Source organism: Portunus trituberculatus, chromosome 9, assembly GCF_017591435.1.
Source record: "Portunus trituberculatus isolate SZX2019 chromosome 9, ASM1759143v1, whole genome shotgun sequence".
Lineage (NCBI taxonomy): Eukaryota > Metazoa > Arthropoda > Malacostraca > Decapoda > Portunidae > Portunus > Portunus trituberculatus.
The window spans coordinates 1-72,089 of NC_059263.1; the positions used below are offsets into that span (position 1 = coordinate 1).

At 41.8% G+C, this 72,089-nt stretch overlaps 1 protein-coding gene and 5 long non-coding RNA genes across 10 annotated transcripts in view; 4 read left to right on the forward strand and 2 right to left on the reverse strand.

Annotated features, from left to right (window-relative positions):
- Positions 1-8,543: 8,543 nt before the first annotated feature.
- Positions 8,544-11,805, reverse strand: LOC123501591. Its single transcript, XR_006673674.1, has 3 exons — positions 11,754-11,805; positions 11,278-11,362; positions 8,544-8,766 (listed from the first exon to the last, which is right to left on the reverse strand). It is a non-coding gene; the product is annotated as an uncharacterized LOC123501591 (long non-coding RNA).
- A 9,778-nt stretch (positions 11,806-21,583) lies between these two features.
- LOC123501593 lies at positions 21,584-23,995 on the reverse strand. The gene is made up of 4 exons (XR_006673676.1): positions 23,910-23,995; positions 23,203-23,329; positions 22,134-22,226; positions 21,584-21,746 (listed from the first exon to the last, which is right to left on the reverse strand). It is a non-coding gene; the product is annotated as an uncharacterized LOC123501593 (long non-coding RNA).
- Positions 23,996-24,375: 380 nt separating this feature from the next.
- Positions 24,376-28,769, forward strand: LOC123501592. Its single transcript, XR_006673675.1, has 2 exons — positions 24,376-24,953; positions 28,597-28,769. It is a non-coding gene; the product is annotated as an uncharacterized LOC123501592 (long non-coding RNA).
- Positions 28,770-29,579: 810 nt separating this feature from the next.
- Positions 29,580-39,237, forward strand: LOC123501544. 4 transcript variants are annotated; one of them, XR_006673663.1, is made up of 4 exons: positions 29,580-29,718; positions 36,327-36,662; positions 38,051-38,737; positions 38,874-39,237. It is a non-coding gene; the product is annotated as an uncharacterized LOC123501544 (long non-coding RNA). The 4 variants fall into 4 exon arrangements; XR_006673664.1 differs by lacking the exon at positions 29,580-29,718 and adding an exon at positions 35,350-35,367; XR_006673661.1 differs by lacking the exons at positions 29,580-29,718; positions 36,327-36,662 and having other exon boundaries at positions 37,862-38,737.
- Positions 39,238-48,252: 9,015 nt separating this feature from the next.
- LOC123501670 lies at positions 48,253-49,622 on the forward strand. The gene is made up of 3 exons (XR_006673700.1): positions 48,253-48,420; positions 48,557-48,617; positions 49,585-49,622. It is a non-coding gene; the product is annotated as an uncharacterized LOC123501670 (long non-coding RNA).
- Positions 49,623-70,783: 21,161 nt separating this feature from the next.
- The window catches only part of LOC123501672 (protein pinocchio-like), a 61,489-nt gene continuing 60,183 nt past the window's right edge, over positions 70,784-72,089 (forward strand). The window contains exon 1 of one of the 2 annotated variants that reach the window (XM_045250637.1): positions 70,784-71,089. In XM_045250637.1, coding sequence (XP_045106572.1) covers positions 70,999-71,089 — 91 coding nt within the window. In that variant the 5' untranslated portion in view covers positions 70,784-70,998. The remainder of the gene's footprint in view (positions 71,090-72,089) is intronic. The other variant, XM_045250636.1, reaches the window with a different exon arrangement.

A 72,089-nucleotide genomic window follows, 5' to 3' on the forward strand; every position in this document is an offset into this window, starting at 1 on the left:
GACTTGGAACAGTTTGAGTGAAGAAGTGGTGTCAGCAACGAGTGTGCACAGTTTTAAAGAAAAATTGGATAGGTGTAGATATGGAGACGGGGCCACACCAGCATAAAGCCCAGGCCCAGTAAAACTACAACTAGGTAAATACAACTAGGTAAATACACACACACACAACTTTACCAACAAAATTTCACGTTCCTTTATAAATTATCACATTTTTTTGTCATCCTTCCAGATAAACACTGAGGAGTTTGACACTATTTATTTATTCATTATTATTATTATTTCTTTTTCATCATATTGTTGCCTGCCCGACCTGCTCTGTGGCTAAGAGGACACCCAGAATTCTTGTGTAAGTCACCCTGCTCTGCTTATTGAGTGAACACCTAACCGGACCGCTCTGCTTCTAGTGTGAACATACCCTTACACACACACACACACTCCACCGAACCTTAACCCATCTTGCCCACTCCTACACAAACACAAACACAAACACACACACACACACACACACACACACACTCCACCAAACCTTAATCCATCTTGCCCACTCCCACACAAACACACAAAATCCAATTTTCAACTTCAGAAAATGTTTTCAAACAGTTCTTTCATGTTAACAAATATTCAAAGATAAAAATGTTTAGTTTTGAAGAGACAGTCTTACAAACAAACTGTTTCAACAATCAGAGAGAGAGGGATAACGGAGAGGAGAGAGAGAGAGAGAGAGAGAGAGAGAGAGAGAGAGAGAGAGAGAGAGAGAGAGAGAGAGAGAGAGAGAGAGAGAGAGAGAGAGAGAGAGAGAGAGAGAGAGAGAGAGAGAGAGAGAGAGAGAGAGAGAGAGAGAGAGAGAGAGAGAGAGAGAGAGAGAGAGAGAGAGAGAGAGAGAGAGAGAGAGAGAGAGAGAGAGAGAGAGAGAGAGAGAGAGAGAGAGAGAGAGAGAGAGAGAGAGAGAGAGAGAGAGAGAGAGAGAGAGAGAGAGAGAGAGAGAGAGAGAGAGAGAGAGAGAGAGAGAGAGAGAGAGAGAGAGAGAGAGAGAGAGAGAGAGAGAGAGAGAGAGAGAGAGAGAGAGAGAGAGAGAGAGAGAGAGAGAGAGAGAGAGAGAACAATAAAACAAAACAAATAGTAATAATATACATGAAAACAATACATTTTTAAAACAACATACACACATTATTAATCTTGTGCCCTCCACACATCCTTGCTAATATCAATGAAATGGTCTAATGGTACAAAAATCTCAAGGTAAAAATTTGTCCTAGTACTGAAGGGGTTAAAATAGTGAAGACTGTGGTCATTAATCTTCTGACCACCATAGACCCTTGCTAATGTCAATGAAATGGTCTAATGGTACACAAATCTCAAGATAAAAATGTGTCCCAGTACTGAAGGGGTTAAAGACCATTCATAGAAGCAATCTGCAGACTAAGATACACTCTTGATACACTCCTGACACCCTGACACACCCTCACCTCACTCACAAACACCTAAAACTTAACAAACCCTTTCAAAAACCACAAAAAAGTGATTAACCTGCACAAACACACCTACACAGCACACTCTAAGGGTAAGTTCACACTACAAGCAGAGTGGAGCAGAGTGGTTGCTAGCGGCAATAATTTTGACATAGTTTTGGACATATTTTTGTGGGTGGGCAGCCAGCGGCCCTCCACGACTCCACCCATGGCCAAGAAGGTGTCCACCAGTGTGAGCCTTTATTGGTGACCTCAAAATGACAACCACTGACTAGACTGTGCATAGTTCTGGTACAATTTGACACTGTATTAGTAGTCTGTTGAGAAAAGTTAATTAGGTGATATTCTGAATTTCTGGTCCTATACATAAAACAAAAACACACTTTTTTTTCTACAGCTGTTCCATCCCTTGAGGAAAAACGAAAGGAAGAAGAGGAAAGAAAGAGAGAGAGAAAAAGAGAGAAGGAAGCAATATTCTGGTCCTATACATGAAAGGGAAACACATGCTCTTCTTTTTTTCTACAGCTGTTCCATCCCTTGAGGAAAAATGAAAGGAAAAAGAGGAAAGAAAGAAAGAAGAGAAAGAGACAAGAAGAGAGGAGAAGGAAGTGATATTCTGGTTCTTTACATGAAAGGAAAACACAAACTTTTCTTTTTTCCACACCTGTTCCATCCCTTGAGGAAAAATTAAAGGAAAAAGAAACATAAAAGAAAGAAGGAAGAGAGAAAAAGAAAGGAAAAGGAAGTGATATTCAGGTACTAAACATGACAGGAAATCACAAATTCTTTTCTTCTTCCACACCTGTTCCATCCCTTGAGGAAAATTGAAAGGAAAAAGAGAAAACAAAAGAAAGGAGGAAGAGAGAGAAAGAAAGAAAAAACCACACTGTAAAGATCAATGAGCCACACACACACACACATAAATTTGAAGGGATGACATATGAGGAGAGACTAAATGCTATGGATCCACCAACCATGGAGCAGAGAAGGAAGAGAGGGGATCTGATACAAGTTTATAAATTGATCAACGGAATGGATCAAGTGGATAAAGAGAAACTGATCCCGGGAGAAGAATATGACACTAGAAGCACAAGATCGCATAGCAAAAATTTGAGAAAGGGAAGATGTCTGAGAGATGTTAAAAAATATAGTTTCCCACAAAGATGTGTTGAGACTTGGAACAGTTTGAGTGAAGAAGTGGTGTCAGCAACGAGTGTGCACAGTTTTAAAGAAAAATTGGATAGGTGTAGATATGGAGACGGGGCCACACCAGCATAAAGCCCAGGCCCAGTAAAACTACAACTAGGTAAATACAACTAGGTAAATACACACACACACACAACTTTACCAACAAAATTTCACGTTCCTTTATAAATTATCATATTTTTTGTCATCCTTCCAGATAAACACTGAGGAGTTTGACACTATTTATTTATTCATTATTCGTATTATTTCTTTTTCATCATATTGTTGCCTGCCCGACCTGCTCTGTGGCTAAGAGGACACCCAGAATTCTTGTGTAAGTCACTCTGCTCTGCTTATTGTGTGAACACCTAAGCAGACCGCTCTGCTTCTAGTGTGAACATACCCTTACACACACACACACACACACACTCCACCGAACCCTAACCCATCTTGCCCACTCCTACACAAACACAAACACACACACACACACACACACACACACACACACACTCCACCGAACCTTAATCCATCTTGCCCACTCCCACACAAACACACACACACACACAAAATCCACCCCAAAAAAAACACTTTCCAAATACACACACACACACACACACACACACACACACACACACACACAGACACAAACACACACAATTACAAAGTTGCAAGTCTGGAAAAGGAAATCAAAGAGTCTGGGGAGAAAACTTTGGGCCTTGCTGAAATTATAGATCAACAGATCATAGAAGAGAAGATTGCTGAGAAAGTTGTGAAGGTTATTAAGTCAAATGAGACATTGGTGAGGGAAACTGTAGACAAAAAGAGATGTGTGGTGATATTTGGTGTGGAGGAGGATAAGACACCGAGTAAAATGGAGAGAGAGAAAAACATAAGAAAAGGTGATAAATAATATCATTAATGTGGTGCAGGAGGAGGGAAAAGACCTAGTACAAGAAATAGAGGACTTCCATAGAATTGGAAAGTTCACAGGAGAAGGTATGAGGCCAATAAGAATCAAACTTAAGTCACAAAAGGATGTAGATGAATTGGTGGAGAAGTCATGGAGGCTAGCCCAGCAGGAAACAACAAGGAAGATTTGGTTGAGAAGAGATCTCGGTGAAAAGGAAAGAGAAATGTTAAATGAGTTGAGAAAGGAGGCTTTGAAAAAAAATGAAGAGAGGACAGAAGAGGAGAAGAAAGAGTTTTTCTAGAGAATCTTGGATATGAGACTGAGGAAGTGGTTCATAACCCAGAAAAGTACAGCAAGAAAGGACTAAAGAAACTTACGTATGAGCGGAATGTAATGTATGTCAACATAAATGGAGTGATATCGGGGATTTTAGAACTCAACGATTACTTGAGGGACAAGAACCCAGATATTGTGGGTCTTACTGAAACAAAACTGAGAGAGGGAGAAGACCTGATGATGGTTGGAGAAGGGAAATATAATGTTTGGAAAAGAAATAGAGTAGGTAAGATGGGAGGAGGAGTGATGTTGCTGGTTAAAAAAGATATAAAGGTGGATCAAGTGAAAGAAGGTATGGGAAAGGCAGAAGTGCTAAAGATCAGAGCAGAAACTAATGAAGGAAAAAAGAGGCACTACATAGTGGTGTACGTACCACCTAAGACAAATGCATGGTCAGTACAGGAATATGAAGAAATGATAAGTGATACAGGAACATGTCTGGAAGAAATGTTGGGTGGCTGTGAACGAACTATAATGATGGGAGATTTTAATTGTAAAGAGGTGTGTTGGGAGGACTGGTCAATGGAAGGATCAGAGACAACATGGGAAATACACTATTGACACTGGCAATGGAAAATGTGTTAACTCAGTGGGTCAAAGAAGATACTAGGTTTGGAGGAGAGGGAGCATCGTCAAGACTGGACTTGGTCTTTAGTACAGAGCCAATGGTCATTGAGGAGATGAGGGTGGAGTGCCCTTTAGCAAAGAGTGATCATGCAGTTTTGGAGTTCAAGGTGATAGATGAAGAGAAATCTAGAAGAAATGAAGAATATAAAGTGGGAAGATGGAATTATGCCAAGACAGATTTTGGAAACCTAAAGAAATTCTTTCAAGAGACAAATTGGATGAAATTCAAGAGTGCTAAGGGAGCAAATGAAAAGTGGAAGGAATTTATAAAATTATACAAAGGTGAGAAAAAATTTGTACCAATAAGACAACATAGAGAAGTTGGAAAGCAGGACTGGTTTAACGATAGATGTGAAAAGGCTAGAACAAGAAAAGAGGATGCATGGAAGAGGTGGAGAAGGAAAAGACGGATTAAGCAGTGGGAAAGTTACAAAAGAGCAAGAAATGAATATGTGTTGATTAGAAGAGAAGCAAGAAAGAAACAAGAAAAGGATATAATTGATAAATGTAAAGACCAACCAAGGCTTTTTTACAGACATGTGAACAACAACATCAAAAATAGAGAAAGTATTGAAAGTTTAGAAGTAAATGGAGTATGCAGTGAGGATCCCAGGAAATGGCAGAGGCTATGAATGGATGCTTTCGGAAGGTATTCACAAAGGAGACTGCTTTTGACAAACCACTGGTAATGGAACAGAAAGGGATTATGAAGGAGTTTCAAGTAACTGTGGAGGAGATCAAGAATATGATGGGGAGTCTAGAAGTGAGAAAAGCTGTGGGACCTGATGGGGTATCAGGATGGATTTTAAGAGAATGCAGGAGCAACTGGCAGAAAAAGTTTGTGAAGTAATTGATGCCTCATTAAGGGAAGGTGTAGTGCCCCAAGACTGGAAAAGAGCTAACATTGTCCCAATTTATAAATCAGGTAACAAGAGAGACCCATTGAACTATAGACCAGTGTCACTTAAAAGTGTGGTAGCTAAGATGTGTGAGAGGGTGGTGAAGAATAGATGGACAGACTTCTTGGAGAAAAATGACATACTTTGTGAGTGTCAATTTGGTTTTAGAAAAGGGCGTTCATGCACGACAAACCTGATATGTTACTATTCGAGGGTGATAGATGTAATACAGGAAAGAGATGGTTGGGCTGATGGAATATATCTGGATTTAAAAAAGGCCTTTGATAAGGTACCACACCGGAGACTGATCTGGAAACTTGAAATGGTAGGAGGAGTGCATGGCAGTTTACTAAAATGGATGGAAGACTTTTTGGTAGGAAGAGAAATGAGAACAATAATTAAGGACAGACCATCAGAATGGGGCTTGATGGAGAGTGGAGTTCCACAGGGATCAGTGTTGGCACCAGTAATGTTCGCGGTCTACATAAATGACATGGTGGATGGGGTGTCCAGTTATGTGAGCCTATTTGCAGACGATGCAAAATTGTTAAGAAAAGTGAGATGTGACAAAGATTGCGAACTACTCCAGGAAGACTTGGACTGAATATGGAAATGGAGCTGTACATGGCAAATGGAGTTCAACACGACAAAATGCAAGAAATTAGAGTTTGGCAAGAGTGAAAGAAGAATCAGGAGTATGTACAAGATAGGAAATGAAGACATAAAAATCAGTCATGAAGAAAAAGACCTTGGGGTGACAATTACCAATGACCTATCGCCAGAGAGACATATAAACAAAATAATTGGAGAAGTATTGAACTTATTGAGGAACATAAGAGTGGCGTTCGTATATTTAGATGAAGAAATGATGAAGAAAATAATTACTGCAATGATAAGACCAAGGCTTGAATATGCAACAATACAGTGGGCTCCGAACTTAAAGAAACACATAAGGAAACTAGAGAAAGTACAGAGGGCTGCAACAAAAATGGTGCCTGACTTAAGAGATTTGACTTATGAAGACAGACTGAACAGAATGCAACTTCCGACCCTGGAAAACAGAAGAGAAAGGGAGACCTGATAGCAATATACAGAGTGATGATTGGCATGGAAAAAATGGATAGGGAAGATCTGTGTATGTGGAATGAAAGAATGTCGAGAGGGCATGGGAAAAACTAAAATGGCCACTTATAGGAGAGATGTGAAAAAATATAGCTTCCCTCATAGAAGGGTGGAAGCATGGAATAGTTTAGACGTGGAAGTGGTCAACGCAAGGAATATTCATGATTTTAAGAAAAAGCTGGACATTAGTAGATACGGAGACGGGACAGTACGAGCATAGCTCTTTTCCCATATGTTACAATTAGGTAAATACAATTAGGTAAAACACACACACACACACACACACACACACACACACACACACACACACACACACACACACACACAGCCTCACCTCACTTCAAAACACAAAAAATCTTCACATAAATATAAATTCACAGTATAAAACACAAACTTATTTCAAAACCCACACAAAAAAAAACTTTCCAATAACACACACACACACACACACACACACACACACACATTTCTAGCACCTTGCCACAAAAATTCAGTATTTTTATGAGGCCTTCCAAGACAGTGGTTCCCAAACTGGGGGTGAATCATCCCTTGGGAGCAGCTTAACAATTTTTTGGGGAGTAATGGAGGTGACAGAAAAAATAAATAAATAAATAAGAATTCTGAAAAATGAAGAAAACCTTGCAGTGCCTCCCATTACAATTACTGTTAACTTAGTCTTAGTGGGCAAAGTTGTAACATAAATAATTATTCTGTGTAAGGGGTAATGTGGTTGGTTAGTATGACATGTTAACCCCTTCAGTACTGGGACACATTTTTACCTAGAGATCTGTGTACCATTAGACCATTTTATTCACTTTAAGAAGGGTCTATGGAGGACACAAGATTAATGGCCACAGTCTTCACTATCTTAACCCTTTCAGTACTGGAGGACAATTTTACCTAAAGATTTGTGCACCATTAGACCATTTCATTGACATTAGCAAGGGTCTATGGAGGTCACAAGGTTAATGGACACAGTCTTCACTTTCTTAACCCTTTCAGTATTGGGACACATTTACCTTGACATTTGTGTACCATTGGACCATTTTATTGACATTAGGAAGGGTCTATGAAGGTCACAAGGTTAATGGCCACAGTCTTCACTACTTTAACCCCTTCAGTACTGGGACACCTTTTTACCCTGAGATCTGTGTACCATTAGACCATTTTATTGACATTAGGAAAGGTTCATAAACATCAGAAGATTAATGGTCATCATCTTCACTATTCTAACCCCTTCAGTACAGGGACACATTTTTACCTTGAGATTTGCATACCATTAGACCATTTTATTGACATTAGGAAAGGTTTATAGACATCAGAAGGTTAATGATCACAGTCTTCACTATTTTAAACCCTTCAGGACTGGGACACATTTTACCCTGAGATCTGTGTACCATTAGACCATTTTATTGACTTTAGGAAAGGTTTATAGACATCAGGAGGTTAATGGCCACAGTCTTCACTATTTTAACCCCTTCAGTACTGGGACAAATTTTTACCTTGACATTTGTGTACCATTAGACCATTTTATTGACATTAGGAAAGGTTTATAGAGGGCAGAAGAATAAAGGCCACAGTCTTCACTATTTTATCCCCTTCAATACTAGGATATCTTGAGATCTGTGTACCATTAGACCAATTTATTAACATTAGGAAAGATCTATAGACATCAGAAGACTAATGGCCACAGTCTTCACTATTTTAACCCCTTCAGTACTGGGACACATTTTTACCTTGACATTTGTGTACCATTAGACCATTTTATTGACATTAGCAAGGGTCTAAGGAGGTGACAAGATTAATGGCCACAGTCTTCACTATTTTAACCCCTTCAGTACTTGGAGACATTTTTACCTTGAGGTTGAGTACCATTAAACCATTTTATTGACATTAGAAAAGGTTTATAGACATCAGAAGATTAATGGCCAATATCTTCACCCTAAAAACATGCCAAATGGTCTTAAAATACCAAATGGTCTTAAAATACCATAAAACATGCCAAACTTGTCTTCAAATGTCCTTAAAAGAAAAACATTCCAAACTGCTAATCCATCCTAACTGTTCTTCATGACTCCAGGTGTTGTCTTGTACTCTGGGTGTTGCTGATGGCTGTAGGTGTTGTAGAAGGCTTGTGTTGCATTGTGGCTTGCTTGGCTTGGCTTGGTGGTGCAGTGTGTCTCCTTGGCAACATTCAGGGACCATTGGCTTGACTTTCCTGTAATGATAGGTTTACATTGAGTCACCTTCACTATTTTGTAAACTGAACTGAACGCAACTCAACCCAACCTAACAGAACTCAACCTAACTTAACTAAACTGAACAGAAATTAACCTAACCCAAAACAACCCAGCTCAACCCAACCCAACCTAACCAAAGTTAACCCAAAACAACCCATCATAACCCAACCCAACTCAACCCAACCCAACCTAACCCAAAACAACCCAAGTTAACCCAGAACAACCCAACATAACCCAACCCAACCCCAAACTAACCCAAAACAACCCAGCATAACCCAACCTAACCCAACCCTTTATCTTTACCTTTACCGAGGTGCCTGTCACGTGACGTCGGCGACCATGGAACACCATCCTCCTCTGTTTTGAGCCACTCTAACCCGATCCACAGTTGTCCAGCCCTCACTGACGTGTTTCACCAATGTGTCCATAAACTTGACCCTCTGTCTTCCTTTCGCTGGTTCCTTATACTCTTCCCAACAAGCATTCTCTCCCCAGTCCATGTCCTCTCAGTACATGGCCCACAAAATTTAGGTGCCTCCTCCTGATACTCTTCACCGGTGTTTTTTCCATTACTACTCTTCTCAATCCTTCATTAGTGATCCGTGCACTCCAAGGGATTCTCAGCATTCTTTGCATGAACCACATTTCTACTGCTTCTAACCTTTTGATCATGTTCTTCTTTATCGTCCATGTCTCAGAGCCATACATTAATGTGGACCATACATAACGCTTGAGTATACGTTGATCTTAGAGTTATATTCATGCTAATATTGGTCTTAGAGTTATATTCATGCTAATATTGGTCATTATCTTTCTTACCCTTAAAGTACGGGGGTTGATTTACTTTCTGTCTGTTACAGCGAGGAAAAATCACACCTGTCAAAAATGCTAAAATATTCTTTTCCTCATAAAAGCATATTTCTTTGTGTTATTCTGAGTACAACAATATAGTTTTCAACATGTCATCACCTCTCACACCAAAGTTATTGCACGTCAAAAAATTCATGGCAGAATCCGCCGCTAAGAAATACCCCCCAAGCTCAGATAACACCACGCTCTCTCTCTCTCTCTCTCTCTCTCTCTCTCTCTCTCTCTCTCTCTCTCTCTCTCTCTCTCTCTCTCTCCATTTGGGCATATGAATTTGATGTAAAAGTAGGAACTTTTGCACTTTCATGTCATGAAAATGTGAACTCAGATGAAATGATGTTCAAAACAGAAAAATAAAAATAAACCACATATTACATATATTGTGGATTTTTATAATAATTGGAATGTGGCAACTCTTCTTGGCAATGGGACTGACGTGACTTGGCCGACAAGCACAATCCTGTAGAGGCAACCATGGGTGACACACACCAGCGCATTGTTCGAGGGGAGTATGTGAGGAGGTTTATGAACGTCGCTGTGAGGGTTGGCCTCTGTCTCCCAGATCACTATCAGAATCACTACTGGAGTCTTCACTTTCTTCTGTCTTAATAAAAAAATCACTGTCTTCATTTTCACCACTATCCTCAATGTCATTACCGAGTAACACTGACATAACATCACTCGGAGTACCGAAACCTAACTCCGGGTCACGGGGATTGCTAGATGTTGCCTCAAAATGGGAAAAGATGACCTATGTGAGGGAACATATGTCTCCAGGCTCAAAGAGGTGAGTGAGAAAAGATGCCAGAGACTTCCACTTGCCCCAGGACCAACAGTGAGGGGGAGAGATTCAAACGTTTAGCGCCGAAAAATCATGATTCCCGGAACGATCCCTGCTTCTCTGCACGTGACGCTACAATCATCCCGAAACAATCACCGAACGTTAAGGGTTAAACTATCTATGAGTGCTTGCAATTTTACCTCGGAATCTGCCGCTAAAACTGTATCGTCCGCATAATGTATGTTGTTTGTGTTTCTTCCCCCAATGCAAATTCCCTCCATTTCTTCCATCTCCTCCAAACATTTTTGTCCATACAACGAGAACAAGTCTGGTGAGAGTACGCAGCCTTACCACACTCCTCTCTGTATCTCTACCCATTCTGTGTCTGGTGAGAGTACACAGCCTTGCCACACTCCTCTCTGTATCTCTACCCATTCTGTGTTTTTATTTTTTATTCTTATTGCTGCTTTTAGTTCCCAGTATAGGTTATTTATCATTCTTACATCTTTGCCATCCAATCCAATCTCCTTTAACACGTCAATCATTTCCTCCTGTCTAATCGTCTCAAAGGCTTTCTCAAAGTCCACCAAACACATGTATACATCTTTTTGCATTTCAACTGCTCTTTCTGTTACCATCCTCAGGCCAAATATTGCATTACCCTTTCAAAATCCATATTGCTCCCAACCCAATCTATGCTCTCAAACATGCCAAACTGTCTAAAATGCCCTCAAAACATGCTAAACTGTTTGAAAATACCCTCCAAACATGCCAAACTGCCTCAAAACCTTACCTAACACAGCCCAACCCAACTAACCACACCACACACCACACCACTGACCTACATAAGGAAGGGAGCCGTGTGGCCTCAGCGTTGAGTGGCCACCTCCTCTTGGGTCACAGTGAGGTCACAGTCCAAGGGAGTCCTGCCGCAAAAGGTCAGAGGTCACACAGGTCACACTGGGATAGTAATAATAGTAATAGTAGTAGCACAGGAGGAGGAGGAGGAGGAGGAGGAGGAGGAGGAGGAGGAGGAGGAGGAGGAGGAGGAGGAGGAGGAGGAGGGAGGAAGGAAGGAAGGAAGGAAGGAAGGAAGGAAGGAAGGAAGGAAGGAAGAAAGAAAGAAAGAAAGAAAGAAAGAAAGAAAGAAAGAAAGAAAGAAAGAAAGGAAGGAAGGAAGGAAGGAAGGAAGGAGGAGGAGGAGAGAGAGAGAGAGAGAGAGAGAGAGAGAGAGAGAGAGAGAGAGAGAGAGAGAGAGAGAGAGAGAGAGAGAGAGATAACAAAAACTTTATAAAATGACAATATTTATTATTTTACCTTTTCTTTTTTAATCTTTTCTTCTTCTCCTCCTCTTCTCATCTTCCAACACCTCTTCTTTCTTCCTCCTCCTCCTCCTTCTCCTCCTCCACCTCTTCCTTCTTCCTCCTACTCCTCCTCTTCTTCCTCTTGCCTTGGTCTATCTTTCTCCACATTCTTAACACAATCTGAAATAAATAAAACTGGATTAAGATCAGAGAGAGAGAGAGAGAGAGAGAGAGAGAGAGAGAGAGAGAGAGAGAGAGAGAGAGAGAGAGAGAGAGAGAGAGAGAGAGAATTGAAATAGCAAAAACTTTATGAAATGACAATATTTATTATTTTACCTTTTCTTTTTCTCTCTTTTCTTCTTCTCCTCCTCTTCTTCTCATATTCCTCCACCTCTTCCTTCTTCTTCTTCTTCTTCCTCTTCCTCTTCCTCCTCCTCTTCTTGCCTTGGTCCGTCTTATTCCATATTCTTAACACAATCTGAAATAAATAAAACTGGATTAAATTTAGAGAGAGAGAGAGAGAGAGAGAGAGAGAGAGAGAGAGAGAGAGAGAGAGAGAGAGAGAGAGAGAGAGAGAGAGAGAGACCTTAGTGTTTCAGTGTGCGGAGGCCATACATAAATTGAGTGTTATTGAAGCAGTGGGTAAGTAAGTGAAGTGTTTGACAGTGACACATAGAGAATAAGTGAATAAGTGAAGTGACATTTTAGACAGTTTGGCATGTTTTGAGGGTATTTTGAGACAGTTTGGCATGTTTTGAGTATATCTGAAAATAGTTTGACATGTTTTATGGCCATATTGACATGTTTTGAGGGCATTTTGAGACTGACATGTTTTGAGGGCATTTTAATACAGATACAGTTTGGAGGGCATATTAAGACAGTTTGGTATGTTTTGAGGACAATTTATGACAGTTTGCCAGGTTTTGAGGCCATTTGAAGACAGCTTGGCAGGTTTTGAGGGCATATTAAGACAGTTTGTTATGCTTTGAAGGAATTTAAGACAGTTTGGCAGGGTTTGAGGACACTGTAAGACAGTTTGGTATGTTTTGATGACATTTTAAGACAGTTTGGCATTTTTTAAGGGTATTTTAAGACAGTTTGACATGTTTTGATGACATTTTAAGACAGTTTGGCATTTTTAAGGGTATTTTAAGACAGTTTGACATGTTTTGAGGGTATCTTGAGACAGTTTGGCATATTTCAGGGCAATTTAAGACAGTATGGCATGCTTTAAGGGCAATTTAAGAGTTTGGCATATTTTGAGGGTATTTTGAGACAATTTGACATATTTTATGGCCATATTGAGACAGTTTGGCATGTATTGAGAGCATTTTGAGACAGTTTGACATGTCAGGAAAGGGATCAGATAAGACAGAGAAAGTATGGAGGGAAGCATGCAGTGCAGGGCTGCCTGGCCGCTCCTCATCCTCCACACTTCCATGTCCACATTTAAAACCATACACTCTTCGGCACTGTCCCCGAGAAACCATCCCATGCGCTCGCCTCGATTCCCGGTTCCCCCTTCGCAGTTCCTCCACCCAGCAGATTTGACATCACATTAAAAGAGAAATATATGGTATATAATTTTGTTTTTGTGTAGGGGTTCCTTGAGACATGTCATGTATTTGAAGGGTTACGCAAGGCTAAAAAGATTGAGAAACGCTGCCTTATTCGTTACCATATTCTCTCTCTCTCTCTCTCTCTCTCTCTCTCTCTCTCTCTCTCTCTCTCTCTCTCTCTCTCTCTCTCTCTCCTTATTCGTTTTCATATTCTTTCTCTCTCCCTCTCCTTATGCATTTTCATATTCTCTCTCTCTCTCTCCTTATGCATTTTCATATTCTCTCTCTCTCTCTCTGACCAATAGCGTGGCTTCATATATGTGACGTCAAATCAGCTGGGTGGATTAGCTGTGAAGTGGGAGCCGGGAATCAAGGCAAGCACGCGGGATGGTTTCTTGGGGACAGTGCCGACTCTTCTAAATCAACATATATGCTTTCCATCTCCCTTAACTGTCATCCTTGCCACTTCTATGTCCACATTTTAAACCGTACACTCTTCTAGGATGAGACGGTGGAGCATGTGGTGCTGGAGTGTGTGAAGTATGCCAGAGACAGGTATGAAATGATGCAAGTGGTGCTGAGGGAGCTGGGGCATGACAGAGTGGAGATGACAGGAAGGGAATGGATGGTGGTGCTGCTGGGACTTTGTGGGGAGATGAATGAAAGGATGATTGAGGCTGTGAAAGAGTTCCTGGAGAGAATGTGGCGTGCTAGATGCAAGAACTAGTGGTGTGAAAGATGCCATTAAAACCTGCCAAACTTTCTTAAATTGAACTCAAAGTATGCCAAACTCTCTTAATATGCCATGAAAACATGTCAAACTGTCTTAATATGCCCTTAGAACATGCCAAACTGTCTAAAAATGTCTTCAAAACATGCCAAATTATTTTAAAATGGCCTCAAAACCAGCTAAACTGTCTCAAATTTCCCTCAAAACATAACAAATTGCCTTAATATGCCCTCCAAATCTGCCAAACTGTCTTCAATTTCCCTAAAAACCTCCAAAATTGACCTAACATACCCTCAAAACATACCAAACTGTCTCAATATGCTCTTGAAACTGTCTTAAAATGCCCTCAAAACATGTCAAACTGTCTCAAAATGCTCTCAATATGTACATGCCAAACTGTCTCAATATGGCCATAAAATATGTCAAACTGTCTCAAAATACCCTCAAAATATGCCAAACTCTTAAATTGCCCTCAAAGCATGCCATACTGTCTTATATTGCCCTGAAATATGCCAAACTGCCTCAAAACATGTCAAACTGTCTTAAATACCCTTAAAACATGCCAAACTGTCTTAAAATGTCATCAAAACTTGCCAAACTGTCTTACAGTGTCCTCAAACCCTGCAAAACTGTCTTAAATTCCTCAAAGCATAACAAACTGTTTTAATATGCCCTCAAAACCTGCCAAGCTGTCTTCAAATGGCCTCAAAACCTGGCAAACTGTCTTAAATTGTCCTCAAAACATACCAAACTGTCTTAATATGCCCTCCAAACTGTATCTGTATTAAAATGCCCTCAAAACATGTCAGTCTCAAAATGCCCTCAAAACATGTCAATATGGCCATAAAACATGCCAAACTATTTTCAAATATCCTCAAAACATGCCAAACTGTCTCAAAATAGCCTCAAAACATGCCAAACTGTCTAAAATGTCCTTAAAATATGCCAAACTGTTTAAAAATACCCTCCAAACATGCCAAACTGCCTAAAAATGGCTTCAAAATTTTACCCACTCCAACTCAACCCACCTAACCCAACCACACCTCCCCACACCACACACCACACCACTGACCTGCATAAGGAAGGGAGCCGTGTGACCTCAGCGTTGAGTGGCCACCTCCTCTGGGGTCACAGTGAAGTCGCAGTCCAGGGAATCCTGTGGCAAAAGGTCAGAGGTCACACATGTCACACTGGGATAGTAATAATAGTAATAGTATTAGGAGGAGGAGGAGGAGGAGGAGGAGGAGGAGGAGGAGGAGGAGGAGATGTCAAATTGTGTTAAAATGTCCTCAAAACCTGATAAACTATCTTAACCCTTCTTGGCTTACGGTGATCGTACATATATGATAAAATTGTTCCGTCCAGAGAGACGGCGATCGTATCGGTAATCATGATTTTTCCTGTTTGACATTTGAAGATTGGCGCGGGGCTGTGTCATTATTTCTTGGCATTACTCAATAATGAATTACTGGATCATATAGTGACTGAAACCAACTGATATTTCTGATATTTCAAAATTACCCGTGAGTAGGGAACGGAAAATAAATTCGTCCACCGTAAGCCAAGGGTTAAAATGTCCTCAAAACATGAGAGAGAGAGAGAGAGAGAGAGAGAGAGAGAGAGAGAGAGAGAGAGAGAGAGAGAGAGAGAGAGAGAGAGAGAGACCTTAGTGTTTCAGTGTGTGGAGGCCATAAATTCAGAGTGTTATTGAAGCAGTGGGTCTTAAAATGACATCAGAACCTGCCAAATTGTCTTAAAAATGCCATCAAAACCTGCCAAACTTTCTTAAATTGCACTCAAAATCTGCCAAACTCTCTTAATATGCCCTGAAAACATGTCAAACTGTCTTAATATGCCCTTAGAACATGCCAAACTGTCTTAAAATGTCTTCAAAATATGACAAACTATTTTAACATGGCCTCAAAACCAGCTAAACTGTCTCAAATTTCCCTCAAAACATAACAAACTACCTTAATATGCCCTCCAAATCTGCCAAACTGTCTTCAATTTCCCTAAAAACCTCCAAAATTGTCTTAATATACACTCAAAACCAAACTGTCTCAATATGCCCTCCAAAATGTCTTAAAATGCCCTCAAAACATGTCAAACTGTCTCAAAATGCTCTCAAAACATGCCAAACTGTCTCAATATGGCCATAAAATATGTCAAACTCTCAAAACATGCCAAACTGTCTCAATATGGCCATAAAATATGTCAAACTTCTCAAAATAACCTCAAAATATGCCAAACTGTCTTAAATTGCCTTCAAAGCATGTCAAACTGTCTTAAATTGCCCTGAAATATGTCAAACTGTCTTAAAATACCCTTAAAAAATGCTTCAAAATCTTACCCAGCCCAACCCAACCACACCTCCCCACACCACACACCACACCACTGACCTGCATAAGGAAGGGAGTCGTGTGACCTCAGCATTGAGTGGCCACCTCCTCTCGGGTCACAGTGAAGTCCCAGTCCAAGGAGTCCTGCAGCAAAAGGTCAGAGGTCACACAGGTCACACTGGGATAGTAATAATAGTAATAGTATTAGCACAGGAGGAGGAGGAGGAGGAGGAGGAGGAGGAGGAGGAGGAGGAGGAGGAGGAGGAGGAGGAGGAGGAGGAGGAGGAGGAGGAGGAGGAGGAGGAGGAGGAGGAGGAGGAGGAGGAGGAGGAGGAGGAGGAGGAGGAGGAGGAGGAGGAGGAGGAGGAGGAGGAGGAGGAGGAGGAGGAGGAGGAGGAGGAGGAGGAGGAGGAGGAGGAGGAGGAGGAGAGAGAGAGAGAGAGAGAGAGAGAGAGAGAGAGAGAGAGAGAGAGAGAGAGAGAGAGAGAGAGAGAGAGAGAGAGAGAGAATTGAAATAGCAAAAACTTTATGAAATGACAATGTTTATTATTTTACCTTAAAATGACATCAGAACCTGCCAAATTGTCTTAAAAATGCCATCAAAACCTGCCAAACTTTCTTAAATTGCACTCAAAATCTGCCAAACTCTCTTAATATGCCCTGAAAACATGTCAAACTGTCTTAATATGCCCTTAGAACATGCCAAACTGTCTAAAAATGTCTTCAAAATATGACAAACTATTTTAACATGGCCTCAAAACCAGCTAAACTGTCTCAAATTTCCCTCAAAACATAACAAACTACCTTAATATGCCCTCCAAATCTGCCAAACTGTCTTCAATTTCCCTAAAAACCTCCAAAATTGTCTTAATATACACTCAAAACCAAACTGTCTCAATATGCCCTCCAAAATGTCTTAAAATGCCCTCAAAACATGTCAAACTGTCTCAAAATGCTCTCAAAACATGCCAAACTGTCTCAATATGGCCATAAAATATGTCAAACTTCTCAAAATACCCTCAAAATATGCCAAACTGTCTTAAATTGCCTTCAAAGCATGTCAAACTGTCTTAAATTGCCCTGAAATATGTCAAACTGTCTTAAAATACCCTTAAAAAATGCTTCAAAATCTTACCCAGCCCAACCCAACCACACCTCCCCACACCACACACCACACCACTGACCTGCATAAGGAAGGGAGCCGTGTGACCTCAGCATTGAGTGGCCACCTCCTCTCGGGTCACAGTGAACTCCCAGTCCAAGGAGTCCTGCAGCAAAGGTCAGAGGTCAAACAGGTCACACTGGGATAGTAATAATAGTAATAGTATTTAGAGGAGGAGGAGGAGGAGGAGGAGGAGGAGGAGGAGGAGGAGGAGGAGGAGGAGGAGGAGGAGGAGGAGGAGGAGGAGGAGGAGGAGGAGGAGGAGGAGGAGGAGGAGGAGGAGGAGGAGGAGGAGGAGGAGGAGGAGGAGGAGGAGGAGGAGGAGGAGGAGGAGGAGGAGGAGGAGGAGGAGGAGGAGGAGGAGGAGGAGGAGGAGGAGGAGGAGGAGGAGGAGGAGGAGGAGGAGGAGGAGGAGGAGGAGGAGGAGAGAGAGAGAGAGAGAGAGAGAGAGAGAGAGAGAGAGAGAGAGAGAGAGAGAGAGAGAGAGAGAGAGAGAGAGAATTGAAATAGCAAAAACTTTATGAAATGACAATGTTTATTATTTTACCTTTTCTTTTTCTCTCTTTTCTTCTTCTCCTCCTCTTCTCATATTCCTCCACCTCTTCCTTCTTCTTCTTCTTCCTCTTCCTCTTCCTCTTCCTCCTCCTCCTCTTCTTGCCTTGGTCCGTCTTTCTCCATATTCTTAACACAATCTGAAATAAATAAAACTGGAGAGAGAGAGAGAGAGAGAGAGAGAGAGAGAGAGAGAGAGAGAGAGAGAGAGAGAGAGAGAGAGAGAGAGAGAGACCTTAGAGTTTCAGTGTGCGGAGGCCATAAATTCAGAGTGTTATTGAAGCAGTGGGTAAGTAAGTGAAGTGCTTGACAGTGACACATTGAGAATAAGTGAAGTGATAATACAAGATATATAGTGACACAAGTGATACACTGCAGGAGTAATTATCACTACATCAATAAGAACACTAGCAGTCAAATAGTTGGTGGGCTTTGAGATAGGAGATACCCATAATGCCTTCTTTAGCCCGTTAAAACACAATGGAAATGCACCTATGCTTTCAATCTCCATTAATTCTCATCGTCCACACTTTTATGTCCACATTTAAAACTGCACACTCTTCTAAATCAAGTGAAAAAATTGAAGTTTATGAGACAAAATTGTAAGAAAAACATGCTTTCACACACCCCACACTCACCAAACACACAGCACACCAGCACACACCATTCCCACACCTGCACACACCAGCAAACCACAAACAACCCTTTGCAAACACTGGAAAATGCAAAAAAAAACACACCCCAAAAATATAGTTTACACAATAAACAACACATTTACACACACACCACACGTACCACACACACACTACACCTGAAGAAACCTTTCCCACACCTGCACACACCAGCACAGTACACAGCTTGGTGTGTGGAGGGAGATATGGAGGAAAGAAAAGGAGGTGGTGGAGGGAAAAATTAGAAAAATTGTCAGGTTTTGAAGTGAGATTTAGAAAAGTACTATTTTGACTATGATAGAAGTGAGATAGGAGACTCAAAATTGGAGGGAAGGTGGAGGAAACATGGAGGAAATAGTCTACTGAAGGAAAAGCCAGGAGGACCTGTGGAGGGAGATATGGAAGAAACAAGACAAACATTACCTAACCAAAACGCACCAAAAATTACCAAAAAATATTGCATCAAGCAACACACACACACACACACACACACACACACACACACACACACACACACACACACACAAGCCATATTGATAGAATTTTCAGAGAGACGTATAATTTGCTAAGGAATATTGGAGTAGCATTTCACTATATGGACAAGGAAATGAAGAAGAAATTGATAAGTACTAAAATAAGACCTAGATTGGAATATGCAGGAGTTGTGTGGACTCCCCATAAAAAACACATAAGAAAATTAGAGAGACTACAAAAAATGGCTGCAAGAATGGTTCCAGAATTTAAAGGGATGGCATATGAGGAGAGACTAAAGGCAATGGATCTACCAACCTTGGAGCAGAGAGAGAGAGACGGATCTGATACAAGTTTATAAATTGATTAACGGAATGGATGAAGTGGATAATGAGAAACTGATCCTGAGAGAAGAATATAACTTTAGAAGCACAAGATCGCATAGTAAGAAACTAAGGAAGGGACGATGTCTGAGAGATGTTAAAAAATTTAGTTTCCCGCAAAGATGTGTTGAGACTTGGAACAGTTTGAGTGAGGAAGTGGTGTCAGCAAAGAGTGTACATAGTTTTAAAGAAAAATTAGATAAGTCTAGATATGGAGACGGGACCACACGAGCATAAAGCCCAGGCCCTGTAAAACTACAACTAGGTAAATACATACACACACACACACACACCTGCACTCCACAAACAACCCTTAAATCACACCTGGAAAACACCCACAATAAGTCTACCCTAGCCAACCCACACCAAAAAACAATAAATACTATACATAGGTAGCTATAGTTGACATTACAAAACATACAAAAACGGTATTATTCCAGTGTTTCACCACATTCCACTAAATGTTTTTTACCCACCTCATGAGATAGAGCTCCTCATTACGAGTATTTTTAATCCTATATTTATAAGGCGCAACCTATTTATAATGGTGATACCAAATTTCAAAAATTTAATCGTATTTTTGGCGATCTCACTCCCGAGTCAATAGAACAGAGACAGACTGGCGCGACCCAGGGCAGCGGCTAGCGTGCGGGCCAACATTAGTGACTCGTTTTGTTTGAGCTATTGTTTCCGCTGATTGGTTACTTCCGTTTGAAAGTGAACTGGCAGCCAATGAAAAAAAAAATCATAATTTATTCAACCAATCACGGTGGCCTTGGGACTTGCGGTATGAATTTGAATTCAGTTTGAGGCAAGATGTCCCACTGTGCAGGTTGTGAACTGCATTACTTCAATGTTTTGGTTATCATATTTTCAATAGATGTCATGTCGGCTGAGTGAGAGCTGTGAGGGTGGAGCTGGGAAACGAGGAAAACTGGAGGGACCACTTCATTTGGACAGTGCCACAGTTCCTACTAATACATATTGGTTTGTAGAGCAAGAAAAATAAATCATGAAAATAATTTAATACAACAACACCTGGATAGAATTTTGATTGTCCCCATCACATTGACAGGTTAATGGTATATGATGGCTGTTATTATCATTGATGTTTTCTTTCAGGGTTCACAAGCAGACATGCAGTGTTGTCCAAAGAGGCACTGGGCAGCTGAAACACCGATTTCATGTCTTGCACAGTGAGGTCCGGGTCAGCCCACCATTGAAGGTGTGCAAGATGGTGCATGTTTGTGCTATGTTGCACAATATATGTAAAGACAGGAATATTCCTATTCCTATTGATGCAGGCCACCCTGACTTTGAAGAGCAGCAGCACGACTTCGTACAAGAAGTGCCACCACTTCCAGCTGCTCGACAAAATTCGGGTCGCCTGTATCGAGATGAATTCTGCAACTTGCATTTCAAGTATGTTGATTATTTTGTACCAATATATACTGGCTTTACTGTATTTGATCTTGGATATGTCTACTTATCATGCATTAGTATCTCATTACTGTTGATTAACCACCTTTTTTCAGCAATCCTGCCAGAAACATGGCCCACCTGCCCCACCACTGATCTGGTGACACATGCAGAGATCAATTTTGCAACTTGCATTTCAAGTATGTTGGTTATTCATTCTGTACCAATATTTACTGGCTTCTATAAATAATCTTGGATACATTCACTCATCATCTCATTATTGTTGATAAGCAACCTAATTTTTCTTTTCTTTTCTTTTTTTTCATTCTTTCCAGCATTCCTGCTTGAAGTGCGGATCTCCTGCCCTTCAGCACATATGGCCAGTCACATGCCAAGGTACTGTCAACATCTATGCTTTCCATCTCCCTTAATTGTCATCCTCACCACTTCCATCACTTTCTTCCTGGGAGCTCCTGGCCTCACTGTCCTTTTCTGGCAAATATTCCTCATGTGAGTCACTAATGAGTCCTTCTGATTGACTCTCATTGTCCTCAGAATCCTGTAATTCATCTAATAGAGCCAGCTCACCCTCAGAATTCCTCAAGGGTGACAATGACAACACCATTACACCACACTGGTCAGTAACACACTGCCCACCGGCCACCACCCCTCCCCTCAGGCCACATGGTCCCTCTCCCCAAGCCACCGTACCCAGTGTCCCTGAAAACAGTTAGTCACTTTGTCACTGAATCATAAAAAACACACAAAGCGAGAAGATGAAGCACTGATGGAGCGATGGTGTGTGCATGTACTGTAAATATCTTGAAACACCCTTAAAACACCCTAACATAGCCTAAAATAGTTAAAACAGTCTTAAACACCCTTAAATAGCCTTAAAATAACCCTAAAAACACTAAAACAGTCTTAAACACCCTTAAAATAGCTTAAAACTGCCTTAAACATCCTAAAATTCTTCAAACACCCTAAAATAGCCTTAAACAATCTAAAACAGTCTAAAAATACCCTAAGACAGCCTTAAAACACCCTAAAGTAGCCTTAAACACCCTCAAAGTCTTCAAACACCCTAAAACAGCCTTCAATACTCACAGTTGGCTAGGTGTGTCCCAGCTGGTGTAGTTGCTATGTTCCATCCCTACATAGAGCCACTTCCTTTAGTACGGCCGGTGGTGGCTGGTGATCCTGTTGGGAGGAGGTGGTGGTGGTTATAATAGTACTAGTGGTGGTAGTGAAATGGTGTGGTTTTGTGAGCATCTGATGTGGTAATGTTGGTTGTTTGTGGTGGTTGTGGGTGTGGTTGGACAGTGGTGGTGGTGGTGGTGGTGGTATTAGGAGGATTTTAAAAAGACAAATATTTTCCGGCCAAAACAAGTTAAAAAATTGAGGTTTATGAGACAAAATTGTAAGGAAAAACACGCTTTCACACACCCGACACTCACCAAACACACAGCACACCAGCACACACCATTCCCACACCTGCACACACCAACAAACCACAAACAACCCTTTGCAAACACTGGCAAATGCAAAAGACACACACCCAAAAAATATATAGTAGCTTACACTAAAAACATTTACACACACACCACACGTACCACACACACACACCACACCTGCGGAAACCTTTCCCACACCTGCACACACCAGCACAGTACACAGCTTGGTGTGTGGAGGGAGATATGGAGGAAAGAAAAGGAGGTGGTGGAGGGAAAAATGAGAAAAATTGTCAGGTTTTGAAGTGAGATTTAGAAAAGTACTATTTTGACTATGATAGAAGTGAGATAGGAGAGTCAAAATTGGAGGGAAGGTGGAGGAAACATGGAGGAAATAGTCTATGGAAGGAAAAGCCTGGAGGTAACCTGTGGAGAGAGATATGGAGGAAACAAGACAAACATTACCTAACCAAAACGCACCAAAAATTACCTAAAAATATTGCATCACACACACACACACACACACTCCACAAACAACCCTTATATCACACCTGGAAAACGCCCACAATAAGTTTACCCTAGCCAACCCACACCAAAAAAAAAAAAAACCACTATACATAGGTAGCTATAGTTGACATTACAAAAACGTACAAAAAACACACTTACACACACACCACACTCACAGCACACCTGAGGACACCTTTCCCACACCCACACACACTCACCTCTCCCTCTGGAACTTGGTGAGTGGAGTATTTGTGAGTTTTGCCGCAGAGAGGAGACATGCAGCAAGTCAACAGCAGCGGCTCTCCAAGAACCCATTGTGACATTGTGGCAAGCCATGGTGCACCTCTGGAATAGTGGTAGTTGTTGTAGTAGTGTAGTGGTGGTGGTAGTAATAGTATAAATGAGGCGTGACAAGGCGTAGGAAAGGGTGAAGGACTGCCTACCACACTATAACACCACCATATCTCACTATCCACTTCAACTATCAAACTATCACGCATATGGGAGGTGTATGGATCCACAAACTATCTACGGAGGCAATATGGGGCGTGACAAGGCGTAGTAAATAAGAAAAACTGAAAATAGTTAACACAGAGAGGGCCGATGTGGAAGGCAGGATGGCGGACACTGCCTAACACAAGAACACCACCATATCTCAGTAACCGCTTCAACTATCAAACTATCCCGCGCATGGGAGGTGTATGGGTGCATAAGCTATCTATGGAGGCAATATGGGGGCGTGACAATGCGTAGGAGGGCAGGAATGACCACCGCAAATATGAGGCAACAAAACCCAAAAGTTTGCTTATAAAGACGCACTTATTTTCACTTTACCACACTTTTTTCACCTTAATTGGCACGTCTCACTAACTCTACATACTTTAGATAATAAGCATGTACACGCACCCACTTGGGAATAACTCACCTGCTCCACAAATGTTGAAAAACTGTAAATCTCATAACAGAGCTAACAATGGCGGATCTTCTCCTTCTTCTTCTTCTACGCAAAATGTCGACATCATTGTATACACTTCCTCTATCACTCAAACTTCTTATAAAATTCAAAATAACATTGAAATAAAATAAATAAAATATGATATGGTAAAGAAAAATGAAAATAACATGTGTATTATATTCCCAATACCGAAATGGGGGTGTTGGGGTCACTCAGAAATCTTGATAAAGAACATATTTCGCCTTAAGGATTGAAATATTTCTACTTAATTAGTGAAGTTGGCACTTTTCTGATATCTGATTTGTTATTAGTAAAGTAAACTAATTTCTAAACTACAATAGAATCGAGTCCAGCTGTGTTTTGGTTTACCGAAAAATAACGTTAAAGTCACTGCAAGGAATATAAAGTTTTTTTTCTTACCACGCCTAGGATTGTTTTGGTGCTTGATATAACACTTAAAAGATATGAAAAACATGATTCAAGTAACAATATTCCATAAAGTTTAGTCTACCTATTCGTATTTTCAATTTCAAAATTTTGAATGGTAACAAAATAGAAAACAAAAATCTTTATATGACAAAGAATCTGTGTTTTCTTTATTCGGCTGGAAAGCGAAAATTTGTGTTATTCAGAAAATGTAATATAACGTAGTTTGGGTGAGCTTTCCATCTCGACATTGTGGTGTGTTTGTCACCCGTTAATTGGACACAAACACCTTCCTTTCCACCGCTTTCAATAAAAACCACCCGGTAGGAATATTATATTTTGATTATTAGTTACACTATTTATCGCGCCTAAAAGTGTAGTGTATACTAGTCTGGGAGCCGTTTTTCTTGTGGCGATTTTTTAAATGAATTATCTACGTCAATATTGAACCCACGGGGGGCGCCTCACCCCTGCCTTCCCCATGGACAGTCCAGCAATGTCTGCTTCCACTCCCCCTGTGTTTCCAGACCCAGAGAGTGAAGCAAAGCCAGAATCAACCACCACACTAGATAAATAGCCATTACTGTGGTAAATAAGGCGATGGTTGTGTATATGTACCCCAGTTAACACCGCCCGCCGCCCACCTCACCCACACCCACAGCCCGCCCCAACATTTCCTTCAATTCTCACTGTTTTCTGCTGCTGCGCGCCTCAAATGCATACCAGGGACAAAGAGGAGAGAGTAGTAGTAGTAGTAGCAGGAGCAGCAGTGTTATTATTATTACTATGAGGGTTAATGTGCGTGTGGGGGGGGGCTGTTTTATGTAAAATTATCTCTCTCTCTCTCTCTCTCTCTCTCTCTCTCTCTCTCTCTCTCTCTCTCTCTCTCTCTCTCTCTCTCTCCATGAAGGCCACAGAGGTGACTAGGTAGAGTGTTCCTGCAGTTAATAATTTAGAAATGTTGTTAATCTCTCACTGGAACCTTAAAAACAATAACAACTTCAACTATACTCTATTGATGAAGGTTAGACACACAACCCGTCACTTCAGAGGAGCTTGGCGGTGTCTTATGGTGTGGCTTGACAATGTTAGGGCTGGATATGTCACTAAGCCCTCTCTCTCTCTCTCTCTCTCTCTCTCTCTCATCGGTAAAGTTAGTCACTCTGAAGGTAAAAATGTGTCCCAGTAATGAAGGGGTTAAAATAGTGAAGACTGTGGCCATTAATCTTCTGTCCTCCATACACCCTTACTAATGTCAATAAAATGGTCTAATGGCACACAAATCTCAAGGTAAAAATGTTTCCCAGTACTGAAGGACTTAAATTAGTGAAGACTGTGGCCATTAATCTTCTGCCTTCCATACACCCTTCCTAATGTCAATAAAATGGTCTAATGGCACACAAATCTCAAGGTAAAAATGTGTCCCAGTACTGAAGGGGTTAAAATAGTGAAGACTGTGGCCATTAATCTTCTGCCCTCCATACACCCTTCCTAATGTCAATAAAATGGTCTAATGGTCCACAAATCTCAAGGTAAAAATGTGTCCCAGTACTGAAGGAGTTAAAATAGTGAAGACTGTGGCCATTAATCTTCTGTCCTCCATACACCCTTCCTAATGTCAATAAAATGGTCTAATGGTACACAAATCTCAAGGTGAAAATGTTTCCCTGTACTGAAGGGGTTAAAATAGTGAAGACTGTGGCCATTAATCTTCTGTCCTCCATACACCCTTACTAATGTCAATAAAATGGTCTAATGGCACACAAATCTGAAGGTAAAAATGTGTCCTAGTACTGAAGGGGTTAGGGGATGGGAGTTTAACATAACTGTAGTGTACTTTAGTGTAGATGATAAACTAAGGAATGGTACTATCAAACTGGAAATTGAGAAGATCCTAGAGACTAATGCACAACATCTACTGCTTACAATCTGGCCACGTGGGATTCAAAGGAACACAAAAGCCAGATGGAAATGGAAGAATGATATTAGAATGCATGGAGAAATATAAAATGATAATGCCCAATGACGATACAATTGTGACAGCTTAGCTCAGTAATCAGCTTACCTTGTTGAGAAAATGCTTTGCTTCAGTGACACCCCAGACAGCTTAGCTCAGTAATCAGCTTACCTTGTTGAGAAAATGCTTTGCTTCAGTGACACTCCAGACAGCTTAGCTCAGTAATCAGCTTACCTTTATACTCAGAGTATGTTTTGGGGCATTTTGAGGTGTTACATGGTGTTTTGAGTGTGTTTTGGGATAAAATTGAGTGTTTTAAGTGGTTTGGGCGTGTTGAGTGTGTGTGGGTGTGTTTGTATTGAGCTCAGAGTTTGTTTTGGGGCATTTTGAAATGTTTTGGGATAAAATTGAGTGTTTTAAGTGGTTTGGATGTATTGAGTGTGTGTGTGTGTGTGTGTTTGTATTGAGCTCTGGGTGTGTTTTGGGGCATTTTGAGGAGTTACATGGTGTTTTGAGTGTGTTTTGGGATAAAATTGAGTGTTTTTACTGAAACTGAGGTTCCCCACGAATAGACCTGTCTCTGATAAAATGCTTTGGTCTGCAGTGACATCTCAGACAGCTTAGGTCAGTAATCAGCTTACCTTTGTGCCATCTTGACATGACATGATGCTCTCGGGAACACATTCCTCACACAAATAGATAAATCTCTGCACACTCAGTGAAATGTGGCTAAAAAATCTCTTAACTTCTTGTATGGTACATTTGCAGGATTGAAGCAAAGTCAGTCTTTTTATAATAATATATTTCCTCTATGTCACATAAACAGCTTTCATTCCTTCACAGCACCAACATCCACACAGAGTGTCCACACAGACAACACTGCGTCATTAAACTGTATATTAATGTACTTTAACTACTTTACTTGTACGATAAGTCCTCGTTACACGGTACATGTGCGTTCCTGAAAACCTTACCACAAATCAGAATTACCGCATCCCGAACCCATTATAACGTGCAATAATAGGGAATGCGCTCCAGCTTCCTGGGAGGTAGGCTAGAAAATGGCCTGTTCATACTCAGATATTGTGTACAAAAATCATTTCAAAGTAAAAAAATCTTTAATTGTCATATCAATAGATGTTTGCAAAGTTTTAGACAGTATAAGAAGGGATTATAGGATCAAAATTCTTATGGAATATCAAATAAATGAAAAAGTACTAGACCTAATAACAAAAGTTTACCCTGGAGACAAAACTAGACTAAGACTTCAAACACAAAATTTAACAAGTGGCATCAGACAGACAGACAGACAGACAGACAGCAGGGGGATGTACATACAGCCTTCATAACACTTGGCAAATTAACCCCTTCACTACCAGGACGTGCTCTCATACATAGTCATTCTGTTTTCTATTTTGGTGATTCTATACAGCTTCACAAACTTATTATGTGGGGATTCAAATAGTGAAAACTCAGGCCATTAATCCTCTGACCTCCATAGACTCTTCCTAATGTCAATAAAATCGTCTAATCACGCCCAAAACTCACAGTAAAAATGCCTCCCAGTACTGAAGGGGTTAAAAATTATGAAGACTGTGGCCACTAATCTTGTGATCTCCATAGACTCTTCCTAATGTCAATAAAATGGTCTAATGGTACACAAATCTCAAGGTAAAAATACGTCCCAGAACTGAAGGGGTTAAAATAGTGAAGACTGTGGCCATTAATCTTCTGACCTCCATACACCCTTCCTAATGTCATCAAACTGGTCTAATGGTACACAAACCTCAAGGTAAAAATGTATCCCAGTACTGAAGGGGTTAAAATAGTGAAAACTGTGGCCGTTTATCCTCTGCCCTCCATACACCCTTCCTAATGTCAATAAAATGGTCTAATGGTACACAAATCTCAAGTTAAAAATGTGTCCCAGTACTGAAGGGGTTAAAATAGTGAAAACTGTGGCCATTTATCCTCTGCCCTCCATACACCCTTCCTAATGTCAATAAAATGGTCTAATGGTACACAAACCTCAAGGTAAAAATATGTCCCAGTACTGAAGGGGTTAAAATAGTGAAGACTGGCCATTAATCTTCTGACCTCCATAACCCTTCCTAATGTCATCAAAATGGTATAATGGTACACAAACCTCAAGGTAAAAATATGTCCCAGTACTGAAGGGGTTAATAACTTTCAAAATAATAATAAAGACATTAGAAAGTGTAAATTTGTGTTTCAAAGATGACACTTTAAATGTGACTCACTTATTCTTTGCAGACGATGGAATGCTGTCAGTGAGCAGCATGGAAGATGCAGAGAGAGTGGCGGTCAGGTGGTGGTGGAGACAGGGAGAGTATGTGGCCTGGAGATTAACAAACAGAACACCAATAATCTTGTGACCTCCATGCACCCTTCCTAATGTCAATAAAGTTGTCTTATCATGCCCAAAATTGTCTTATATTGCCCTCAAAAATTACCAAACTATCTCAAAATGCCTCAAAACATGTCAAACTGTCTTAAAATGGCCTCAAAACATCCCAAACTGTCTTAAAATGCCCTCAAAACCTATCAAACTGTCTTAAAACTAACTCAAAACATGATAAACTCTCTTAAAATGCCCTCAAAAAATCCCAAACTGTCTTAAAATGGCCTCAAAACCTACCAAACTGTCTTAAAATTAACTCAAAACTGTCTTAAAATGCCCTCAAAACATCCCAAACTGTTTTAAAATGCCCTCAAAACCTACCAAACTGTCTTAAAATGCCCTCAAAACCTACCAAACTGTCTTAAATGACCTCAAAACATGACAAACTTTCTTAAAATAATTTTACACAATCTCAAATAAATCAAACTTCATTAACATCTGAGAGAGAGAGTATATATATATATATATATATATATATATATATATATATATATATATATATATATATATATATATATATATATATATATATATATATTCATTGCGAGTTTCAGTGTTTAGAGGAGGAAATCAGCGAATGGTTTTAGTCTCCGCTTCGTACCCAGAGTAAATATGAGTGCTTCCGTCGCCCGTCAGTCCTCAGTTCTACTTTAGCCACGATAGAGTGAGCGTGTTATGGTGTTTGGACAGCTAATCGCACCACAACTTAGGTCACCTCCGCCTTATAACAGTGCCACATCATTACTAACGTGCATTGGAGCCACTTTCCTGGTTATAATAGTAATGAAATGCTGTGAGAAAGTTACAGTGCTGAAAACATAAGGGAAAACTGCATAACTTTCAAATAACATGTGCACTACACTACACTACACCGTGGATTATTTATCTTGGAGCGCTGCGGGTTGGTCAGTGTATGTCGTAGTCATGTTTCACTATCACCGCTACTCACTCACCCTCATCGTTGTGTTATCATTGTAAGTATGTTTCGTTATTTTGCTGTTTAGAGACTTCACCTTACTAATTTTCCCATTGGCGTGAATGTTTCCTCATGCTAGTTAATGCCATCCAGATCACAACTAATTACATAATTACATAGCGATACATTACACCTATCAGTCACTTTCTATGCCTTGTTATAATGACAAATTTATTATAAGTTTGCCTGCAACTTAATTCATACTAACATTAACAATAGTAACAACAATACCAACAGAATCTCTCTCTCTCTCTCTCTCTCTCTCTCTCTCTCTCTCTCTCTCTCTCTCTCTCTCTCTCTCTCTCTCTCTCTCTCTCTCTCTCTCTCTCTCTCTCTCTCTCTCTCTCTCTCTCTCTCTCTCTCTCTCTCTCTCTCTCTCTCTCTCTCTCTCTCTCTCTCTCTCTCTCTCTCTCTCTCTCTCTCTCTCTCTCTCTCTCTCTCTCTCTCTCTCTCTCTCTCTCTCTCTCTCTCTCTCTCTCTCTCTCTCTCTCTCTCTCTCTCTCTCTCTCTCTCTCTCTCTCTCTCTCTCTCTCTCTCTCTCTCTCTCTCTCTCTCTCTCTCTCTCTCTCTCTCTCTCTCTCTCTCTCTCTCTCTCTCTCTCTCTCTCTCTCTCTCTCTCTCTCTCTCTCTCTCTCTCTCTCTCTCTCTCTCTCTCTCTCTCTCTCTCTCTCTCTCTCTCTCTCTCTCTCTCTCTCTCTCTCTCTCTCTCTCTCTCTCTCTCTCTCTCTCTCTCTCTCTCTCTCTCTCTCTCTCTCTCTCTCTCTCTCTCTCTCTCTCTCTCTCTCTCTCTCTCTCTCTCTCTCTCTCTCTCTCTCTCTCTCTCTCTCTCTCTCTCTCTCTCTCTCTCTCTCTCTCTCTCTCTCTCTCTCTCTCTCTCTCTCTCTCTCTCTCTCTCTCTCTCTCTCTCTCTCTCTCTCTCTCTCTCTCTCTCTCTCTCTCTCTCTCTCTCTCTCTCTCTCTCTCTCTCTCTCTCTCTCTCTCTCTCTCTCTCTGCACACACACACATACGCAGTTCTGCCCGCACGCACACACGTTCGCTGGCAAACACACGCAGACTCATATTCACACACACACACACACACACACACACACACACACACACACGAAAACAGTTGACAGCGCACGCACGCACGCGTTCACATTCTCACACACACACACACACACACACAGTTCTGCCAGCATAGGAAGCACGCATAGGCACTGACTCACATATACACATAATGCACACTAACGTGTATTTTGACACACTGGTTTCGTTTAGGTGAGGTGAGGGTAGGTTAGGATAGGATAGGTTAAGTTACACCCTTCTTAATGTAAATAAAATGGTAAATAAATCTCAAGGTAAAAATGTGTCCTAGTATTGAAGGGATTAAAATAGTGATGATTGTGGCCATTAATCTTTTGACTCTCTCTCTCTCTCTCTCTCTCTCTCTCTCTCTCTCTCTCTCTCTCTCTCTCTCTCTCTCTCTCTCTCTCTCTCTCTCTCTCTTGTAACGGTGTCACACAGTAATGGACATCGTATTTGTCATTAAATTAATTCATTTATTATTACACGTGTATATATATGTGTTGTATGTCTAAATATGGTAACGAGTGTGGCACCAAAGACGGGTGAGCTGACAGGATCACGCCACCCTACGTCACACGAGTCATGGAACTTTCCATAACCTATTTATTGCCATCGATAATTAATGGGTTGCATGTACATATATTATATAAGTTATTTGCATACTTATCTCTTATGTAATGTTGTATGTCTAAATATGGTAACGAGTGTGGCACCAAAGACGGGTGAGCTGACAGGATCACGCCACCCTACGTCACACGAGTCATGGAACTTTCCATAACCTATTTATTGCCATCGGTAACTAATGGGGGGTTCATCGAGTGGCAGGTGCTTTGGTTTGGTTTCGGTCAAGACTGACGTGTATGGGTCCTGTATGAATGAAGTCGGTGTTCGCAGCCTTCCCAACGCCGCCTCATGTTTTCCAGTATATCAGGACCATAATCAGGTGTTAGTGAAGGTGTCCGGAAGTTTTATAGTTCATATATGGCAACCCTAAATTAGAAGACTATCATCTTTAATATACCAATGTATAGGAATTGTGGTAAACCCACTCAGCGTGCCTTGAACCGGCTGGGAAGTCAATCAGCTTGCCGGGGTGTAACGCGTTATCACGTACCGACACAGGTTGTCCCGTATACGCCACACCTTTCTCCAGATCGCTGTATTTAATCTTAAATATATTTATAGACAAATACAAGTTCACCTTTGATATTCACCTGAAAAAACAAACTAAACCAAGTGACTTTACCTACAACAGAGAGGTAACAACTAATTAATAGCATCCCGGGGTAATTGATAATTCTAAATAACTCTCTCTCTCTCTCTCTCTCTCTCTCTCTCTCTCTCTCTCTCTCTCTCTCTCTCTCTCTTTATTGATACAGTACAAGTTTAGGGAGTTTGTTACAGGTTAAAGGGAGTATGGTGAGTAGTCCCTATCTTAAAACCTAACCCTATTGAATTATTTGTAACATTAAAATTAACTATAAAATACAAGAACACTTATACACTAGACAAAAAAGACAAAGAAGAAATGATAAGGTACACACACACACACACACACACACACACACACACACACACACACACACACACACACACACACACACACACACATAATATGTAACACGTGAAATTATAATAATTATAATAACAATAGGTTATTCAAGCACTGTATTTACCTTGAGATCTGATCGGAAGCACAACAGCTGAGCCACCATATCCTTACAGTATTCGTTGATTTGCAGGAGAGAGAGAGAGAGAGAGAGAGAGAGAGAGAGAGAGAGAGAGAGAGAGAGAGAGAGAGAGAGAGAGAGAGAGAGAGAGAGAGAATTATCTATTATAATCAATTTTCCGTTAATGATACTTTTACTCTTTTTTTTTTTATCTTTATTCGTTGATTTACAGGCAGGGTTGACTTGGAGAGAGAGAGAGAGAGAGAGAGAGAGAGAGAGAGAGAGAGAGAGAGAGAGAGAGAGAGATTATCAATTCCGTTATTATCTATTATAATCTTATTTCCTTAAATTTCTGGGCACTGGAGAGAGAGAGAGAGAGAGAGAGAGAGAGAGTCAGCAACTCTCTCTCTCTCTCTCTCTTCTTATCTATTATAATATATTTAGTAAATAGTAGTAGTAGTAGTAGTAGTAGTAGTAGTAGTAGTAGTAGTAGTAGTAGTAGTAGTAGTAGTAGTAGTAGTAGTAGTAGTAGTAGTAGTAATAATAATAATAATAATAATAATAATAATAATAATAACATGATGAAATAATATAATAATGTGAAATTATAATAATAACAATAGGTAATTAAAGCACTGTATTTACCTTGAGATCTGATCGGAAGCATAATAGCCGAGCCACCATATCCTTACAAGTCAGGAGACCGACTGGCCGGTTTTTTTTTTTTTTTTTTTTTTGTTGTTTAGGTTTGTCAGCATCTGCTGACACGGGCTATGTAGAGTCCGTCAAGGTAGGGGCGGATAAGTACGAGGCTGTTAAAATAACAGTGGCGGTGGTGGGTACTTGGTGACAATGTGTGCGAGAAGGCACAAATTGTTACCAGCGTCCTCCCCAACTGGCCGGTGACGTTCAGAATCAAATACTTCTATGCACGCGGGATCAAGCGATGGACTCTCGTCCTTATGGACCGCTCGCACATACATGCACCATACTCCCACATTTTATATCTGAGCCCTCCATAAGGACGAGAATCCATCGCTTGTTGACGCGTACATCGTCCAGTCTGACAATGCGTACAGGTGTTAGACAAGTCCGGGATTCGGAAACTTCACCAGCCAGCCAGTTGGTTTCCTGACTTGAAAAGTTATTGGGAACTCGGCTGTCGTACTTCTGATCAGATCTCAAGTACAGACAGTACAGTGCTTCAATTACGTATAGTTATTATCATTATTAGAATTGCACGTGTTACATATTATTATTATTATTATTATTATTATTATTATTATTATTACTGCTACTACTACTACTACTACTACTACTACTACTACTACTACTACTACTACTACTACTACTACTACTACTACTACTACTACTAGACGTCTAAAGTAGGCGCTCGCTGGACGCACGCTGGTCATCACGCAGGCACGCACGCACACACACACACACACACACACACACACACACACACACACACACACACACACACACACTGTACTCTCATTTTTTTCAGGTTAATATTGTTGAGTGCCTTAACAAGCTGACTGGTCCATCTATCAACTGGAGACACACTCACAACCTTACCACCAGTTATCTCGTCTTCAATAACACTCAAATGTTCCCTCATTTCTATAGACGCTACACTGAACATCCTGGCTCTGTCATTTACTTCTACTAATCTAAACTGGGAATCTTCACACATCATCACATTAAAACAAAATAAACATTCCCTATGAAATGAGGCGTTTTCAGTATTCTCCGCCAGTTTTTTCTCCCTCCAACCCCCCCCCCCAGCTGGTAACTCCTTCCATGCCAGCAGTATACGTAAGCTTTACATACATATATTGTCTTAGATAGGCTGGCTGTTTCTCTCACCAATTTCTCTTTTCTAACTGACTGCCCTCACCTTCATTCTCATCACCTGATTGTTGTGTCATTAGTGATTGTTGTTGTTAATAATAATAATAATTATTATTATTATTATTATTATTATTATTATTATTATTATTATTATTTATTGTTATTATTTGATTATTTATTGTATTACTACTACTATTACTACTACTACTATCATTATTATTTTATTTATTTATTTATTTATTTAATTATTTTAGTACTATTACTACTACTATTATATTATCACCATCATCATCATCATCATCATCATATCATTATCATCATCACTACAATCACTTATTACTAGCAGTGTAATTATTCAAAGAAGCAGAGTTCACCAGCCCCACCCCTGCAGGTCATTAACCTGGTAACCTCCAAAGACCCTTGGTAATGTCAACAAAATGGTCTAACCGTGCACAAATCTCAAGGTAAAAATGTGTCCCAGTACTGAAGGGGTTAATTAAGAGAGGTAGTTTAATGGATCATCGGTCCTGCTTAACTGCCTGACTGGCTAATAATTGCACTAACTTCATCACCACTCTCGTTAATGGCCAGTCTTCACTATCTTAACCCCTTCGGCACCGGGACGTATTTTCATCTATAGTTTTAAGTGTGATTAGACGATTGCATTGACATTATGAAGGGTCTATGGAGGTCAGAGGTTTAATGGCCAGAGTCTTCACTATTTCAATCCCCACGTGAGTTTGTGAAGCTGTATAAAATCATCAAATAGTAACCAGATTGAGTACGGAAATGTGTAATGGTACTGAAAGGGTTAATCCCCACGTAAGTTTCTGAATCTGTATGAAATTGCCAAGTAGTAAGCATTTAGCATGAATATCGTAATGTCACGGTACTGAAAGGGTTAGCTATCCATTCACTCGTTTCAGGCACCACTAGTTAGCCTCCTAATTCCTTCACCTCCCTCCGTCTTATTCATTCTGCTAACTTATTACATTTCCGTCTTTACAACTCAATTCAACTCACGGTTCCTTAGAAAAGTCATCCGTTCATGGTACGTTTTTACTCTTCATATTTTTTTTTAATATTGATTCGTTGATTTGCACGCAGGGTTCACTTGAGAGAGAGAGAGAGAGAGAGAGAGAGAGAGAGAGAGAGAGAGAGAGAGAGAGAGAGAGAGAGAGAGAAAAAATTATCTATCATAATCAATTATCCGTTAATGATACGTTTTTTTTTTTTTTTTTTTTTTCGTTGATTTACAGACAGGGTTGACTTGGAGAGAGAGAGAGAGAGAGAGAGAGAGAGAGAGAGAGAGAGAGAGAGAGAATGATTATTACCTATTATAATCAATTTCCCGTTAATGATACGTTTTTTTCTTTATTCGTTGATTTACAGGCAGGGTTCACTTAGAGAGAGAGAGAGAGAGAGAGAGAGAGAGAGAGAGAGAGAGAGAGAGAGAGAATGATTATTACCTATTATAATCAATTTCCCATTAATGATACGTTTTTTTTCTTTATTCGTTAATTTACAGGCAGGGTTCACTTAGAGAGAGAGAGAGAGAGAGAGAGAGAGAGAGAGAGAGAGAGAGAGAGAGAATTATTATTACCTATTATAATCAATTTTCCGTTAATGATACGTTTTTTTTTCTTTATTCGTTGATTTACAGGCAGGGTTCACTTGGAGAGAGAGAGAGAGAGAGAGAGAGAGAGAGAGAGAGAGAGAGAGAGAGAGAGAGAGAGAGATTATTATCTATCATAATCATTTACTGAGAAGGAAGCTTCAAAATGTTACAAAATAATAAAAAAAAAATCCTGTATTATTATAAGTACTACACGGAAGGTAAGAATGATTGATAAAACAAATATATGCAATTGTGTGTGTTTAACGGTTGGTTTGGAAGGAGTTAATATTGAGCATGGCTAGTTCATATCCAGATGGTGGACCAGTCGTTAGATTCACCGGCAGCGTTTCATATGTTCGTTTGCGCTCAAATTGTTTTTTCCTTATCGGCAGGTTGGGGGGAGGGGGACGAGAACGAAGCAGGGTCAATAGCTCAGAATGACAGCTATACCAGTTTAACTCCAGACATCACGCCCGCTACATCTCACCTCTCCAGTCACCACGCCACTACGCCACCACCGACCCCTCGAGTCTACGCAGCCCGGTGTCCGTCTGTGTCTTGTCGTCGGGCGTGACGTGCAGCAAAGGCGGTAACAGCAACGGGAAGTTTTATCTACGTGATGGAGGTTTTTCGTGCGGCGAGGTGACGTGCCGCTGCTGTGAGATTAGCGGACCACCCCACCCCACTCTACAGCCACAGCACAGCCACAGCCACAGCACAGCGGAGAGGTTGGTGGTGTGTATGTAAATGAATAGTGTCGGTGTTGTGTGTGCGTTGACTTGCTGTGGTGATAGGAAGTTGTTAGTCAGTAAATTGAGGGTGGTTAGGAATGTTGACTGATAAAGGATAACAGGATATGTGTAGGATGTGCACTGTGTCTATTGGAAGGTTAACTATACGGTGTCTGTCTGCGTGACTATGTAGGATGTATTAGGAACTAACGGTACGTATGAGTGTTAAATTTACTTGGTTTAGTTGTCAATTAGGGGCGATGGTTCAGAATAGATTTTGGGTAATGACCGTGGCAATGAAGTGTTTTTGTGGTCATTGTAGTTGTGTAGGAAGAATTACGTTTAACCTCTTTCAGTACTGTGACGCATTTTCACCTTGAGGTGTGTGTACGATTAGATAATTCTATTGTTACAAAGCATGTATGGATGTCACAAGGTTAATGGCCTGTCTTCACTATTTTAATTCCTCGCGCTTGTATGAAATCACCAAATAGTGACAGAAGGAATATATGAAAACGCATCTTGGTGCTGAAGGGATTAAACGTGTCGCGTAACTATAGAACTCTAAGTTATATTTGAGGCTATAATGTTTCAGGTTAGTCATTGTGGTTCCCTCGTTATAGAATAGGTACCAGAATCGGCGAAAAGAATGAGTGGACAGGATTTCTTCACGTAACGAGGCTGGTGTTTCAAGGTACGTGCATTAGAGGCACGTGTTAGTATAACGGTAAGTGGGGATATAACCATAAAATTAGTTCTTGAAAGTGGTAGGCAGGCCTAAATCGTTAAGAGGTTCACGAGTGACGGTGGGGGTTTTTGTGAGTTTGTGAAGCTGTATAAAATCATCAAATAGTAACCAGAATGAGTACGGGAATGTGTAATGGTACTGAAAGGGTTAATCCCCACGTAAGTTTCTGAATCTGTATAAAATTGCCAAGTAGTAAGCATATAGCATGAATATCGTAATGTCACGGTACTGAAAGGGTTAGCTATCCATTCACTCGTTTCAGGCAGCACTAGAGAGAGAGAGAGAGAGAGAGAGAGAGAGAGAGAGAGAGAGAGAGAGAGAGAGAGAGAGAGAGAGAGAGAGAGAGAGAATCTATCATCATTTACTAAGAAGGAAGCTTCAAAATGTTACAACAAAATAATAATAAAAAAAATCCTGTATTATTATAAGTACTACATGTATTATTATAAGTACTACACGGAAGGTAAGAATGATTGATAAAACAAATATATGCAGTTGTGTGTGTTTAACGGTTGGTTTGGAAGGAGTTAATATTGAGTGTGGCTAGTTTATATCCAGATGGTGGACCAGTGGTTAGATTCACCGGCAGCGTTTCATATGTTCGTTTGCCCTCAAATTGTTTTTCCCTTATCGGCAGGTTGGGGATGGGGGAGAACGAGAACGAAGCAAGGTCATTAGCTCAATGGCAGCTAGATCAGTATAACTCCAGACATCACGCCACCACCGACCCCTCGAGTGTACGAGTGATTGGGAGGAATGAAAGTGAGCGTGAATGGAGGCAAGAGGAGGCAGAGTGGAAACTGAATGCAGTGTGATAAGAGACAGAAGGGATGAATAAGTGGAGTGTGTGACCGAGTTAGGGCACTATGAAGACGTGTAAGGAATGGTGGTGGTGGTGGAGAAACTAAGTTGAGACGAGTGAAAGGGTTTCAGCCAGTTTTAGGACGGACAGAGGAGGAAATGGTGTTAGTGAGTTAGGGCTTATTATGGATGAAATGAAGACGTGAAGGGAAAGTGTGGTGTTGAAAATGTGTAGAGACGAGTGAAAGGCAGTGAAGGTGTGTTTAGGGCAATGTTGCGTTAGATGTAGGGATAATTAGTAAACAAGGTATTGCTGTTTTGTTAATTTTGTCCATTACAGGAGTTGACTATCCGAAGGCCTGACTCGCAGCGGCAATGAGCCTCGTGTACCTTGCATTACCTACGCCACCGCCGCAAGATGAGGGAAGAAGAGCTGTTTGGTAACCATATTAGGGCCCATATCACCCCCGAAGCTCATCATGGGTGTAACCACCTAGAACCTGGGTATCATGGTGACACGTAGGTAACTTTAAACCACTCGACAAATGGCATTGTTTTAAGGCTCACCACCTTATTCACTACGCCACCGCCTAGTGTGGCATGGTAACAGTGTGGCCTGGTACATGTGAAGGTAATCGGTTAATTTTTGTCCATTACAGGAGTTGGTGATCCAAAAGCCGCCCCACAGCCGCTACTGCTACTCGGAGGGTTTCTGCCTTGCATCGGGCCTTCACTGCCGGCCCGCTAACACGTGCCGCCGTCGCCGCTACTGACAGGGATTTCGCCTCGCTGCGGCCTGGCAAACACCTTCTACGTCGCCGCTATTGACACTGAGGGACTTCGCCTCGCAGCGGCCTGGCAAACACCTGCTACATCACCACTACCGCTGCCGCCGCCGTCCAGTGAGAGATTCATCTCTGACATCCTGCCATTCAACGCCTGCTGCCACCACCACCACCTCCTTATGGTTCTGTCACTGTACTGAAGCTGTTGTCATGATTGAATAATAAATTGTGAAGAAATCTTTATGGTTTTGGTGAATTTCCTTTCCTGGGAAATATTTGTGGGTGGTTTCAGTGAGTAGTAACCTCAGGCTGGCTTAGGTCACACTACCTGACCCAATATTGCCTCCATTAACCACTCACTCTAAACGATAAATAGCCAAAAAAAAAAAAAACGCGATAATTTCACTTTTTTTTATCATAAGCAGACAAGACAAAATAAATTGAGAAAATATTCTGCAAGTGGGAAAAAAAAAAAAAAAATAGCAAGATAAATAAAATGAAAAATGGTCCAAAATACTATATAAAAAAAAAAGGCAAAAAATGGTGAAAAACAAAAATGGATTTTAAATACTGCAGGCCAGAAAACAGCAAAAAATGGTGGCAAAAACAAAAATAACTAAAACTGCAAAAAATGGTCAAAAACTGGCAAAACAAAACAAAACAGGCCCTAAAACTGCAGAAATTGGTCAAAAACTAGCAAAAAACCCCCAAAACGGGCCTAAAACTGCAAAAAATGGTCAAAAACTGGCAAAACAAAACAAAACAGGCCCTAAAACTGCAAAAATTGGTCAAAAACTGGCAAAAACCCCAAAACGGGCCCTAAAAATGTACTTAAGTCGAAAATACTCGAAAGAGTCTCCGGAGATAAGGCAGATCCATATTGGAGTTAAAATTAAATGCAAGAGTCTCCCTAGACTTTTATTCAATTCTTTACATTATTACATTGCCTGGAAGTCTACAAATATTTTTTACTAAAAAAAAAAAAAAAAAAAACAAAACATACAAAGAATACAGTGAAAAGTCTACACAAATTTTCAACTTAGTATAAAAACTGAGGAAAATCTATACAGAAAACTCTACACAAAGTATAAAAACAGTGAGCAAAATCTATACAGAAAACTCTACACAAATTTTCAACTTAATAAAAAAAAATGAACTTAGTATAAAAACAATGAGTAAATTCTATACAGTGAAAAAGTCCACAATAATTTTCAACTTAAAACAAACATTTACAACAATTTACAATATAAAACAGACATTTACAACATAATATAAAACAAACATTTACAACAATTTACAATATAAAAGACATTTACAACAATTTACAACCTAACAAAAAAACAAATTTTCAACTTAACAAAAAATTTAAACAAATTTTCAACTTCACAAAATGTTTTCAAACAGTTCTTTCATGTTAACAAATATTCAAAGATAAAAATGTTTAGTTTTGAAGAGACAGTCTTACAAACAAACTGTTTCAACAATCAGAGAGAGAGGGATAACGAGAGAGAGAGAGAGAGAGAGAGAGAGAGAGAGAGAGAGAGAGAGAGAGAGAGAGAGAGAGAGAGAGAGAGAGAGAGAGAGAGAGAGAGAGAGAGAGAGAGAGAGAGAGAGAGAGAGAGAGAGAGAGAGAGAGAGAGAGAGAGAGAGAGAGAGAGAGAGAGAGAGAGAGAGAGAGAGAGAGAGAGAGAGAGAGAGAGAGAGAGAGAGAGAGAGAGAGAGAGAGAGAGAGAGAGAGAGAGAGAGAGAGAGAGAGAGAGAGAGAGAGAGAGAGAGAGAGAGAGAGAGAGAGAGAGAGAGAGAGAGAGAGAGAGAGAGAGAGAGAGAGAGAGAGAGAGAGAGAGAGAGAGAGAGAGAGAGAGAGAGAGAGAGAGAGAGAGAGAGAGAGAGAGAGAGAGAGAGAGAGAGAGAGAGAGAGAGAGAGAGAGAGAGAGAGAGAGAGAGAGAGAGAGAGAGAGAGAGAGAGAGAACAATAAAAATCAAAACAAATAGTAATAATATACATGAAAACAATACATTTTTAAAACAACATACACACATTAATCTTGTGCCCTCCACACATCCTTGCTAATATCAATGAAATGGTCTAATGGTACAAAAATCTCAAGGTAAAAATTTGTCCTAGTACTGAAGGGGTTAAAATAGTGAAGACTGTGGTCATTAATCTTCTGACCACCATAGACCCTTGCTAATGTCAATGAAATGGTCTAATGGTACACAAATCTCAAGATAAAAATGTGTCCCAGTACTGAAGGGGTTAAAGACCATTCATAGAAGCAATCTGCAGACTAAGATACACTCTTGATACACTCCTGACACCCTGACACACCCTCACCTCACTCACAAACACCTAAAAACTTAACAAACCCTTTCAAAAACCACAAAAAAGTGATTAACCTGCACAAACACACCTACACAGCACACTCTAAGGGTAAGTTCACACTACAAGCAGAGCGGAGCAGAGTGGTTGCTAGCGGCAATAATTTTGACATAGTTTTGGACATATTTTTTGTGGGTGGGCAGCCAGCGGCCCTCCACGACTCCACCCATGGCCAAGAAGGTGTCCACCAATGTGAGCCTTTATTGGTGACCTCAAAATGACAACCACTGACTAGACTGTGCATAGTTCTGGTACAATTTGACACTCTGTATTAGTAGTCTGTTGAGAAAAGTTAATTAGGTGATATTCTGAATTTCTGGTCCTATACATAAAACAAAAACACACTTCTTTTTTTCTACAGCTGTTCCATCCCTTGAGGAAAAACGAAAGGAAGAAGAGGAAAGAAAGAGAGAAGGAAGCAATATTCTGGTCCTATACATGAAAGGGAAACACATGCTCTTCTTTTTTTTTCTACAGCTGTTCCATCCCTTGAGGAAAAATGAAAGGAAAAAGAGGAAAGAAAGAAAGAGAGAGAGACAAGAAGAGAGGAGAAGGAAGTGATATTCTGGTTGTTTACATGAAAGGAAAACACAAACTTTTCTTTTTTCCACACCTGTTCCATCTCTTGAGGAAAAATGAAAGGAAAAAGAAGAAACATAAAAGAAAGAAGGAAGAGAGAAAAAGAAAGGAAAAGGAAGTGATATTCAGGTACTAAACATGACAGGAAATCACAAATTCTTTTCTTCTTCCACACCTGTTCCATCCCTTGAGGAAAATTGAAAGGAAAAAGAGAAAACAAAAGAAAGGAGGAAGAGAGAGAGAAAGAAAGAAAAAACCACACTGTAAAGATCAATGAGCCACACACACACACACACACACAAATTTGAAGGGATGACATATGAGGAGAGACTAAATGCTATGGATCCACCAACCCTGGAGCAGAGAAGGGAGAGAGGGGATCTGATACAAGTTTATAAATTGATCAACGGAATGGATCAAATGGATAAAGAGAAACTGATCCCGGGAGAAGAATATGACACTAGAAGCACAAGATCGCATAGCAAAAATTTGAGAAAGGGAAGATGTCTGAGAGATGTTAAAAAATATAGTTTCCCACAAAGATGTGTTGAGACTTGGAACAGTTTGAGTGAAGAAGTGGTGTCAGCAACGAGTGTGCACAGTTTTAAAGAAAAATTGGATAGGTGTAGATATGGAGACGGGGCCACACCAGCATAAAGCCCAGGCCCAGTAAAACTACAACTAGGTAAATACAACTAGGTAAATACACACACACACAACTTTACCAACAAAATTTCACGTTCCTTTATAAATTATCATATTTTTTGTCATCCTTCCAGATAAACACTGAGGAGTTTGACACTATTTATTTATTCATTATTCGTATTATTTCTTTTTCATCATATTGTTGCCTGCCCGACCTGCTCTGTGGCTAAGAGGACACCCAGAATTCTTGTGTAAGTCACTCTGCTCTGCTTATTGAGTGAACACCTAAGCAGACCGCTCTGCTTCTAGTGTTCTACACACACACACACACACACACACACACACACACACTCCACTGAACCCTAACCCATCTTGCCCACTCCTACACAAACACAAACACAAACACACACACACACACACACTCCACCGAACCTTAATCCATCTTGCCCACTCACACACACACACACACACACACACACACACACACACACACACACACACAAAATCCACCCAAAAAAAAACACTTTCCAAATACACACACACACACACACACACACACACACACACACACAGATTTGCATACCATTAGACCATTTTATTGACATTAGGAAAGGTTTATAGACATCAAAAGGTTAATGGTAACAGTCTTCACTATTTTAACCCCTTCAGTACTGGGACACCTTTTTACCATGAGATCTGTGTACCATTAGACCATTTTATTGACATTAGGAAAGGTTTATAAAGGGCAGAAGAATAATGGCCACAGTTTTCCTTATTTTAAACCCTTCAGGACTGGGACACATTTTTACCTTGACATTTGTGTACCATTAGACCATTTTATTGAAATTAGGAAAGGTTTATAGAGGGCAGAAGAATAATGGCCACAGTCTTCACTATTTTATCCCCTTCAATACTGGGACACCTTGAGATCTGTGTACCATTAGACCATTTTATTGACATTAGGAAAGATCTATAGACATCAGAAGACTAATGGCCACAGTCTTCACTATTTTAACCCCTTCAGTACTGGGACACATTTTTACCTTGACATTTGTGTACCATTAGACCATTTTATTGACATCAGCAAGGGTCTATGGAGGTGACAAGATTAATGGCCACAGTCTTCACTATTTTAACCCCTTCAGTACTAGGAGACATTTTTACCTTGAGATTTGAGTACCATTAGACCATTTTATTGACATTAGGAAAGGTTTATAGACATCAGAAGATTAATGGCCAATATCTTCACCCTAAAAACATGCCAAATGGTCTTAAAATACCATAAAACATGCCAAACTCTCTTAGAATGCCCTGAAAAACATGCCAAACTTGTCTTAAAATGTCCTTTAAAAAAAAACATTCCAAACTGCTTATCCATCCTAACTGTTCTTCATGACTCCAGGTGTTGTCTTGTACTCTGGGTGTTGCTGATGGCTGTAGGTGTTGTAGAAGGCTTGTGTTGCATTGTGGCTTGTCTTGGCTTGCTTGGTGGTGCAGTGTGTCAAGGATCCTTGGCAGCATTCAGGGACTATTGGCTTGACTTTCCTGTAATGATAGGTTTACATTGAGTCACCTTCACTATTTTGTAAACTGAACTGAACGCAACTCAACCCAACCTAACAGAACTCAACCTAACTTAACTAAACTGAACAGAAATTAACCTAACCCAAAACAACCCAGCTCAACCCAACCCAACCCAACCAAAGTTAACCCAAAACAACCCATCATAACCCAACCCAACTCAACCCAACCCAAAAAACAACCAGTTAACCCAGAACAACCCAGCATAACCCAACCTAACTCAACCCAACCCAACCCAAAAACAACCCAAGTTAACCCAGAACAACCCAACATAACCCAACCCAACCCCAAACTAACCCAAAACAACCCAGCATAACCAAAGCTAACCCAACCCAACCCTTTATCTTTACCTTTACCGAGGTGCCTGTCACGTGACGTCGGCGACCATGGAACACCATCCTCCTCTGTTTTGAGCCACTCTAACCCGATCCACAGTTGTCCAGCCCTCACTGACGTGTTTCACCAATGTGTCCATAAACTTGACCCTCTGTCTTCCTCTCGCTGGTTCCTTATACTCTCCCCAACAAGCATTCTCTCCCACAGTCCATGTCCTCTCAGTACATGGCCCACAAAATTGAGGTGTCTCCTCCTGATACTCTTCACCGGTGTTTTTTCCATTACTACTCTTCTCAATCCTTCATTAGTGATCCGTGCACTCCAAGGGATTCTCAGCATTCTTTGCATGAACCACATTTCTACTGCTTCTAACCTTTTGATCATGTTCTTCTTTATCGTCCATGTCTCAGAGCCATACGTTAATGTGGACCATACATAACTTTCTTCTCTCTTCTCCTCTTCTCATATTCCTCCTTCCTCTTCTTCTTCTTCTTCTTCTTCTTCTTCTTCTCCTCCTCCTCCTCTTCTTGCCTTGGTGTCTTTCTCCATATTCTTAACACAATCTGAAATAAATAAAACTCAATCAATAGAGAGAGAGAGAGAGAGAGAGAGAGAGAGAGAGAGAGAGAGAGAGAGAGAGAGAGAGAGAGAGAGAGAGAGAGAGAGAGAGAATTGAAATAGCAAAAACTTTATGAAATGACAATATTTATTATTTTACCTTTTCTTTTTCTCTTTTCTTCTTCTCCTCCTCTTCTCATGTTCCTCCACCTATTCTTCTTCTTCTTCTTCTTCTTCTTCTTCTTCTTCCTCCTCCTCCTCCTCTTCTTGCCTTGGTCCGTCTTTCTCCATATTCTTAACACAATCTGAAATAAATAAAACTGGATTAATATAGAGAGAGAGAGAGAGAGAGAGAGAGAGAGAGAGAGAGAGAGAGAGAGAGAGAGAGAGAGAGAGAGAGAGAGAGAGAGAGAGAGAGAGAGAGAGAGAGAGACCTTAGTGTTTCAGTGTGCGGAGGCCATAAATTCAGAGTGTTATTGAAGCAGTGGGTAAGTAAGTGAAGTGCTTGACAGTGACACATAGAGAATAAGTGAATAAGTGAAGTGATAATACAAGATACATAGTGACACAAGTGATACACTGCAGGAGTAATTATCACTACATCAATAAGAACACTAGCAGTCAAATAGTTGGTGGGCTTTGAGATAGGAGATACCCATAATGCCTTCTTTAGCCCGTTAAAACACAATGGAAATGCACCTATGCTTTCAATCTCCATTAATTCTCATCGTCCACACTTTTATGTCCACATTTAAAACTGTACACTCTTCTAAATCAAGTGAAAAATTGAGGTTTATGAGACAAAATTGTAAGAAAAACACGCTTTCACACACCCCACACTCACCAAACACACAGCACACCAGCACACACCATTCCCACACCTGCACACACCAGCAAACCACAAACAACCCTTTGCAAACACTGGAAAATGCAAAAAAGACACACCCAAAAAATATAGTTTACACAACAAACAACACATTTACACACACACCACATGTACCACACACACACCACACCTGCAGAAACCTTTCCAACACCTGCACACACCAGCACAGTACACAGCTTGGTGTGTGGAGGCGAAATATGGAGAAAGAAAAGGAGGTGGTGGAGGGAAAAATGAGAAAAATTGTCAGGTTTTGAAGTGAGATTTAGAAAAGTACTATTTTGACTATGATAGAAGTGAGATAGGAGACTCAAAATTGGAGGGAAGGTGGAGGAAACATGGAGGAAATAGTCTACTGAAGGAAAAGCCAGGAGGACCTGTGGAGGGAGATATGGAGGAAACAAGACAAACATTACCTAACCAAAACGCACCAAAAATTACCTAAAAATATTGCATCAACACACACACACACACACACACACACACACACACACACACACACAAGCCATATTGATAGAATTTTCAGAGAGACGTATAATTTGCTAAGGAATATTGGAGTAGCATTTCACTATATGGACAAGGAAATGATGAAGAAATTGATAAGTACTAAAATAAAACCTAGATTGGAATATGCAGGAGTTGTGTGGACTCCCCATAAAAAAAAACACATAAGAAAATTAGAGAGACTACAAAAAATGGCTGCAAGAATGGTTCCAGAATTTAAAGGGATGGCATATGAGGAGAGACTAAAGGCAATGGATCTACCAACCTTGGAGCAGAGAAGAGAGAGAGGGGATCTGATACAAGTTTATAAATTGATTAACGGAATGGATGAAGTGGATAATGAGAAACTGATCCTGAGAGAAGAATATGACTTTAGAAGCACAAGATCGCATAGTAAGAAACTAAGGAAGGGATGATGTCTGAGAGATGTTAAAAATTTTAGTTTCCTGCAAAGATGTGTTGAGACTTGGAACAGTTTGAGTGAGGAAGTGGTGTCAGCAAAGAGTGTACATAGTTTTAAAGAAAAATTAGATAAGTCTAGATATGGAGACGGGACCACACGAGCATAAAGCCCAGGCCCTGTAAAACTACAACTAGGTAAATACACACACACACACACACACCTGCACTCCACAAACAACCCTTAAATCACACCTGGAAAACACCCACAATAAGTCTACCTTAGCCAACCCACACCAAAAAAAATAAACACTATACATAGGTAGCTATAGTTGACATTACAAAACATACAAAAACAGTATTATTCCAGTGTTTCACCACATTCCACTAAATGTTTTTTACCCACCTCATGAGATAGAGCTCCTCATTACGAGTATTTTTAATCCCATATTTATAAGGCGCAACCTATTTATAATGGTGATACCGAATTTCAAAAATTTAATCGTATTTTGGCGATCTCACTCCCGAGTCAATAGAACAGAGACAGACTGGCGCGAGAGCTGCTCGACCCAGGGCAGCGGCTAGCGCGGGCCAACATTAGTGACTCGTTTTGTTTGAGCTATTGTTTCCGCTGATTGGTTACTTCCGTTTGAAAGTGAACTGGCAGCCAATGAAAAAAATCATAATTTATTCAACCAATCACGGTGGCCTTGAGACTTGCGGTATGAATTTGAATTCAGTTTGAGGCAAGATGTCCCACTGTGCAGGTTGTGAACTGCATTACTTCAATGTTTTGGTTATCATATTTTCAATAGATGTCATGTCGGCTGAGTGAGAGCTGTGAGGGTGGAGCTGGGAAACGAGGAAAACTGGAGGGACCACTTCATTTGGACAGTGCCACAGTTCCTACTAATACATATTGGTTTGTAGAGCAAGAAAAATAAATCATGAAAATAATTTAATACAACAACACCTGGATAGAATTTTGATTGTCCCCATCATATTGACAGGTTAATGGTATATGATGGCTGTTATTATCATTGATGTTTTCTTTCAGGGCTCACAAGCAGACACGCAGTGTTGTCCAAAGAGGCACTGGGCAGCTGAAACACCGATTTCATGTCTTGCACAGTGAGGTCCGGGTCAGCCCACCATTGAAGGTGTGCAAGATGGTGCATGTTTGTGCTATGTTGCACAATATATGTAAAGACAGGAATATTCCTATTCCTATTGATGCAGGCCACCCTGACTTTGAAGAGCAGCAGCACGACATCGTACAAGAAGTGCCACCACTTCCAGCTGCTCGACAAAATCCGGGTCGCCTGTATCGAGATGAATTCTGCAACTTGCATTTCAAGTATGTTGATTATTTTGTACCAATATATACTGGCTTTACTGTATTTGATCTTGGATATGTCCACTTATCATGCATTAGTATCTCATTACTGTTGATTAACCACCTTTTTTTTCAGCAATCCTGCCAGAAACATGGCCCACCTGCCCCACCACTGATCTGGTGACACATGCAGAGATCAATTTTGCAACTTGCATTTCAAGTATGTTGGTTATTCATTCTGTACCAATATTTACTGGCTTCTATAAATAATCTTGGATACATTCACTCATCATCTCATTATTGTTGATAAGCAACCTAATTTTTCTTTTCTTTTCTTTTTTTTTCATTCTTTCCAGCATTCCTGCTTGAAGTGCGGATCTCCTGCCCTTCAGCACACATGGCCAGTCACATGCCAAGGTACTGTCAACATCTATGTTTTCCATCTCCCTTAATTTTATCCTCACTGCTTTGTGTTGACATTTAAAACTGTACACTCTTCTAAATCAACATAAATGCTTTCTATCTCTCCTAATTGTCATCCTCCACACTTCCATGTCAACATTTTAAACCTTACACTCTTCTAAATCAACATAGATACTTTCATCTCTCTTAATCCTCATCCTCGACACTTCCATGTCCACATTTAAAACTGTACACTCTTCTAAATCAACATACATGCTTTCCATCTCCATTAATTGTCATCCTCCACACTTCTGTGTCCACATTTAAAACTGTACACTCTTCTAAATCAACATATATACTTTCCATCTCCTTAATTCTTATCCTTGCTGCTTCCATGTCCACATTTAAAACCATATACCCTTCTAAATCAACATATATGCTTTCCATCTCTTAATTGTCATCCTCACTGCTTCCATGTTGACATTTAAAACCATACACTCTTCTAAATCAACATATATGCTTTCCATCTCCTCAATTGTCATCCTCCATAATTCCATGTCAACATTTTAAACTGTACACTCTTCTAAAACAACACATATGCTTTCATCTCTCTTAATTTCTCATCCTCCACACTTCCATGACCACATTTCAAACTCAAAACACCTTCTAAATCAACATATATGCTTTCAATCTCCATTAATTCTAATCGTTCACACTTCCATGCCACATTTAAAACCATACACTCTTCTAAATCAACATATACTTTTCATCTCCATTAATTAACATCCTCCCACTTCCATGTCCACATTTTAAAACCTAAACTCTTCTAAATCAACATATATGCTTTCCATCTCCCTTAATTGTCATCCTCACTGCTTCCATCACTTTCTTCCTGGGAGCTCCTGGTCACTGTCCTTTTCTGGCAAATATTCCTCATGTGAGTCACTAATGAGTCCTTCTGATTGACTCTCATTGTCCTCAGAATCCTGTAATTCATCTAATAGAGCCAGCTCACCCTCAAATCCTCAAGGGTGACAATGACAACACCATTACACCACACTGGTCAGTAACACACTGCCGCCACCACCCCTCCACCTCAGGCCACACGGTCCCTCCCCCAGCCACCCACCCAGTGTCCCAAAACAACACTTTGCAAACACTGAATCAAAAAAACACACAAAAAAAAATATATAGTTACACTAAAAATTTACACACACACACACACACACACACACCTAAAATAGTTAAAAACTTCAAACACCAGCACAGTAGCCTTAAAATAAAATATGGAAGAAAGAAAAGGAGGTGGTGGAGGGAAAAATGAGAAAAATTGTCAGGTTTTGAAGTGAGATTTAGAAAAGTACTATTTTGACTATGATAGAAGTGAGATAGGAGACTCAAAATTGGAGGGAAGGTGGAGGAAACATGGAGGAAATAGTCTACTGAAGGAAAAGCCTGGAGGTAACCTGTGGAGGAAACAAGACAAACATTACCTAACCAAAACGCACCAAAAATTACCTAAAAATATTGCATCACACACACACACTCCACAAACAACCCTTAAATCACACCTGGAAAACGCCCACAATAAGTTTACCCTAGCCAACCCACACCAAAAAAAATAAATAAACACTATACATAGGTAGCTATAGTTGACATTACAAAACGTACAAAAACACTTACACACACACCACACTCACAGCACACCTGAGGACACCTTTCCCACACCCACACACACTCACCTCTCCTCTGGAACTTGGTGAGTGGAGTATTTGTGAGTTTTGCCGCAGAGAGGAGACATGCAGCAAGTCAACAGCAGCGGCTCTCCAAGAACCCATTGTGACATTGTGGCAAGCCATGGTGCACCTCTGGAATAGTGGTAGTTGTAGTAGTGGTAGTGGTGGTGGTGGTAGTAATAGTATAAATGAGGCGTGACAAGGCGTAGGAAAGGGTGAAGGACACTGCCTACCACACTATAACACCACCATATCTCACTAACCACTTCAACTATCAAACTATCACGCATATGGGAGGTGTATGGATCCACAAACTATCTACGGAGGCAATATGGGGCGTGACAAGGCGTAGTAAATAAGAAAAACTGAAAATAGTTAACACAGAGAGGGCCGATGTGGAAGGCAGGATGGCGGACACTGCCTAACACAAGAACACCACCATATCTCAGTAACCGCTTCAACTATCAAACTATCCCGCGCATGGGAGGTGTATGGGTGCATAAGCTATCTATGGAGGCAATATGGGGCGTGACAATGCGTAGGAGGGCAGGAATGACCACCACAAATATGAGGCAACAAAACCCAAAAGTTTGCTTATAAAGACGCACTTATTTTCACTTTACCAGACTTTTTTCACCTTAATTGGCACGTCTCACTAACTCTACATACTTTAGATAATAAGCATGTACACGCACACACTTGGGAATAACTCACCTGCTCCACAAATGTTAAAAAACTGTCAATGTCTCAAAACCAGCTAACAATGGCGGATCTTCTCTTCTTCTTCTTCTACGCAAAATGTCGACATCATTGTATACACTTCCTCTATCACTCAAACTTCTTATAAAATTCAAAATGACATTGAGATAAAATAAATAAAATATGAAATGGTAAAGAAAAATGAAAATAATACGAGTATTATATTCCCAATACCGAAATAGAGGTGTTGGGGTCACTCAAATCTTGCTAAAAAACACATTTCGCCGTAAGAATTGAAATATTTCTACTTAATTAGTGAAGTTGGCAATGTTCTGATATCTGATTTGTTATTAGTAAAGTAAACTAATTTCTAAACTACAATAGAATCGAGTCCAGCTGTGTTTTGGTTTACCGAAAAAATAACGTTAAAGTCACTGCAAGTATTACCACGCCTAGGATTGTTTTGGTGCTTGATATAACACTTAAAAAATATGAAAAACATGATTCAAGTAACAATATTCCATAAAGTTTAGTCTACCTATTCGTATTTTCAAATTCAAAATTTTGAATGGTAACAAAATAGAAAACAAAAATCTTTATATGACAAAGAATCTGTGTTTTCTTTATTCGGCTGGAAAGCGAAAATTTTTGTTATTCAGAAAATGTAATATAACGTAGTTTGGGTGAGCTTTCCATCTCGACATTGTGGTGTGTTTGTCACCCGTTAATTGGACACAAACACCTTCCTTTCCACCGCTTTCAATAAAAAAACCACCCGGTAGGAATATTATATTTTGATTATTAGTTACACTATTTATCGCGCCTAAAAGTGTAGTGTATACTAGTCTGGGAGCCGTTTTTCTTGTGGCGATTTTTTAAATGAATTATCTACGTAAATATTGAACCCACGGGGGGCGCCTCACCCCTGCCTTCCCCATGGACAGTCCAGCAATGTCTGCTTCCACTCCCCCTGTGTTTCCAGACCCAGAGAGTGAAGCAAAGCCAGAATCAACCACCACACTAGATAAATAGCCATTACTGTGGTAAATAAGGCGATGGTTGTGTATATGTACCCCAGTTAACACCGCCCGCCGCCCACCTCACCCACACCCACAGCCCGCCCCAACTCCTCAACATTTCCTTCAATTCTCACTGTTTTCTGCTGCTGCTGCGCGCCTCAAATGCATAGCAGGGACAAAAGAGGAGCGAGTAGTAGTAGCAGGAGCAGCAGTGTTATTATTATTACTATGAGGGTTAATGTGTGTGTGTGTGTGGGGGGCAGGCTGTTTTATGTAAAATTATCTCTCTCTCTCTCTCTCTCTCTCTCTCTCTCTCTCTCTCTCCATGAAGGCCACAGAGGTGACTAGGTAGAGTGTTCCTGCTGTTAATAATTTAGAAATGTTGTTAATCTCTCACTGGAACCTTAAAACAATAACAACTTCAACTACTATACTCTATTGATGAAGGTTAGACACACAACCCGTCACTTCAGAGGAGCTTGGCGGTGTCTTATGGTGTGGCTTGACAATGTTAGGGCTGGATATGTCACTAAGCCCTTCTCTCTCTCTCTCTGTCTCTCTAATCGGAAAAGTTAGTCACTCTGAAGGTAAAAATGTGTCCCAGTAATGAAGGAGTTAAAATAGTGAAGACTGTGGCCATTAATCTTCTGTCCTCCATACACCCTTCCTAATGTCAATAAAATGGTCTAATGGTACACAAATCTCAAGGTAAAAATGTGTCCCAGTAATGAAGGGGTTAAAATAGTGAAGACTGTGGCCATTAATCTTCTGTCCTCCATACACCCTTCCTAATGTCAATAAAATGGTCTAATGGTACACAAATCTCAAGGTAAAAATGTGTCCCAGTACTGAAGGGGTTAAAATAGTGAAGACTGTGGCCATTAATCTTCTGCCCTCCATACACCCTTCCTAATGTCAATAAAATGGTCTAATGGTACACAAATCTCAAGGTAAAAATGTGTCCCAGTACTGAAGGGGTTAAAATAGTGAAGACTGTGGCCATTAATCTTCTGCCCTCCATACACCCTTCCTAATGTCAATAAAATGGTCTAATGGTACACAAATCTCAAGGTAAAATGTGTCCCAGTACTGAAGGGGTTAAAATAGTGAAGACTGTGGCCATTAATCTTCTGCCTCCATACACCCTTCCTAATGTCAATAAAATGGTCTAATGGTACACAAATCTCAAGGTAAAAATGTGTCCCAGTACTGAAGGGGTTAAAATAGTGAAGACTGTGGCCATTAATCTTCTGCCTCCATACACCCTTCCTAATGTCAATAAAATGGTCTAATGGCACACAAATCTGGAAGGTAAAAATGTGTCCCAGTACTGAAGGGGTTAAGGGATGGGAGGTTAACATAACTGTAGTGTACTTTAGTGTAGATGATAAACTAAGGAATGGTACTATCAAACTGGAAATTGAGAAGATCATAGAGACTAATGCACAACATCCACTGCTTACAATCTGGGACTTGAAAAGCCACGTGGGATTCAAAGGAACACAAAAGCCAGATGGAAATGGAAGAATGATATTAGAATGCATGGAGAAATATAAAATGATAATGCTCAATGACGATACAATTGTGACAGCTTAGCTCAGTAATCACCTTACCTTGTTGAGAAAATGCATTGCTTCAGTGACACCCCAGACAGCTTAGCTGAGTAATTAGCTTACCTTTATGCTCAGAGTGTGTTTTGGGGCGTTTTGAGATGTTACATGGTGTTTTGGGATAAAATTGAGTGTTTTAAGTGGTTTGGGTGTTTGAGTGTGTGTGGGTGTGTTTCTGTTGAGCTCAGAGTTTGTTTTGGGGCATTTTGAAATGTTTTGGGATAAAATTGAATGTTTTAATTGGTTTGGATGTATTGAGTGTGTGTGGGTGGGTTTCTATTGAGCTCTGGGTGTGTTTTGGGGCATTTTGAGGAGTTACATGGTGTTTTGAGTGTGTTTTGGGATAAAATGGAGTGTTTTTACTGAAACTGAGGTTCCCCACGAATAGACCTGTCTCTGATAAAATGCTTTGGTTCGCTGTGACATCTCAGACAGCTTAGGTCAGTAATCAGCTTACCTTTGTGCCATCTTGACATGACATGATGCTCTCGGGAACACATTCCTCACACAAATAGATAAATCTCTGCACACTCAGTGAAATGTGGCTCAAAAATCTCTTAACTTCTTGTATGGTACATTTGCAGGATTGAAGCAAAGTCAGTCTTTTTATAATAATATATTTCCTCTATGTCACATAAACAGCTTTCATTCCTTCACAGCACCAACATCCACACAGAGTGTCCACACAGACAACACTGCGTCATTAAACTGTATATTAATGTACTTTAACTACTTTACATGTACGGTAAGTCCTCGTTACACGGTACATGTGCGTTCCTGAAAACCTTACCACAAATCAGAATTACCGTATCCCGAACCCATTATAACGTGCAATAATAGGGAATGCGCTCCAGCTTCCTGGGAGGTAGGCTAGAAAATGGCCTGTTCATACTCAGATATTGTGTACAAAAATCATTTCAAAGTAAAAAAATCTTTAATTGTCATATCAATAGATGTTTGCAAAGTTTTTGACAGTATAAGAAGGGATTAAAGGATCAAAATTTTTATGGAGGAGGAGGAGGAGGAGGAGGAAAAGAAAAGAAAGAAAGAAAGAAAGAAAGAAAGAGAGAGAGAGATGAAGATGAAGTCAAGATACTTGGAGTGGAGGTGGATCGAGGGCTGAGGTTTGACAGGCATGTCAAAACCATTGCCAAGAAAGCCTCTCACAGGATCTCCGCCTCAGAAGGATCGCCAGTTTCCTCGACAGGAAGGGGAGACTGCTGCTGTACAAGGCACAGGTGCGGCCCCACCTTGAATACGCAGCTCTCCTGGATGTCCTGTGCCGCCACACACAGAAGGAGACTGGACAGCATCCAACGCCGCGCCATACGGCTAGTAGATGCTGCACTACCACCTCACCCAGAGCCTGAGCGTCCCCTTGATTCACTGGAACACCGCAGAGACGTGGCGGCGATCGTAGTGTTCCATAAGGCACAGGTGCAAAGAGTGCCACATCTGGCAGGGCTGCGTCATCCTCTAAGAGTCACCGCACGGAGCACGAGAACGGTGCTCAATGGTGGTGACGCCGTAGAGGTGCCGCGATCCCACGGGTGTCAGCATCAACGCACCTTCGCAGGACGCGTCTCCAGGATGTGGAACAAGTTCACGGCCGCGGTGCCTCACGTCCAGGAGATGAACACACACAGTGTCAAACTGATGGCACATAAGTGGAGACAGACACTGCCAACTCCTCTGACACTCTTTGTGACGTGACACTCAGTGTAGTGCAGTGCGTGAATAGTGCTAGTGAAGTGAAACGAATAGTGCTCCATTTACATGCTGACCATCTTGTATATTATCTATTTTTAAGTCCTGTAAATATTGTAGAGAAATAGATTGTAGTACCCTTAGAATAGGTAGCACACGACAGTGCGCCTTTGGGTACATGTTCCTTTGTATTAAGTTTTGTTTAAATAAAAAAAAAAAAAAAAAAAGAGAGAGAGAGAGAGAGAGAGAGAGAGAGAGAGAGAGAGAGAGAGAGAGAGAGAGAGAGAGAGAGAGAGAGAGAGAGAGAGAGAGAGAGAGAGAGAGAGAGATTGAAATAACAAAAACTTTATAAAATGACAATATTTATTATTTTACCATTTTCTTTTTTCTCTTTCCTTCTCCTCCTCTTCTCATCTTCCTTTACCTCTTCCTTCTTCCTCCTCCTCCTCTTCCTCTTGCCTTGGTGCATCTTTCTCCATATTCTTGACACAATCTGAAATAAATATAACTGGGTTAATATCAGAGAGAGAGAGAGAGAGAGAGAGAGAGAGAGAGAGAGAGAGAGAGAGAGAGAGAGAGAGAGAGAGAGAGAGAGAGAGAGATGCTGGATGAGTTTGTGAATGAGATGAACTTGGAGAATTTGAATGAGACCCACCCTGGCTGAAGGACGAGTGACTTGGTGTGCGAGGAACCAGGAGTCTGCGATTGACTACATGCTAGTGAATGGGAGAATGTGTGAAATTGTTGACCGTATGTGGATAGATGAAGATGGGATGATTGACATAGTCTCAGACCATAACATGCTGGTGCTAGAATGTAAGTTGAATGGAAGAGACGGAACAAATACCAAGGTCAAGACGAAAAAGTGGAGGTTGAGAGATACAGGATGGGAAAATTTCCAGGTGGACTTGAGCGAAAGAAGATAGGAGGATGAGAGCCTGAATGGTGTGAATGAACTGAATGACAGATTTGTAGAGAATGTGAAGAACGCAGCAGCCAGTCAGATAGGGTATGTAAGAACAAGTGCTAGAAAGCATAAAAGTAGGCTGTGGTGGAATGATGAGATTAGAGATGCTAGGAAGGAAAGGAAGAGACTGAATAGGGTGTGCAGACAGTTAAGAGAGAGGAGACATGAGAGTGAGGAGGCTGAAAGTGAGTACCTGAATGCATGGACAGCATATGTGAGTCAGCAGCGAGTGACGAAGCGAAAGATAATGAATGCTAAAGTTAAATGTGAGAAAAGTGTGATTCAGCCCCTTAGAGAGAAAGGTGTGGAAGGTGGTCGTGCATGGTACAGATTCCTGAGGGGTGAGGGGATGCCTGACAGTGAGAATGTGGAGAGCCTGAAGGTGAATGGGGCAGTGGTGACTGATAAGGAAGAAATGAGAAGGGCAATAAAAGAGTTTTGGGAAGAGATTGGAGGTGTAGGTGAGGTCTTTGATGTGGGTGAAGGGCGTGTGACACTGGAGAGAAAGGATGCAGACGAGTTGAATGAAAGGATCAGCAGGGAGGAGGTGGAGAAATGTGAAGAAGCAGAAGAATGGGAAGGCAGCAGGGCCGGATGAGATACCTTATAAATTGTACAAAAATGGAGGAGAGGTTGTGATTGATAGGATGACTGAGTTGTTTAACCAGGTGTGGGAGAAGGAGAGAGTGCCGAGAATGTGGAATGAATGCAGGGTGACTTTGCTGCATAAGGGAGGGTACAAGAGTAAGAATGAGTTGAAAAACTACAGGCCGATTGCATTAGTTAACACAGTAGGAAAAGTGTTGTGTGGTTTTGAATGAAAGATTGTGTAAATGGATTGAGAGGGATGGAGTGTTAGGTGAAGAGCAGAATGGGTTCCGTGTGGACAGGAGAGCTGAAGACAATATGTTTGTGGTGAATGAATTGATTGAGAGAAAGAAGAAAGATGATACCAAGTTATACTTAGGTTTTCTAGACATAGAGAAAGTATATGATAGGGTGAACAGAGAAATGCTAGGTAGTGCTAGAAAAGATTGGGATAAGTGCAAAGATAGTTAACATAGTGCGAAGTATGTATGTGGATACAAGAGCTAAGTATAAACTAGGAGACAGACTGGGTGAAGAGTGAAAGAGGAGTTAGGCAGGGTTGCATATTATCACCAACCCTCTTTAGCTTATATACAGAGGAACTGGCTGCTAGATTGAGAAGAATGAATGCAGGTGTAAATGTGGGTAATGATAAGATGTGTGCTCTTGTATGCAGATGATGTTGTTATGAGTGAGTCGGCAGAAGAGCTTCAGAGTTTGCTTGATGTTGTAGATGGGTATGGAAGAGACTTTGGAGTGAGGTTTAGCAGTGAAAAGAGCAAGGTAATGATTGTGAATGTGTCAGAGGATGAGAGGAACTCAGTGTGGAGACTAGGTGAGAACGAGATGCAACGGACAGATGAATACAAGTACCTGGGGATGTGGATGAGTCCGGTTGGCTGCGTGAAGACAAAGAATGAGAAGATAAGCATGGTGAGTCAGTGGGTAGGTCGGCTAGGAAGTGCAGCAAAAATGAGAGTGAGTAAATATGATGTGCTGCGAGAAGTTTGGAAGAGCGTGGCTGTTCTGAGCATCATGTATGGTATGAATGTGATTGCATGGAATGAAAGTGAACTAGAAAAGTTAGAAATAGGGCAGAATAGATTTGCAAGAATGGCACTTAATGCACCTAGATATGCAGCAGTAGAGGCTCTTAGGGGAGACATGGGTTGGAGCACTTTTAGAGAAAGGTATGTAAAAGCGACGCTACGGTATAAGGCTAGGTTAGAGTGAATGAATGATGCTAAAATAGTGAGAAAAGTGTTTCTGTGGAATGTCAGGAGTAGCAAGTGGGGGAAAAAGTGTGTCAGGATGGTGGTGAAGAGTGGTCTAATAGCTAGTTGGGCTTTTCAGCAGGTAGAAGGAAGGCACTTAGAGAAGGACTGGAATATGATAGTTAGAAATGGAGAGGGTAGAGAATGGGGTGTAAGGAAGTGGAGGAGTGAGATAGACAGCGTAGTGAAAGGTGTGGGACTGAGTGACTGGAGGAATAGGATTGAGCAAGAGTACCTTGGAATGGTATAGAGAGAAAGAGGCCCCAATGTATGAAAAGTGGTATGATGGAAGCCTGGGTGGGGACCTTCTCTTCCGAGCTAGGGCACAGTGCATGGATGTGAATGCAAGGAATTATAGATGGTCTGAGTCCCGCAGCAAAGTGTACAAGATGAGTGACGTGGGAGAGGATGAGACGTTGGAGCATGTGGTGCTGGAGTGTGTGAAGTATGCCAGAGACAGGTATGAGATGATGCAAGTGGTGCTAAGGGAGCTGGGGCATGACAGAGTGGAGATGACAGGAAGGGAATGGATGGTGGTACTGCTGGGACTCCGTGGGGAGACGAATGAAAAGATGATTGGGGCTGTAAAAAAGTTCCTGGAGAGAATGTGGCATGCTAGATGCAGGAACTAGTGGTGTGAAAGATGGTGATTGCCCTCTTTGTTGTTTGAGTTTTTTTTTTTTTTTTTTTTTCTTATTTTCCCTACAGGCGCTGCCGATACAAAGGCCTGACTCAGAAGAAATTCTGCGTCACCTGTAGCATCAAGATCAAGATCAAGATCACTCCCCGTGTGTTTTTTATTTATCTACTTAATTTTAATTATTTTATTCATCTATTGTTTTTGGTTGCCCTTGGCCAGCTTCTATTGCAGTGCCTTCAGAAAAGCCATAGGATAGGTTAGATTAGGTTTGGTTAGGTTAGGTTAGGTTAGGTAAAGGTTACATTATGATAGGATAGATTAGGATACATTAGGTTAGGTTAGTCAGCAGTGGCTTTAGAAAAACCATAGGAATCACTGAGTAGTCAAGGATGAGTGTGTTGAAAGCTCACTCTTCAAAGAAGTCAACTTATGGGAAAGTGGAAACACAGGGACACATCAATGTACACGCAGTATACATAACACTTCTTAAGCCATCATTCAAAGTAGTGACACCCTTCAAAACTCTTCACATTTCTCAGGCTACCTTGAATTTTGTTACGGCAGGTCAGGGGGAATTAGGTTAGGCTTGGGTAGGTTAAGTTAGGCTGCGTTGGGTTGGGTTAAGTTAGAACAGGTAAAGTAAGCTTGAATTAGGCTAGGTAGGACTGGGTTAGGTTAGGATAAAATTAGGTTGTTAGGTTGGGCTGGCCTGCGTTACGTTAGGTTTGGTTTCAATGGAAACAACAAAGATGACATTCAGAATGTGACAACATTCTGTAGCTTACGTTGAGGCCGCAAGCTCTCCCATTAGTCAGCGGCAAAGACGCATATGTTTAGGTGGAAGGTCTCCCACTGGTGACCTGCTAATACTATCACACCTTTTGTTGTGTGTCTACTTTGGGAGCACTGACACTGGAACGCAAGATTGCAGGAACACACCAAGCCAAACCATTTCAAGAAATACGGCCGCATGAACGCTACCAAAGAATCAAGGAACGTAGCCAGCTCTGTATATATATATATATATATATATATATATATATATATATATATATATATATATATATATATATATATATATATATATATAGAGAGAGAGAGAGAGAGAGAGAGAGAGAGAGAGAGAGAGAGAGAGAGAGAGAGAGAAGGGAAAAGGAGAACGATGTAACCATCAAAACTACAGAGACAAGGCGTTGATTAACCACATCACAACACTACACCAAACTATCCTGGAAATCATACCACCAACCATAACAACAGGAGGAAGAGGCACCACAATTTGTCAGTAAACCCACAGTTGTAGACGTGAAATATTTATTCAGGACGTTTCAGTGGCCTTGAGTGTCTTCCTTTTCAGCTATACAAGGTAGAATGAAAATACAAACGAACTGAACCAAGAGAACAGGAAGGGACAGAGGAGGCATCAAAATGATTAGGGCCAGCCCTGGGTAAAATGTTCACTTCTTGTCTAAGTATCTCAATTTCATGGCCATCAGGAACCATGTTGCTCTTGAAATTTGTTATTGTATTTTATGATCTAGTAACATGGTGGAGAATGAATGAAAGCTGCGCAAATTTAGACGTGAAATGATCATTCAAACCTTATAAAAGAAAACGGATAGCAATAAGAAAATGGAGTGTTAAGAGGTAAACCACACACACACACACACACACACACAGAGAGACCCGGTATCTCAGTAGTTAGAGCGCTGGCTTCACAAGCCAGAGGACCGGGGTTCGATTCCCCGGCCGGGTGGAGATATTTGGGTGTGTCTCCTTTCACGTGTAGCCCCTGTTCACCTAGCAGTGAGTAGGTACGGGATGTAAATCGAGGAGTTGTGACCTTGTTGTCCCGGTGTGTGGTGTGTGCCTGGTCTCAGGCCTATCCCAAGATCGGAAGTAATGAGCTCTGAGCTCGTTCCGTAGGGTAACGTCTGGCTGTCTCGTCAGAGACTGCAGCAGATCAAACAGTGAAGCTGTCTCTGATAAAATGCTTTGGTTCGCAGTGACATCTCAGACAGCTTAGGTCAGTAATCAGCTTACCTTTGTGCCATCTTGACATGACATGATGCTCTCGGGAACACATTCCTCACACAAATAGATAAATCTCTGCACACTCAGTGAAATGTGGCTCAAAAATCTCTTAACTTCTTGTATGGTACATTTGCAGGATTGAAGCAAAGTCAGTCTTTTTATAATAATATATTTCCTCTATGTCACATAAACAGCTTTCATTCCTTCACAGCACCAACATCCACACAGAGTGTCCACACAGACAACACTGCGTCATTAAACTGTATATTAATGTACTTTAACTACTTTACTTGTACGGTAAGTCCTCGTTACACGGTACATGTGCGTTCCTGAAAACCTTACCACAAATCAGAATTACCGTATCCCGAACCCATTATAACGTGCAATAATAGGGAATGCGCTCCAGCTTCCTGGGAGGTAGGCTAGAAAATGGCCTGTTCATACTCAGATATTGTGTACAAAAATAATTTCAAAGTAAAAAAATCTTTAATTGTCATATCAATAGATGTTTGCAAAGTTTTTGACAGTATAAGAAGGGATTAAAGGATCAAAATTTTTATGGAGGAGGAGGAGGAGGAGGAGGAAAAGAAAGAAGAAAGAAAGAAAGAAAGAAAGAAAGGGAGAGAGAGAGATGAAGATGAAGTCAAGATACTTGGAGTGGAGGTGGATCGAGGGCTGAGGTTTGACAGGCATGTCAAAACCATTGCCAAGAAAGCCTCTCACAGGATCTCCGCTCTCAGAAGGATCGCCAGTTTCCTCGACAGGAAGGGGAGACTGCTGCTGTACAAGGCACAGGTGCGGCCCCACCTTGAATACGCAGCTCTCTCCTGGATGTCCTGTGCCGCCACACACAGAAGGAGACTGGACAGCATCCAACGCCGCGCCATACGGCTAGTAGATGCTGCACTACCACCTCACCCAGAGCCTGAGCGTCCCCTTGATTCACTGGAACACCGCAGAGACGTGGCGGCGATCGTAGTGTTCCATAAGGCACAGGTGCAAAGAGTGCCACATCTGGCAGGGCTGCGTCATCCTCTAAGAGTCACCGCACGGAGCACGAGAACGGTGCTCAATGGTGGTGACGCCGTAGAGGTGCCGCGATCCCACGGGTGTCAGCATCAACGCACCTTCGCAGGACGCGTCTCCAGGATGTGGAACTTGTTCACGGCCGCGGTGCCTCACGTCCAGGAGATGAACACACACAGTGTCAAACTGATGGCACATAAGTGGAGACAGACACTGCCAACTCCTCTGACACTCTTTGTGACGTGACACTCAGTGTAGTGCAGTGCGTGAATAGTGCTAGTGAAGTGAAACGAATAGTGCTCCATTTACATGCTGACCATCTTGTATATTATCTATTTTTAAGTCCTGTAAATATTGTAGAGAAATAGATTGTAGTACCCTTAGAATAGGTAGCACACGACAGTGCGCCTTTGGGTACATGTTCCTTGTATTAAGTTTTGTTTAAATAAAAAAAAAAAAAAAAAAAAAAAGAAGAAAGAGAGAAAGAGAGAGAGAGAGAGAGAGAGAGAGAGAGAGAGAGAGAGAGAGAGAGAGAGAGAGAGAGAGAGAGAGAGAGAGAGAGAGAGAGAGAGAGAGAGAGAGATTGAAATAACAAAACTTTATAAAATGACAATATTTATTATTTTACCATTTTCTTTTTCTCTTTCCTTCTCCTCCTCTTCTCATCTTCCTTACCTCTTCCTTCTTCCTCCTCCTCCTCTTCCTCTTGCCTTGGTGCATCTTTCTCCATATTCTTGACACAATCTGAAATAAATATAACTGGGTTAATAGAGAGAGAGAGAGAGAGAGAGAGAGAGAGAGAGAGAGAGAGAGAGAGAGAGAGAGAGAGAGAGAGAGAGAGAGAGAGAGAGAGATGCTGGATGAGTTTGTGAATGAGATGAACTTGGAGAATTTGAATGAGACCCACCCTGGCTGAAGGACGAGTGACTTGGTGTGCGAGGAACCAGGAGTCTGCGATTGACTACATGCTAGTGAATGGGAGAATGTGTGAAATTGTTGACCGTATGTGGATAGATGAAGATGGGATGATTGACATAGTCTCAGACCATAACATGCTGGTGCTAGAATGTAAGTTGAATGGAAGAGACGGAACAAATGCCAAGGTCAAGACGAAAAAGTGGAGGTTGAGAGATACAGGATGGGAAAATTTCCAGGTGGACTTGAGCGAAAGAAGATGGGAGGATGAGAGCCTGAATGGTGTGGATGAACTGAATGACAGATTTGTAGAGAATGTGAAGAACGCAGCAGCCAGTCAGATAGGGTATGTAAGAACAAGTGCTAGAAAGCATAAAAGTAGGCCGTGGTGGAATGATGAGATTAGAGATGCTAGGAAGGAAAGGAAGAGACTGAATAGGGTGTGCAGACAGTTAAGAAAGAGGAGACATGAGAGTGAGGAGGCTGAAAGTGAGTACCTGAATGCATGGACAGCGTATGTGAGTCAGCAGCGAGTGACGAAGCGAAAGATAATGAATGCTAAAGTTAAATGTGAGAAAAGTGTGATTCAGTCCCTTAGAGAGAAAGGTGTGGAAGGTGGTCGTGAATGGTACAGATTCCTGAGGGGTGAGGGGACAGTGAGAATGTGGAGAGCCTGAAGGTGAATGGGGCAGTGGTGACTGATAAGGAAGAAATGAGAAGGGCAATAAAAGAGTTTTGGGAAGAGATTGGAGGTGTAGGTGAGGTCTTTGATGTGGGTGAAGGGCGTGTGACACTGGAGAGAAAGGATGCAGACGAGTTGAATGAAAGGATCAGCAGGGAGGAGGTGGAGAAATGTGTGAAGAAGCAGAAGAATGGGAAGGCAGCAGGGCCGGATGAGATACCTTATAAATTGTACAAAAATGGAGGAGAGGTTGTGATTGATAGGATGACTGAGTTGTTTAACCAGGTGTGGGAGAAGGAGAGAGTGCCGAGAATGTGGAATGAATGCAGGGTGACTTTGCTGCATAAGGGAGGGTACAAGAGTAAGAATGAGTTGAAAAACTACAGGCCGATTGCGTTAGTTAACACAGTAGGAAAAGTGTTCAGTGGTTTTGAATGAAAGATTGTGTAAATGGATTGAGAGGGATGGAGTGTTAGGTGAAGAGCAGAATGGGTTCCGTGTGGACAGGAGAGCTGAAGACAATATGTTTGTGGTGAATGAATTGATTGAGAGAAAGAAGAAAGATGGTAGCAAGTTATACTTAGGTTTTCTAGACATAGAGAAAGCATATGATACGGTGAACAGAGAAATGCTAGGTAGTGCTAGAAAAGATTGGGCTAAGTGCAAAGATAGTTAACATAGTGCGAAGTATGTATGTGGATACAAGAGCTAAGTATAAACTAGGAGACAGACTGGGTGAAGAGTGAAAGAGGAGTTAGGCAGGGTTGCATATTATCACCAACCCTCTTTAGCTTATATACAGAGGAACTGGCTGCTAGATTGAGGAGAATGAATGCAGGTGTAAATGTGGGTAATGATAAGATGTGTGCTCTTGTATGCAGATGATGTTGTTATGAGTGAGTCGGCAGAAGAGCTTCAGAGTTTGCTTGATGTTGTAGATGGGTATGGAAGAGACTTTGGAGTGAGGTTTAGCAGTGAAAAGAGCAAGGTAATGGTTGTGAATGGGTCAGAGGATGAGAGGAACTCAGTGTGGAGACTAGGTGAGAACGAGATGCAACAGACAGATGAATACAAGTACCTGGGGATGTGGATGAGTCCGGTTGGCTGCGTGAAGACAAAGAATGAGAAGATAAGCATGGTGAGTCAGTGGGTAGGTCGGCTAGGAAGTGCAGCAAGGATGAGAGTGAGTAAAAATGATGTGCTGCGAGAAGTTTGGAAGAGCGTGGCTGTTCCGAGCATCATGTATGGTATGGATGTGATTGCATGGAATGAAAGTGAACTAGAAAAGTTAGAAATAGGGCAGAATAGAGTTGCAAGAATGGCACTTAATGCACCTAGATATGCAGCAGTAGAGGCTCTTAGGGGAGACATGGGTTGGAGCACTTTTAGAGAAAGGTATGTAAAAGCGACCCTACGGTATAAGGCTAGGTTAGAGCGAATGAATGATGCTAGAATAGTGAGAAAAGTGTTTCTGTGGAATGTCAGGAGTAGCAAGTGGGGGAAAAAGTGTGTCAGGATGGTGGTGAAGAGTGGTCTAATAGCTAGTTGGGCTTTTCAGCAGGTAGAAGGAAGGCACTTAGAGAAGGACTGGAGTATGATAGTTAGAAATGGAGAGGGTAGAGAATGGGGTGTAAGGAAGTGGAGGAGTGAGATAGACAGAGTAGTGAAAGGTGTGGGACTGAGTGACTGGAGGAATAGGATTGAGCAAAAGAGTACCTTGGAATGGTATAGAGAGAAAGAGGCCCCAATGTATGAAAAGTGGTATGATGGAAGCCTGGGTGGGACCTTCTCTTCCGAGCTAGGGCACAGTGCATGGATGTGAATGCAAGGAATTATAGATGGTCTGAGTCCCGCAGCAAAGTGTGCCAGATGTGTGACGTGGGAGAGGATGAGACGGTGGAGCATGTGGTGCTGGAGTGTGTGAAGTATGCCAGAGACAGGTATGAGATGATGCAAGTGGTGCTGAGGGAGCTGGGGCATGACAGAGTGGAGATGACAGGAAGGGAATGGATGGTGGTGCTGCTGGGACTCTGTGGGGAGACGAATGAAAGGATGATTGAGGCTGTGAAAGAGTTCCTGGAGAGAATGTGGCGTGCTAGATGCAGGAACTAGTGGTGTGAAAGATGGTGATTGCCCTCTTTGTTGTTTGTGTTTTTTTTTTTTTTTTTTTATTTTCCCTACAGGCGCTGCCGATACAAAGGCCTGACTCAGAAGAAATTCTGCGTCACCTGTAGCATCAAGATCAAGATCAAGATCACTCCCGTGTGTTTTTATTTATCTACTTAATTTTAATTATTTTATTCATCTATTGTTTTTGGTTGCCCTTGGCCAGCTTCTATTGCAGTGCCTTCAGAAAAGCCATAGGATAGGTTAGATTAGGTTTGGTTAGGTTAGGTTAGGTTAGGTAAAGGTTACATTATGATAGGATAGATTAGGATACATTAGGTTAGGTTAGTCAGCAGTGGCTTTAGAAAAACCATAGGAATCACTGAGTAGTCAAGGATGAGTGTGTTGAAAGCTCACTCTTCAAAGAAGTCAACTTATGGGAAAGTGGAAACACAGGGACACATCAATGTACACGCAGTATACATAACACTTCTTAAGCCATCATTCAAAGTAGTGACACCCTTCAAAACTCTTCACATTTTCTCAGGCTACCTTGAATTTTGTTACGGCAGGTCAGGGGGAATTAGGTTAGGCTTGGGTAGGTTAAGTTAGGCTGCGTTGGGTTGGGTTAAGTTAGAACAGGTAAAGTAAGCTTGAATTAGGCTAGGTAGGACTGGGTTAGGTTAGGATAAAATTAGGTTGTTAGGTTGGGCTGGCCTGCGTTACGTTAGGTTTGGTTTCAATGGAAACAACAAAGATGACATTCAGAATGTGACAACATTCTGTAGCTTACGTTGAGGCCGCAAGCTCTCCCATTAGTCAGCGGCAAAGACGCATATGTTTAGGTGGAAGGTCTCCCACTGGTGACCTGCTAATACTATCACACCTTTTGTTGTGTGTCTACTTTGGGAGCACTGACACTGGAACGCAAGATTGCAGGAACACACCAAGCCAAACCATTTCAAGAAATACGGCCGCATGAACGCTACCAAAGAATCAAGGAACGTAGCCAGCTCTGTATATATATATATATATATATATATATATATATATATATATATATATATATATATATATATATATATATATATATATAGAGAGAGAGAGAGAGAGAGAGAGAGAGAGAGAGAGAGAGAGAGAGAGAGAGAAGGGAAAAGGAGAACGATGTAACCATCAAAACTACAGAGACAAGGCGTTGATTAACCACATCACAACACTACACCAAACTATCCTGGAAATCATACCACCAACCATAACAACAGGAGGAAGAGGCACCACAATTTGTCAGTAAACCCACAGTTGTAGACGTGAAATATTTATTCAGGACGTTTCAGTGGCCTTGAGTGTCTTCCTTTTCAGCTATACAAGGTAGAATGAAAAATACAAACGAACTGAACCAAGAGAACAGGAAGGGACAGAGGAGGCATCAAAATGATTAGGGCCAGCCCTGGGTAAAATGTTCACTTCTTGTCTAAGTATCTCAATTTCATGGCCATCAGGAACCATGTTGCTCTTGAAATTTGTTATTGTATTTTATGATCTAGTAACATGGTGGAGAATGAATGAAAGCTGCGCAAATTTAGACGTGAAATGATCATTCAAACCTTATAAAAGAAAACGGATAGCAATAAGAAAAATGGAGTGTTAAGAGGTAAACTACGAGAAACTCTTAGTAGCCTTGACCTTTGATGTTATTGTTTTGAATGAGAGAGAGAGAGAGAGAGAGAGAGAGAGAGAGAGAGAGAGAATTTATCTTTCCAATTACCTTTCCTTACAAATATTATTCCACACACACACACACACACACACACACACACACACACACACACACACGGCCCGGTAGCTCAGTGGTTAGAGCGCTGGCTTCACAAGCCAGATGACCGGGGTTCGATTCCCCGGCCGGGTGGAGATATTTAGGCGTGTCTCTTTTCACGTGTAGCCCCTGTTCACCTAGCAGTGAGTAGGTACGGGATGTAAATCGAGGAGTTGTGACCTTGTTGTCCCGGTGTGTGGTGTGTGCCTGGTCTCAGACCTATCCCAAGATCGGAAATAATGAGCTCTGAGCTCGTTCCGTAGGGTAACGTCTGGCTGTCTCGTCAGAGACTGCAGCAGATCAAACAGTGAATTACACACACACACACACACACCCGGTAGCTCAGTGGTTAGAGCGCTGGCTTCACACGCCAGAGGACCGGGGTTCGATTCCCCGGCCGGGTGGAGATATTTGGGTGTGTCTCCTTTCACGTGTAGCCCCTGTTCACCTAGCAGTGAGTAGGTACAGGATGAAAATCGAGAAGTTGTGAGCTTGTTGTCCCGGTGTGTGGTGTGTGCCTGGTCTCAGGCATATCCGAAGATCGGAAGTAATGAGCTCTGAGCTCGTTCCGTAGGGTAACATCTGGCTGTCTCGTCAGAGACTGCAGCAGATCAAACAGTGAAACACACACACACGCACACACACCACGTAGTGTAGCGGTTAACACGCTTGACTCACAATCAAGAGAGCTCGGGTTCGAGTCCCAGGGGCGGTGAAGCAAATGAGCAAGCCTTTTATGTGTAGCCCCTGTTCACCTAGCAGTAAATAGGTACGGGATGTAACTCAATGGGTTGTGGCCTCGCTTTCCCGGTGTGAGGAGTGTGTGTTGTGGTCTCAGCTCGCTCCGTAATGGGAAGACTGGCTGGGTGACCAGCAGACGACCGTGGTGGTGGTGGTGGTGAATTACTCTCTCACACACACACAGGAAAAAAAAAAAAAAAAAAAAAAAAAAAAAACTATAACGGTAAGACGGAGATTGACGACAGCGATAATAGTGGTGTAATATGGGAGGTGTGTGTGTGTGTGTGTGTGTGGTAAGAAACATGAACTGGAGGACCTTTCAGGAATGGTCAGGCACACTGAAGGACCTTTCGCTGAGCCTCTAGCCTGTTGAAGCCTCGAGGGACAGAAAACGGTATACTTTGTCAGCGGTGGGAGGAATATTCACCCTCCCAACACTCCAACCTCCTCCATCTTCCCCTCACCACCGCTCCTTTCCTTCCTCGTAATCAATCCCAACCCGATGTTGCGGTGGATACATTTTTTTCCGCCACAAGAGATGGAATCCAAGTAGCTAATTTCGCAGACGTAAAAATAACTGGTGACATTTCTCTAATGTAACTGTGCTCGAGGCAATGAAAATACCAACAACAAGGTCCGATTTCGTGATACAAGCAAGAGAGAGAGAGAGAGAGAGAGAGAGAGAGAGATACACGCCCTTCTCAAGACTCTCAGCACATAAATACAAGGACATTTACTTATTTATTCATTTTCTATAGAAAGAACCTTGCATTGACGACCAATCCATTACATTAGAAAGCGAGAGAAAACGGTAGTGGCGGGAAGGGTCACGTGGTTGCTGGTGGGGCAGGGGGGGAGGGACAGGATCCTACTGGGCAATGGACACCCCAGGGAGTAGGCTGGGTAACCTTGACACCCATAATTCACTCCATTAAAGTTACCATCGCAGACAAGCATTCCATTAACATAAATCATCAGTACTGTAGAAGGCGGGAACGGGGACAGACAACACCTCATAAAAAACACTGTGGCGTCTGTCCCCATTACAAGACGCGGATTTCGGGGGCGTCCAAACATTATGTGTGTGTGTGTGTGTGTGTGTGTGTATGTGTGTGTGTGTGTGTGTGTGTGTGTAGGGTAGTGTATACCAAGGTTATCAAGCTGAACTCAAGTATTGGCAACGAAAAACTAGATATCTGGCTTGCTCCCTGATTAATTATTTTGAGAAATGTCCCGATCACATTTTACAACTATAAGCGAGTGGTGCTGTGGTGGTGGTGGTGGTGGTGTGATACGTTGCCACATTGTACGATATTTTTTTTTTTTACCCTTTGTTAATTTACTTACACATTTTTTCCCCCTGTAAGCGTAACGGGGAAGTGGTTTGTCTTGGACACTCGACATTGTTTGTGTGCCAATACTTCCGTGAGGGACGGGGCAAGGAGCTGGGAGCGGGGCCGGAGCAAGCACCGGACGGCAGCAGCAGCAGCCAACAGGTTGTGTGATAAGGGCGCGTGATGCAAGATAATCCCGCACAATCCGATAAGGAGGTAAGCGCTAAGCGGGGCGGGTGCGAGGGCAGGGCACGGGGCAGGGGACAAGGCGGCGTTTGGCATGGGGCAAGGGCGTCTTGGTGCACTCTTCAGAATGCTGGTGCGCGCCTCCGGTAGTCATTATTTTCTTATTTGTATGAAAAGACGATGGGAAGCCTCGTGGAGAATAACTGACTGGACCACCTGTAGCTGCCTTCCCTGCCTGGCCCTTCCCCACGCATGGCGCTGCCCGGTGGCCAAGGCGCTTTCCAAGAGCTTTGTGCTTGCATTACATGAATAACAAGAACAGCAGCAGCAACAAGCAGCAGCAGCATAAACAAGAGGAAAAGAACAGCATTACTACTACTACTATTACTACTACTACTACTACAACATTGAAAACATCGAGGATAATCACATGAATCAAATTGCAGATTGTTATACAGGAGTTAAATTGAATAGCAAACATTCACACAATATATGGAACACGCAAAAGGGAAGGCAGAGAACAGAACACTGCACCAGTCCATAGCCTACGGGTTCCTACCGGCAGGAGACACGCGACGACGCAGGTCTCGAGCCAATAGGAACCCGAGGGAAGAGGACGTCCGGTGGCAGGAAATGGCAGAGGTAAGAATAGAAGGGCCTCAGGGCGTCCTCAGAGGTGGAGTAGGACGCCTTATGTGTGCGTTGCTCCTTTGTCATGGCCACAGGTCCATTAGTCAGTCCAGAGGCCAGGTCCTGCCCAGATCTGATCTATAAATATCAAAAGTGCCGAATTAGCACAGTGCCGAACCCTCTAGGGCACGGAGGGGATCCTGCTGGCGCGCCATAAATAGGTGGGGGGCCAGGAGAGTAAGGGCGCAGGTAGTGTACGTAAGTAACAAGTGTTGGGCGCCACCGGGGCTGCCAGGAGTCCATTATCAGAGTGGCTGGCTGGCTGGCCGGGACGGTGGGGCGGGGTAGGGGCGGGTGTCCCCACAGAGGCCGCCGCCGTGAATGCCTCGCGGGACGTGCATGACGAGGCAGCCAACTCAGTTCCACCTCTCCTCTGCCGCAGTGTAGCGCGCCCCTCGCTCCAGCCACACCGCTTCCCCGCCTAGCCAACCCGCAAGCCCTCGCTCTCTCCTCTCTCTTTCGCTCTCCTTCCCCCCTCCCAAAATCTCCTCGGCCACGCTTCGTAAGGAGAGAACCTTCGAGGAGTCCCAGAGCGACTGACGTGTCAGGCAGCGCGCTGAGCCATTTCCCGCCAAAACTCTGCCCAGAACGACGCCGCCGCCCGCACGCCTCCCCCGCCCACTCTCGCCATGGCTGACATCCTCCTCTACGATGAAGGGATTATCTTCGACGCCGACGATCCTGACTTCGACCACAGGGAAGAGGACGATGCCAAAGTGGGTGAGTGGCGGCCTGGGAGTTGATAGAGTGGCCAGACAGCGAGGAAAGGAGAGCGGGAAAAGGAATGGGGAGGACGGGAGGGCGGGAGGGAGGAGGGACGGGGAGCCTCATGTAAGGAGCACTGGGTACGTTTATTACGACCGTTGTTCAAAGTAGTGCTGCAGGTTATGTCTGCTTTTGCTGCGTCGTGTCTGTCTGAGCCTCCCTGCGACTTCAGACACGAACTGTTCATTCTATCACAACCTTCTCTCTCTCTGTTCACTGCGCCGCTGCCGTGCCTGAAGGAGAGCAACACGGGCAGTATAAGATTTCGCTCGTATTCACTGCGTCCTCCGAGGGTCAGTCCTTCCCCCTGGCCTGCCGGGATCAATGGCTCCTCGGGGCCTGTGTGGGAGCTGCCTTGAGACCACTAGCCCTCCTACAGGAGTGAAAGAAGCGCCGCCAGAACTGTTTGGGAATGTGGCACTGGCTAAATAGTGAAGGAATGCATCTCGTGCACAATCTCTCTCTCTCTCTCTCTCTCTCTCTCTCTGGCGCCAACCGTTTTCTCAATCGGGGAGGAAAGTTCCATGTGACTGACTCACTTCAGGGTACATTTAGACTGCGTCAGGTAGTTCAGGAGACTCAAAACTCAACACACTACACATACTGAGACGCAAGGGCCCGCGTAGGCACTGAGGGAGAGGTCCTGCCTTAGGGATTTTTTTTTGCCGGGTGGAGGAACAGCGTGCCAGTGCCTGCTGGTGTTCAAGATTGAATGTTAACTTTCTATTTATTGTGTGTGGCTCAGCGGGTGTCCATGGTCGACGGACGTAGGCCAGCAGGGGTTAGATGCCACGGCACACGAGTGTTGATCATGCTGAGTGAGCTGTTCCCCCAGGAGACCTCGGAATGGCGGGGCGATCCAGGTGTAATAGCGTGGGTGAAAGTTCTGTTTGTCTGTGTGTGTGTGTGTGTGTGTGTGTGTGTGTGTGTGTGTGTGTGTGTGTGTGTGTGTGTG